This window comes from Martes martes, assembly GCF_963455335.1.
Source record: "Martes martes genome assembly, chromosome: 6".
NCBI lineage: Eukaryota > Metazoa > Chordata > Mammalia > Carnivora > Mustelidae > Martes > Martes martes.
Genome location: NC_137893.1, coordinates 140,702,642 through 140,774,277, shown reverse-complemented (window position 1 = coordinate 140,774,277; position 71,636 = coordinate 140,702,642). Strand labels below are relative to the sequence as shown.

Here is a 71,636-nt window from a genome sequence, read left to right as displayed (position 1 = left end):
TACAAAACGAGGGGCTTACACCAGATAATTGCTAGTAGTCTAAGATTCTCTTGTCTATTTTGTGTCTGATTTAAAATCTTTAATTGCTCTGAAATACGCTTATTAAACTGCGTGTTACCTCCCAGCGAGCTGAAGGTAGAAGCTGAAGCTGTGGTTCTCAGCCTGGACCACACGTTAGAATCATCCGGGTACCTGAAAAAAAAAAAAAAAAGAGGACTGGCCTTCCCCCCAGCCCCCGTCCGTCCAAATTCAGAGTGGGGCCCTAGAATCAGTCCTCTTTGTTGTTATATAGGTAGAATCTCTGGTTGATCCCATTGGTTGGTGTTGAGAGTCATCGCCTTAGGTCTTGTGCAGAAGTTGACTAGTGGGCAAAAGAGCATCGGGTAGTCCACGTAGCGGCTCAGTAGCTGACTGACTTGACAGGTGTACTTCCACCTCTTGTTTAGTGCCCATTACAGTCTTGGGAAGTGCGTGTTGTCATTATCCCATAGAACCTTGTAAGTGGTAAGAGACTCCTAGCGGAGGTTACTTTTCACTATGGAACCCAACTGACAGAAGGAAACTGCAGGCCCAGCTGGGTGGATTTAGGTCTTGTGAAAAATTATACACGTACACAGATACACACCCACACACACAACGTCAACACCCCACCACACATCTGCTTCTGGTGGTGATCTCTGTCTGTGTATAAAACTCGACATACCCAGGCCCTGATGAAGATTATAAAGCCATAATCAAATCAATAATCAAAAACTTTCCCACAGGGGCACCTGGGTGGCTCAGTCAGTTAAGCATCCAACGGTTGGTTTCAGCTCAGGTCATGATCTCCTGGGTCATGAGATGGAGCCCTCCATACACAGCAGGGAGATTCACTCCCTCTGCCTCTCCTCTCTGTCTCTTTCAAATAAATAAATCTTAAAAAAAAAAACAAAAAACACAACACCCACAAAACCTCCCCACAAACAAAAATCTTAGACCACATGGTTTCACTGGTGAATTCTACTGAACATTAAAAAGGAGGATTAACAAAAATGCTTCTTATAAACCTTTCAAAAAACAGGAGAGGAGAGAACACTTCCAACCAAACACATGTTATGAGGCCGGCATTACCCTGAAACCAAAACCAGACAAGGACACAAGAAAAGAAAGTTACACGCCAATATCCCTTGTGAACAGAGATGCAAAAATCTTCAACAAATATTAACAAACCAAATTCAACAAAATGACAAAAGTCAAATGTCGCAATCAAGTGGGATTCATCCCAGGGATGGAGGGATGTTTCAGTATCTGCAAACCAATCAACATGATTCCTTAACAAAATGAAGGATAAAATTTATGATAAACATCCATTTATGATAAAATTGACAAAGTGGGCATAGAGGGGTCATTTCTCACAATAACAAAGGCCACATATAACAAAACCACAACTAATATCATATTCAGTGGTTTCTTCTTAAATCCGGAATGAGGCAAGGGAGCTTGCTCTCGTTACTTTTACTCAACATAGTACTGGAAGTCCTAGCCAGAGCAATTAGACAAGAAAAAAAAATAATGGCATCAGAATTAGAAAGAAAGAAGTAAACTGTCTCAATTGCAAATGACATGATGTTATATAGAAAATCCTACAGACCGCACCAAAAAACTGTTAGAACTGGTAAATGAATTCAGTAAGTTGCAAGATATGAGATCAATGTATAGAAATCTGTTCTAATACTGTATGCTAATAATGACTATCAGAAAGGTAAAATAATTCACTTGCAATTACATAAAAAAGAATAAAATACTTCAGAATAAATTTAACCAAAAAAAAGGTAAAAGACCTGTACATTAAAAACTATAAGACATTGATGAAAAATTGAAGAGGACAGAAATAACTGGAAAGATATTCCATGCTCATGGATTGGAAGAATGAATATTGCTAAAATGTCCATACTACCTAAAGCAGACTACAGATTAATGTAATCCCTATCAAAAATCCAATGGCATTTTCCACAGCAATAGAACAGTCTTGAAATTTGTATGGATCTTTTCTTATTAAGATAAAATTGACATATAACATACTAGTTTCAGATGTATAAAAAAGATTTGCAATGTGTATAAATATATATATTTTTCAAGTTTTCATTCATTTACTTAAATCTCTACGTCCAACATGGGGCTTGAGCTGATACTAGTATGTAATATGTCAATTATGCCTTAATAAGAAAAGGTGATAAAGTTGCCCCAGACGTTGTGATTCCTCGGTCAGTGGTGCTTCCTTCTGCACTGTGTGTCCCTTTCTCCTGCTGGCGGAAGTCTAAGACTCCTCCTCATTCTGAGATGGTCCTCTCGGATCTCCTGCATCCCATCTTACTTCCACCCTGCATCCAAGGCTGGTAAAGAATTGCAAGGAGGTATACCAGACCAGAGTCAGGACACCTCAGTTCTCTTCCTAGCTCTGACACTCGGTGGCTTTGTGACCCGGGCCAAGTCAGTGACAACCTCTGGCTCTGTGTCCCTCACCTGGAAAATGAGATGTTGGAATTACAGGGGAAAGTTTAAATAAGCAAATCACCCAATGGTAGCTTAGCAGATGGACTGTAGAACCAGATTCCCTGAGTTTAAATTCTAGTGTTGCTACCTACTAGGTATGTGATGTTTGGGAAAATGTCTTAACTTCTCCGTAACTTAATTTACTCTTTTATAAGATGAATGCCTCAGAGAGCCTCAGGGGGTTGTGAATGTTGAAGGAGTAACACAGAAGGACTTAAAGCAGTGCCTGGGATCTAGTACACACCGGGCTGCTAGTTATTATGCCTGTGTTGCTGCCGTTGTCCCTTTCCACTGGCTGTCAGTGGAATTCATTCTAGTGGGGAGGTCACCTCTCCAGAGGGTATGGGTGGGTGTTCGTGGACAGGGTTTTCAGACTCTTCAAATGGTCCCGATTCCTTTTCAGTCTTCCCTGCCTCCTTGACCCAGGATTAAAAGGATGATATGATTTATGGGGTGGGAGGCAAGCTGGAGGCAGATCCTTAAAAACCACGTCACCCCCATATTTGAAGGTTTGACTCCGCTGTGGCTAAGCAGACAGCGGAAACATGTTTTGCCCTTGTATGCACCGGATTTCATTTTTAAAGGGTTTTAATTCTAAATCATAACTAACACATGACGTGATATTTTCAGAATAGGGTAAACCACAAGTCTTCCTGGGCAATCTAAGTGAACCCAGTACACAGGATGGTTTTTTTTTTTTCTTCTTCGAATTAAGAGAGGGATTATCTCATTCCAGAGGGACTGGATGACGCACTCGGAGCTGGGGGGAGGAGGCTTCTGCTGTGAGTAGACAAACTCCGGGGAGAAAGTCAGTGTGCCTCAGAGAGCAGTTGTTGGAAAAGGCTCTGAGCCCGGCAGCCGGAGTCAGGTCCCCACTCCCCACCCTGCAAGGCTGAGATCTCGAGAGGCAATCACGGGCAATGGCCAAGTTTAAGTCCCGGGGCTGCTCTGGGCTTGAAGTGGTTTGGGGCCCTTCATTCTGTGTCTGAGATTCCTCATTCGGGCATTAAAGCTTGCGGAGAAGATTAACTGTGGTAATGGGTGTGAAACATGTAGAGTAACAGCCAACAGTAGCTGAGCTCAGAAAATGTACGTGCTCAGTGAATGCCTGGTATTACTTAAGACTTGGGTGTTTGAAACAAAGTCGAAGGGATGATGAACTTTCTCACCATGTGTAAACCCGTTGTAGGCCAATGAGCTTTTCTCTCTCTCTCTTTTTTTTTTAAGATTTTATTTATTTATTTGACAGACCGAGATCACAAGCAGGCAGAGAGGCAGGCAGAGAGAGGAGGAAGCAGGCTCCCTGCTGAGCAGAGAGCCTGATTCGGGGCCGATCCCAGGACCCTGAGATCATGACCTGAGCCGAAGGGAGAGGCTTTAACCCACTGAGCCACCCAGGCGCCCCTTTTCTCTCTTTTTTTTTAAAAAAGATTTTATGTATTTATTTGAGAGAGAGCCAGAGTGCCTTGAGAGCATGAGTGGAGGGGGGAGGAAGTAGGGGGATGGGAGGAATGGGGTGTTGGGGGGTACTTGACCTCAGGACCTTGGGATCATGACCTGAGCTGAAGGCAGACTCTTTTGTTTTTTATTACATAATTTTTTATCTTTTTTTTTAACTTTTTATTTATTTAAATTAGCCAACATATGGTAGGCCGTCATTAGTTTCTGACACAGTGGTGCATGATTGTCAGTTGTGTATAACACCCAGTGCTCATCACATCACGTGCCCTCCTTCATGCCCATCCCCCAGTTACTCCATCCCCCGACCCACCTCCCCTTCTGCAACCCTCAGCTTGTTTCCCAGAGTCAAGAGTCTCTCATGGTTTATCTCCCTCTCTGATTTCTTCCCATCCAGATTCCCTCCCCTGAAGGGAGACCCTTAACCGACTGAGCCACCCAGGTGCCCCTGCCAGTGAGCTCTGGACACACAGCTGTGGGGGTGGGGGTGGGGAGGCAGGACCAGCAGCTGGAAAGCCCCTCTCCTGTGTGCTGGTCTGAGAGACCCCCGCACCAGGGAGTAGGAGGCTCCCCCTCATGCTAAGCCTCACAGCTTCCTCACAGCCATGCCTCTGGGGCTCGTGCACTTGCCACACGTGGGAGCAAGAAAAATGAAGTCTGTTTCGTCCAGGTGTTTTGAGTAGAGGATTTGAGTAGAGCGGTGTGATGGGTTGAGTTGTGGTCCCCCACCAAATCCGAATGTTGAAGTCCTAACACTAGTGCCTCAGAGTAGGACTGTAATTGGAGGGAGGGGCTTTAAAGAGATAATTAAGTTACGGCGAGGTCATTTGTTGGGCCCTAATCCAAGGACTAACAGCCTTATAAAAAGAGGAAATTTGGACAGAGACATGACGAAGAGGAGAGCCCAGAAAGACACAAGGAGAAGGTGGCCCATCTCTAAGACAGGGAGAGAAGCCCCAGCAGAAATCAAGTCTGCCGACAACTTGAATTCAGCCCTGTAGCTTCCAGAACTGGGAGATAATAACTTTTATTTATTTATTTATTTTTAAAGATTTATTTATTTTAGAGAGAGAGGAAGAGCATGTGCGATGGGGGTTGAGGGGCAGAGGGAGAGAGAGAATCTCAAGCAGACCCCGTGCTGAGCTCAGAGCCTGACGCGGGGCTCGATCTTAAGACCCCGAGATCATGACCTGAGCCGAAACCACAAGTCGGTCGCTCAATCGACTGAGGCCCCCCCCCCCACAGGTGCCCCAACAATAACGCTCTTTTGTTTAAGTCTCCTGGTTTATGGTACTTGGGAGGTGAGGGGAGAGGTACAGGGTACTGAGTGAGAACTAAGGTCAGGTTTTCAGCCCTAGCTCTGCCACTCGCTGCTAGCTTTGTGAATTCAGCTGCTGGACATCACCGTGTTCGTTTTCACTCTCCTTGTATATAAAGTGGGAGTAAGCTACTTCAGAAAGTTGTTACAAAGGTTCAGTCGAATAGTTTATATAAGGTTTAGCGTTGTGCCTGACACGTGGTGAGCACTCATTGGCATTTATTGTTACAGTGGGATGAAGTGTCCATTAGAAGCCTGTTTGGTTAGGGCTGAGCCTGGGGGGCTCAGTCAGTTACGCGTCTGCCTTCAGCTCAGTTCATGATCCTGGGATCCTGGGATCAAGCCCCACGTCGGGCTCCCTGCTCAGCGGGGAGCCTGCTTCTCCCTCTCCCTCTGCCTCTCCCCCTGCCTGTGCTCTCTCTGCCTCTTTCTCTCTCAAATGAATAAATAAAATCTTGAAAAAGAAAAAAAAAACTGGTTATAGATCACACACATTGATTATCAATTTTAAATAATGTTTGCTGATCTACAAGCTTCGAAAAAAAAAATCAGCTCATTACACATTTAAAAGCATTTCTTGCTCCTGTTCCAAACTGCTTGGAAATGAAAGCACAACAAGGATCTCTTTGAAAACGCAAAGTAGCTGAAGAGGATGGTACAAACACTTTTTGTTCGGAGGTACAGAGGGGAGTAGCATTTCATGCAGTCTTCCCCCGTCCCACTGATTGGTAGGAGGCCGCGCAAAAGAGTACTGTTTGTGGAGAAGGAATGGCTTGCCTTTAAATAAGGAATTGTTTAATTAGATCGGTTTTGTCTGGGAGCATATAAGGCAGTGTTGCTGAGAGAAACATTCCAGGCCTGGACGGTCGTCTGTGCCTCATTGGTGAGCCACGGTCATAGAGGAAATAATCTTGGACTGTTAATATTTGCTGTTTGTTAAAAATAGACGGCTTGCCTGTCTTCATTAGGACAAAGGCAACATTTTTGGCTCCTGGCAAAGTTCGTTTCTTGGAAGACGGTGAGGGCCACGGAACAGAACCCCCCCCAATAATGCCTTTGTCGCAGCACAGGACCCCAGAAGGATGTAAGACGTACCTTGGAAAATTGCAGCCGGGTTTGCTTGCACTTTGGGGAAATAGGGAGTCAAACCCTTGGGCGTGTGTTTGATTTTCTTGCAGTGACTTTGAAAGCTTGCAAGAGCCGTGGAAATAGAGCTTTTGTTGAACCCGAGGTTTGTTGAACCCGAGGTTTGTCAGGCTCGCGTGCGGGGAGAGTCTGATCGAAACAGCTGTGCTCTACAGTTTCCTTATGCATGAGGACCCACACAATGCTTTAATTGTGCAGAGCATATTGTCGAATATCACAAATGAAAGTGCAGCTTTCTTTTCTGCTCCAGAGGGGGTGCGTCAGCACAAAAGTAAAGACATCCCACATGTTCCTTTTAAATGTGAAGGGTTTATCCAAGAGCAACGTGGTACATATTTTTCTTCCCTTGGGCCGTCCACACCATTACCCTTGACATTATGCCGCCTCTAAAACGTGTTTTTTTTTTTTTTTTTTTTTTTTAAGAGGAAGCTTGTGACAGGTTTGTTTCTTTTTATTTACGCCTAATTCCTCCCTACACGTCATTGCAGTAGGTGCCAATGAATGTAAACTTGAAGCTGGAGTATGTAGGATTAAATGCAGATTTCTAAGAGTTTCGTAGAGTGCCTTGATTGTGTGTGTGTGTGTGTGTGTGTGTGAAATTCTACACGGAGTTTACAACTATACATTGTAAAAAAGAAATCTTACAAAAAATTGGCTTGGATTCCTGTCACCCTGCAAGACAGCCAGGTTCCATTTTGCGGGTTATGATGGCCTTTTTCCTAATGCCACTGTTGTTTTTTTATTCTTTATTTTTTATTTTTTTTAAGATTTTTATTTATTTATTTGACAGAGATCACAAGTAGGCAGAGAGGCAGGCAGAGAGAGAGGAGGAAGCAGGCTCCCTGCTGAGCAGAGAGCCCGATGTGGGGCTCTATCCCAGGACCCTGGGATCATGACCTGAGCCGAAGGCAGAGGCTTTAACCCACTGAGCCACCCAGGCACCCCCACTATTGTTTTTTTAATCCAGTTGTAAACATACACAAATTTTAAAGTCCATGTTTTTTAATTAGTTATAACAGGTGCTTTTCATTTTATGATAGGCGCTTTATAATGCCTATTCTTAATAGTTATACCATACGGGTTTACCATTACTATCCTTCTCGTCCTGTGTTTGAAAGGTAGATCTTACTTCAGTTTGTCATAAATGATGCCTTCACACCTTCTTAGCATTTCGCTTTTTGTCACCCAGTGAGTGATTTGCAGCTGCCGGAATCGGGTGGGAGGGGGACTTGGTACAAGGGCGGCAGGGAGGACACTGAGGAAGCCAGTTCATTTTAGCTCAACAGAACTTACTGTGTATTGGGTTATTCTTTGTGTGGTTTGTGTGTTAACGTGGTGGGTATATGATAGTACTAGGAGTTGTCCTTGCCAAGCACTATTTCAAGTTATCTCACATAATCTTCAGTTCCAACAGCCCTGTGAAGTGGTACCACCGTTATCACCCCCGTCACCTGAACTAAGTCAAAATGCAGCAAGTTCCTGTAGCTTTTCCCCCAGTGGATGGTGGATCCTGGTCTTTTCCCCCAGTGGATGGTGGATCCTGGTCTTGCCGCCCGGTACTCGGCTCTCGGTCGACCCTTGAAACAACGGGGTCTGTTGCTGCTTGTGGGAGAGGCGGTCACATACTTCATGTGATGATGATGATGATGATGATTTTTAATTTAAATCCAGTTAGCCAACATGTAGTACATCATTAGTTTCCGACGCAGTGTTCAATAATTCATCAGTGACCTATAACCCCCAGTGCTCATCTTCATGGGATGATTATTGAAGGTAGAACTTTTTCTCTTGTAATTCTCACAATTTGACACTCTTCTTACGGGAGTTTGATCGTTTCCTAAAAGGTTTTTCTCATTTGTTTGTTTTTACTATGCAGGAAGACGCAATCCCTTTATTGTTTCGGTTTATACAAACCAAAAATATGTTTATCTCACTAACATAGGTGTTTCACCAATTTGGATAAAGAGACCTTCCTAGTTTCAAGGGCTAGTAGTCACCAGAGTTTAATATCTGTGTCATCTCAAGCCAGTGATTTGGTTTCCAGACTTGTGTAATGTTTAAAACCTGCTTATTCTGGAAAGGCTCAAACATACACAGAAGTGGAGAGGTTAGTAGGATGAACGTTCATGTGCTCAGCTCTTGGTTTGCAGCTCGTTGCCAATCGTGTTTCATCTGTACCAGGATCAGTGATTTGTCAACTCGGGATCTCCCGACATGTTGGGCCAGAAAATTCTTTGTTGTGGGGGGCTGATCTGTGCCTTTTAGGATGTTTAGCGGTATTCCTAGCTTCTACCCACTAGAGGCCAGGAGCTTTCCCTTGCTACTTTTTCTGATGATGACAGCCAAAAATGTCACCTGGGGGCAAGGCGTCCCTCCTTGAGAGCCACTGCTTTGTGTTCACTCCAGTCTCTCCATCCTTTCAGGATTATTTGGAAGCAGATCCTATGGATCAAATCAAATCCATTGTGACTTATCTTTCTGAAAAACAATGCCACCCATTTTATTGGCCCCATCTAGAGGAAAGAAACAAAGATTTCATCCTGTTCCTACATGAATTATCATGGCAACCTGCCGCTGTTGGCCGCAGAGATGGTCATGGTCATACCAGCTACTAGAGTTGATAGGAAGTTAGCAAGTGCAAAGAAATTGGAGTCATGCTTCAGCCTATACTTTTTTTCTAATTGTGGTAAAATAGACAAAATACAAAAAATTCCATTTTCACCATTTTTAAGCACACAGTACCGTTCCATGGCAGTAAGGACATTCACATTGTCAGGCAACCATCACCAACACCCACCTCCGGAATTCTGTTAACCTTGCAAAACTGAAACTCTGTATCCATCAGATAATAACCCCATTCCCTCCACCCCTCAGTCTGTCTACTGTGAATCACCGTTCTACTCTCAGTCTCTATGAATTTAACTACTGTATTCTAGGTACCTCGTTTAAGGGGAATCATACAATGTCTGTCCTTTTGTGACTGACTTATTCGCTTAGCATAAAGTCCTCAAAGTTCAACCGTGTTGTAGCCTATGTCAGAATTTCCCCCATTTTAAGGCTGAATAATACTCCCGTTGTGCCTACAGACCCCATTTTGTTGATCCATTCATCCACTGAGAGACACTTGGGTTGATTCCACCTTTTGGTTATTATGAACAGCGCTGCTACAAACATGGATGAAGAAATATCCATTCAAGACCCAGTTTTCAGTTCTTTTGGGTGAATACCCAGCAGTGGGATTGCTGGGCCGTATGTCACTATATTCTTCATTTTCTGAAGAACCGCCATATTGTTTTCCACAGGGGCTGCACCACCCTGCCCTCCTACCAGCAGCGCACAGGGCTCTAGTTCCTCCTCATCCTTGCCAACACTTACTATTTTGCTTTTTAAAATAAGAGCCATTCCCATGGGTGCGAAGCAGTATCTAACTGTGGCTCAGCGTGTGCCTTTTAAGATGTACGTCTGGGAGTTGAAAAGCAATTCTGTTAGAAGCCTCCTGTTAGAAGCCGCCAAGTGGCTCTGCTGTGTTTCCACCTTTGCCTTGGAACGGTTTACTGGGGAACATTCAGAAAGCCATCCGGGACTCGCTCCCGGGAAGAGGACGGGGGAGTGGATTGTGTCTGTGTGTAGCAGGAACCTTCCAGTCCCTAACAAAGTCTGGCATTTAGGCATTAACTATGAACAGTTAAGGGAAAGGATTCAGGTTAGGTTAGAATCCGAGTCCATTAGAGCCAGAAGAGACATTAGAGACCAGCTCTCCTAAATCACAGATTCCCACCCCCACCCAAATTTTTTTTTTGAAATCCAGAGCATGTAAGTCTTCTTTTCTTGACTTGCTAGTAGTGACAATGTCTTGCCCACTGTCTCCTGTATCTGGCATATAGCGTCGACCAGTAATGTTTGCAGAATTAATGAATCACCTAATGTCACCCGGCTGACCCCTGAGAGTCAGAACTAGGGTTGTTCGGAGTATGGTGGCAAAAAGATGGCAGATTGCGTCCGTGACCCCGTGAGCCTTTCTTCCTCTTTAGCGATCAGTGGGGTGACAAGATCAGGTGGCATGTTTGCACCGTGAGCCTTATTCTTCCTTGGGGCTTGCAAGGATCCACCTCTTTTAAGACAAGCCCAGCTGACGAGACTGGCAGGAGGCTGTGGAAGTCTGGCTCAGCTGAGTGACAGGCACCAAAGCTTGAATCTGTCCCGGCTCACCTCTGCCCCACGCCTTCAGGGTCCAACCTCCCCGTCCTTTATTTTTCTTCTTCCTGGGAAAGCCTAGTTTCTCCTGGATGCCTTTGGAGGCCTCTCTCTTTATTCTGCTAAAGCAGGTGTTCTCTGTCTTGCCTGCCTAGGAGAACCACCTGATGCCTTGGAAATTGCCGATGCCAGGACAGTTACGTCAGAAGGGTTGGGCCCAATTTTTTCTTATTTAAACAGTTTTTTTCCTGATTGTCAGCCAGAGCATCCTCCCTCCTTAATCATGAGACTTCTTGTTATTTACTTTGGATCTAAAGGGGGCATAGTGTAAGAGAATAATAATAATGTAACAAGTTCACATCATGTTAATGTTATTTTACAGTGACTGGGGGTTGTTGTGCTCCTTTCTCAGAGTATAAGCTCCCGAAGGCAAGAGCTGTGCCTCCCTTCTCTATACCAGTGCTTCTCAAAGTGACTATGTATCACCATCCCTTGGGGGACCATTAAAGCACACATTGCCGGGCCCATCTGGGGAACGTCTAATTTAGTAGGTTTCAGGTGGGGCATGAGAATTTGCGTTTCTGATGGTTTTCCAGGTGATGCCCATGCTGCTGGTCTGGAACTACACTTGAGAACCACTGCTCTGCCCTTTGAATCATTCCTCACGTGCAGGGGTGCTCAGTAACTACTGGGCAGGCCAGAGGAATGGAACGGATTTCCCCTTGGGTGCTCTCCTCAGTGACTGTGTTCTCTGTGGCCGAGAGAAGGAAAGAGCGTGTGATTGATCACCTACAGACGATCATAACTTTGACTTTCTACTTGCCAATTCCTTTACATTTTGAACCTTGCTAAGATGGTTTTTTCCTCTCCACTGTGTATGAGAGGGAGAGCTGGGATGGTATATTTAGGCTACATAAGAAGGTATGACCTTGGGGGGGGGTAGGTTGGGGGATGGCGTAACTGGGTGATGGACATTAAGGAGGGTTCGTGATGTGATGAGAACTGGGTGATATATGAAATTGATGAATTATGGGACTCTACATCTGAAACTAATGATGTACTATATGTTGGCTAATTGGATTTAGATTTAAAAAAAAGGTATGATCACATCATGTAGGCTAGGTCACAGTTCACCTCCTCTCTGTCTTTCAGGGTAGCAAGTGATGGTGGGCAGTAGCGGGATCAAGTTTTTGGAGAGACCGGTGAACACAAATGATCTAACAGAGGGGGAAACTCAGCACAGCCAATTTTTAAAACCAAAACGAAAGGGACACCTGAGTGACTCAGTTGATTAAGCAGCCAATGCTTGATTTCGGCTCGGGTCTTGAACTCAGGTCGTGAGTTCAGGCCCCAAGTTGGGCTCCATGCTGGTCATGGAGCCTACTCAAAACTAATAATACTAATGATATAAATCAATAAAAAATGAAACAAATTCTCCAAAAGTATTTCTATGAGTCATAAGGGGTCCAAAGTAGTCTTGGTTTTTACTGGGAAAACAAAATAAGCTCAGGTCGTGTAGATGACACTGCCTCTAGCTCTACCTCAGAGGCGACCCTAATGAATGTCACTAACAGCTACTATTTTCTGTCGTGTGAAAACCTGCGGAGGCTGAATTTCAGGCTCTATTCAGATATTTATATCCTCGATCCCTTTTTCCATTAAGGGTCTTCTAAAAGCGAAGCTTTCACTCCGAATGCTCTGGGGAGTTAGAACCGCTGTTCCTGGTGTCCTTAATGATTCCATCACGTGGTCTATTTTGGTTTTGGGTTAAATCAGCTAATCCTTCTGATGGGCATCAGGGAATGCTTTTATAGTTTCTTTCAGGTCCAATGTTTTTGAGAGAGAGACCGATGAGATTTTTCCAAGGAAATTGGTCACCTGTTTTGCATAATTGGACAGGGTTGGCATTTGGAAGTTGAAGGCGGGGCTCTTTCTTTTTCTGTGTGGAGTTTTAGTGTCATTTAGCTTCAGCAATGCTCTTGTTAATTTGGCGTTAATTAAAAATGAGAAAAATTAGAGTCAAAACAGCTGACGATGACTTTGGAGAGAAGCATTTGGTTTCCTAGGTCGTCAGTGAAGGAAGCTTCATGGATTTGATTCATTTTCGACTCTCCAGGAACAGGTGCTTTATCTTAGGATGGCCGTGGGGGTGGGCATGGGTGAGGGGAAAGAGACCCAGCAAACTGACCCCACAGTTTGAGGGGTTTGTACAATGAGGCCATTGTACATGAAAAAGCCCTCTGTGTGTGGACAAGCCACCTGGGCTAGCCTTAAAGGATTGGAAATGAAACTCAGGGTCCTCGCTTCTTCTGCCAGCGGAGGGCATGGGGAATTTTCAGTCTCCCGAACCGTTTCCAAACGAACACTCTGCCGAGGAAACCATCCAAGTCCAAGTGCTCAGCGGCATCTTGGTGTGGAAATCTGGAAAGAGTAGAGAGAATTCCCACACAGGTAAAAGGGTAAAGGTTTTGAGTCTCTCTCTCTCTCTTTACCCCCCCGTGCAGGTGAATTTTGTGGCATGCCAACTCTTTGCTCTGTTCGCTGCGTTCTGGTTCCGTGTCTACTTGAATCCCGGTAAAACCAGTCCCGATGTCCGGCACGCGTTTGTCACCATTTTTGGCATCTATTTTGTCATCTTTTGTTTTGGCTGGTGAGTATGAGCCTCAGAAATTCTAATCTTCATCATTTGGGTGTTTTGTGGCAATGTTCTTGGCATTTGCCAGGCACCGAGGAAAGAAGTATTTACTCCTATTGTAGAATAATGGGGATGTCCCAGGGATGCCATGTACTCTAAGAACCTAGATCCAATAAACTGCCCATTAGAAGTCAGTTCTGTGAACTTTTCTACAAGTTATGCTTCTACTCACCTCCCCGTGGGTCATGTAAATAGAATGGGATAAGGTTTCATTTTCCAGGTGAGGAACCCTTCCTACCTGTTGTGGATATTGGTTTTTTTCTTGCATTACTGCTGGAGGTAATTGGTGTCAGTCCTATGCTTGGAGTAGGACGGTCGTTTTAGGGCTATTTGAGGAAATACGAGAGATTCCCTAACAGAGAGAACCTGTAGATGACACTCTACTAAGTAAGCCAGTCAGTGACCCTGGGAGTGGCTCTTCTCTGGGGGAGGGGGGGATGTTTTAGGAACAGACCTTTCTAGAAGTGCAACTGAAGGACATTTGTGAGTTTATTCAGGTTACAAGACTGCTGCTTTTCGTCTTCCAATAAAAATGTGAGAAAGGATGATGCGTATTTTGAAGCAGCAAACAGGTGAAAATCTTGGTGTCTGGGAAAGGTCAGTTTGGGTCCTGGTGCTTTAAAATTAAAAAAATGTTCTAAAGAAAGAATGCTTCTGGACTCCCAGTTGTATGTGTGCAAAGGTGTAAGCATTCCATTTGTGGATTGCTGAAGTCACCAGCACCGCCGTTGGCAGCCTGTGTCATGACTTCCTCCTGCCATTTCAAGATCTAGTACCTTAATTACACAGAGCAAAAATACTCGATTTATTTTCTCATATGTAAATGTGAGTTAATGGCTCATGGGCTTTTTGGGGGGGGTACGGGCGTCCAGTAGGTCTGTTAATTTGGAATATATTCAGTGCCCCTCCTTCTCTCTGTGATGTCTTATAGGTACTCCGTACACCTTTTTGTGCTGGTGTTGATGTGCTACGGAATCATGGTCACCGCAAACGTATCCAGTATTCACAGGTAAGGTTCTGGGAGCGAACTAGACCACGTGAGGTTTTTTTGTGACCCCTGAAATGTGTTCCCAGGGTAAAGGGGTACCTTCCCCATTTTGCCCACCACAAGCTGCATATCCTGAGTTCTCTGGGGTATCAGAAGGAGAGGTGGGGGGGTCCCTAAATGCTGGGAGTATTCAGACGACACTTTGCAAATATTTCAGAGTAGAAGCTGCTCTGTGGTAGTCTCCAGACTGGAAACAGTTCAAATGGTCCCCACAGTGGGGTACTACTCTGCAGTTGAGAAGAGGGAATGGTTGATGACAGTCACATGGAGCAAATATGCGGAACGAAGGATGCCACAGAATTCTGTTCTTGAAAATGCAAACTAATTTGTAGTGGCAGAGGTCAGATCGGAGGTTAGCTGGGCTGGGCCGGTCCACGGAGATGAGGAAGGATCAGATCAGAGAGGCAGGAAGAGTGTGTGTGGGGCCGATGGATATGTCTGTTACCTGGAATGTGGCTGTGGTTTTCTAGGTGTGTGCCTATGTCGAAACTTTGTGTACTTAAAATATGTACCATAAAATGTTAAAAGGGGAAGAAGTATTGGTACTATGACATTTTGATTTGAAAGCTACAGAGGTAACTTAATTCTGCCCTGAAGGCAACAATGTTTGGATCATCAATTTGGACACCTGTGTATCTGTTTAGCCTTGTCTGTGTTCCCCAGGGTCTGTGTGAAATCTCAGTATTAATTCTGCCTTTCAGTGGTGCTGGAACGTAAGCTCTATGAAAACAGAGTTCGCTGTTGTATCCTCAGAGTCTAGGACAATACTGGGCACAAGTAAGGGCTCAATAAATATTTATGGAAGGAATGACTGAACACCTTTGGAGAGACATTTGCCCTGCTATGACTTCTTTCTTGATGGCGTTTCTGAAAAAGCAGATGCCTTCTTTGAACTTCAGTAGGGTCTTTGATTAATAAGACAGCACAATAGTTTTCCTTCTGAAAATCATTGAAATTTAACTTTTTCGTGGATAGTCTTGGATAGTCTTGTAAATTACTTGCAGCAAATGTCTGGTTTTCAAGGGAAAATATTTTTGCACCATTCTAAATTTTATTTTCACCCAAGTCTGTGTCCAGATGAGCTCTGAAAAATTGAATTGTAATCCTCTCTCTCCCAAATGCCTTCCTTGAAAGGGATTGGGTCACTCCTTCAGAAGGGAAATAGGAAATCCATATTTCCAAGAACCGGTATTGGGAATGCCTCATATTATAGCAAAATGTTGTTTTTAGTGTTGGGGGCGGCAGTGAAAATGTCTGGCTTTTCCCAAACTTAAGTTTTGAAGCAGTGCAACAATTAATACAAATAGCACGTTTTTAATGACCTTACAAATTGTGGCTTGTCATCTCTCACCACACTTGCGTGATGCTGATGGGTGTGGACCAGTTTTCAGAGGGTCAAGGAACCTCCACGCACACTCATTGCACGCCGGGCCCAGTGTTAATCTCTGGCCAGGAACGGAACACTCCAGCCTTGGCCAAGCTGAGTGGTTTCCAGACAGGCTATGACGGATGCCCCATCATAATATTGTGGTAGCAGAGGGCCGTGTCATAAGACCAGAAAGGACGCCAGAACAAGTTCTTCCCTCTTTCTTCGCTGGTGTCGTTGCCAAGATTGCAGAAGTAGGGAGTGGCTCATAGTTCCGGATGGAGGGAAGTGGCTTCCTGCTGATGCAGGGAAGGAGCATTAGACTGGAAATCTGGCACTTTCTAACAGCGGGAGTTCAAATAGTTCACACAGCTTCTTTGTACATCAGATTTCCCACCTCTTAAAGGTGGGGTTTAAGTTTCCTTTGGGATCAGGATTTCATGATTCTCTGTGAATTGCGTTCTTCCCCTGGCTGAACCGGTCACAAGAATTCTGTCCTTTGGCTGGGAAGCAGAGGGGAGTTAACTGCCAGGGGGAGTTAACCCATGTCTGGACACATGGTTGTCTTTGCCTAGAGAATTCTTGGCGCACCGGCTCTGTTTCCTTCCCAAGCCGCTATATTGGACAGAAATCACAGGTGTTCATTTATTCCATCTAAACCAACTGGAACAGAATATAGTTTGTATCTCCTCAGACGGACAGCCTCTTGTCAGAATGTGCAACACAGTGACCAGTTGTTGGGGGGGGGGCGGTACCTGCTTGGTGTCAAGTGCTAAGCCAAGCTCTTTTATTTTTATTTTTTATTTTTTTAAAAAGATTTTATTTATTTATTTGGCAGACAGAGATCACAGGCAGGCAGAGGGGGGCGGGGAAGCAGACTCCCTGCCAAGCAGAGAGCCCCATGCAGGGCTCGATCCCAGGACCCTGGGATCATGACCTGAGCCGACGAAGGCAGAGGTTTTAATGCACTGAGCCACCCAGGTGCCCCAGCCAAGCTCTTTTAAATAGTTTTCATTGTTTTTTAATATATAAAGTCTTACTTAGTATATCAGCATCATTATTGCAAAGATATTCTTTCTAGGACAATTCTTTGGGATTCAGATCTTTTTCTCCCCAGCCAAGGGGAGGAAATTGAAAGCTCAGAGAAGTAGAGAGGCATACAGATCCATGAGTTTGTACCGACTGAATACATCATGTTACCACCACCTAGGTCAGCAGGGGAATAGTATCATCCCCCCGCCCCAGGCTCTGCCACAGCCCTCCTTCCTAAAAGAACTGCTCTCTGGACTTCTCACACAAATTTTGCCATCACTGGGATTTGAAGGCATGTTGGTCTGTCTCCAGAATATGTGCTCTCTCTACCACTCCTGGATTCCTTAGATTTTTTTTCAGGTTTGTCTAGAGCGTGAGTACAGTGCCCCGTTGTATTGGGGCACAATACTTGGCACCATCTTTGATAAATAGCTCTTATGATAACAAATGAGTTGAACTGGGTTTTCTCTCTGAGTGGAGGGGCCGGGGAACGTAAGGGTCTAGCTCCTGTTGAGGAGAAGGAGGAAGCAGGCAACGGTTGCCTTCAAAAGGGCCCTGGGAGAATTTGTCTTTTTGAATTCGCTTTGTGCTTTTGCCCTGACCCTCGTGAACTGGCCAGAGAAAGAAGCAGAGGCAGGACGCAGAAAGGCCTCCCCGACTCCATCGTACTTCTGCTCAGCTCTTTAGAGAGTTGCTTTCTCTTCATCACTTGCTTTGTTCACCGTCTTCCTGTTTTGGAAAGCCTTAAGGATAAACCCATTTTTTAGGCCGTAACATCTTTGTTTGTAAGTAACGGTCAAGAGAACGTGAAGACAGGTAGTGCTTTGGTGTTTACGGAACTCCTTCCCACTCGCTGTCTGGATCTCCCTTGCTACCACGTGGGGTTTTATCATTCCTACTTCACGAGTCCCTGGGTTGCGCGAGTCTTCATGAGTTATTCTAATGTGCATTTGTGCAGTTCAGCATAATTTAATATGAGAATATTCATCTTCCCTCTGTTATGACCCATGTTTAAATGCTATACCTTCTGCATTTACGTGTTGCTGAAGGGCTCCTGAGCCATTTGAAATGTTGACTGTACTCCATTCAGTTCATTTCAACTAACAGGCCACGAAGCCCGTCTGTGGTCAAGGGTAGGGATGCTCAAGGTCACAGTGAGTTTGCGGAACAGACACGTACATATAATTTCAGCATTATAATTGTGTATGTTGGCACGCAGCCCTAGAGAAATACTGAGAATGGAGAAATGAATGGTGCTGGAGGTGGGGTGGAGTGGGGTGGGTGAGGTGAGCTGGAGCCAGGGGACTGACTGGTTGCTGAGCCTTACCTGGTAACTAGGCAGTTCACAGGTAGAGTAGGGGCGAAGGGGGTTGCAGGCAGGGAAAACGGAACGTGGAAGACATTTAGCCTGAAAATGGAGGCTCTCATGGTGGAGAGTGAGCAGTTGGCGTCATTCGAACATAAGGGGGACACGCAGCGTGGCTGAAGAGGGGTCCGGAAGGGAAAGGTAGAGCTCCGTGCGCAAAGCACGTCACATGTCATGTTCAGGAGTTTTGAGGTGACTGGACAGTGGGACCGGAGGCTTTTACGACCGATAGCACTCATTTAGTGGTTGGTTCTTGTAGCACGCAGCTGTCTGCTCTTGACGGTGAAACACACAAGACGTTCTTGCCTTCGTGGGGCTCTTGGTCTAGTTGGGGAGACAATGGTTAATTCAATTATCACCATTAAAGAGAAAACCACAGACCCACAATGGAGTCCCTTGGGCCAACTCCCCCAACTGGGGCTTAATACCCTAACCTCGCTGTGGTTTTCAACCTCCCCCAGAAATAGGGTTCTTCCCTGGTCAGCCAGGAATTTTTCTAGTCCGCACCAAGGAAGATCTGCCACGTGGCCCTCTCCAGCCCCCAAAGGAAAGATGAGGTCCTCTGCAGGGTAAGAGGCTTCTCTCTGAGGGAAAGTGACCTTGCCTGAAGCAATCCCTTCTTCTCTTTCCCTGGTCACTTCCTTAGTCCACCCTTCTGCCTATGCAGACCTTCTGTTTTGTACCACTCCTTGAGCTCCCCCTCGTCTTGCTGGATGGCGTGCTGGTTCCAGATCCACAAATCACTTAATGAAGATGGTTCAGTCTTCAGAACTTACTCATTTGAATTTTTGTCCTTTCACGTCACCTAGGTATGATGGCAAATTGATGAGTGCTGTGAGTGGCGTGTGTGGGTGTGGGTGTGTGTACATGTGTGTGTGAGTGTGCGTGCATGTGCGTGTGTGTTTTGCCGGTTTATCCCATGTGGTCAGGGCTGTTGTCCGTAGGAAGCCATGGAATGATCCAGAGTATGTGGTCACTGCAGCCTCAGGCGTGGGCCTGGAGCGTCCCGAGCAGAGCGCTGGGAACGCTCACACCCAAGGATTAAGTACAGTAAATTAAGCCGAGTAAGAGCCGTGGACGAATGAACCAGAGCAGTGGGCAGCAAACACGAAGACTAGAAGCCAGGAGAACAAAGCATCTGAGGAAGGGAGCGGTGGGCAGCGCCACGCTGGGCTGTATTTTACAGAGATCCGGGGCGAGCGCGGCGGTGTGTGGATTGGAGAATCTGAGCGCAGCCCTCACGGGCCCCTGGTTCCCCGCTCCGGCCGCACAGTGCAGTCACACCTGCCGGGGGTCGCCCGTACCAGTGCAGCCCCCATATCGGGAGGGTGCGGTCCAGGCGCCTGCGGTTGGTTGCAAAGCTCCCTGGGTGGCTCCATCGGGCTGTCCCGGTGACAGAAGATGAAGGGCTCCCGGCAGTGAGTGGGAAAGGGAGGGCAGTGCACGGACTGGGCCGCAGACCGAGCCGGGAGGACTTTGGGGCGGCTTGCGTGTGGGGAGCGAGGGAGAGGAAGAGGAGGAAATCGACGGTGTTACCGCCCTGCCTAATCATCAGACCCTCTTTCTGGTTTCAGATACTCCTTTTTTGTAGCCATGGCGTACCTGACAATATGCCACGTCAGCCGCATCTATATCTTCCACTATGGAATCCTCACTACGGATTTCTCCGGGTGAGTATCTTCATCGGGGGGGGGGGGGGGGCTGGACTTTTTGGCCTTCAACTCTGTCTCTCGGGGTCTGTGAGGCTCCTAACCCGCTGGTTTGATTGGTCGGGAAGGCCGCGCTCTGATGAGGTTGGGTTGGAAGATCGGATGAGCTCTGCCGTGTTGTAAGGCGGGGGTGGCAAAGTGGGGCCCGTGGGCTCTCCCCGTCCTGCCGCCTGTTTTTGTAGCTACGTTGGAGCACAGCTGGGTACTGACCCACTTACGTGTCGTCTCGGGCTGGTGGTAGGGTTGTGTGGTTGTGACGCGTGACCCACACAGCCCAAAACCTTTACTATCTTGCTCTTTACAGAAATAGCTTCCCAGCCCCTAGTCTGAGGCTCCTAACACAGGGTTGGTGTTTATCTCATGCTAGTTTTTAACCATAGCGAGATTCTTCCATACGAGTTGAGAAGCAGACCCCCTCGGGTGGCCCCCGGCTGCCCTGGCCCCTCCCCCAGATTCCCCAGACTTCTGGCAACTAGAAGGTAATACCCAGTACAGCAAGGGTCTCTGTACTCATCGTCAAAATTTTGTCTGTCTCCATGACCTTAACCTAGGGGACCACTCCTCTCCTGATGGTCACCTAGTGAAGACGGTGGGCAGAACAGCGAAAATTTTGTATGCTGTCGATGTTGGTTTGGGAAGAGCGTTTTATGAATCTTGAGGAATGGACTGTGAGGCAGAGTGCGTTGTCATAACTCATTATAGTAGCCTTGTTACTTCCCTAGGAGCTCGGGTCTGTTCTCCGCAGGAGTCTGAGTCAGGGGGAGAGCCCGCCTACTCTCCTCGGGTTGGCTTGTCCTTGAATCCCTGAGTTATTGGAGAACAGGTAATGAAATAAAGTGGTTGCAACTCATGGCTCATTTCTGTGAATTTCGCCAGTTGTGTAACTCAAGGGTCCCACCAAGAAGAGGCTTTGGAAGGCAGAGGTGTTGCTTTGAGGCACAAGGACTTTCTTGTCCTCAAGTTTCTGTGTCTGTGGTTTGCCCCTTCGTGCATCGGTTCCCTTCGTGCATCGGTTCTCCCTACCTCAGGCTCTTGGATTTTACATTTCTCATTGACTTGTCTCCTTCCTGCATGCCCCTCCCCGCAGGCTGTGCAGCACAGTTGTTCAGGTTTTCTGAAACAAATTCGCAAACGTCTTACTTTCTAATGAAGTGAGTGGGAAAATACAGGAGCAAAAATCATTTTTCAAATCATGTTAAAAATCATTTTTAAATAGCGATCATAACTCTCCCTGGTGTTTAATCAACAAACTTCATTTTTTGGTTTCACCCCCAAACTGTACCCGCCCACACACACTTAGAGGCCCTAAGTTTTATTTTATTTTTATCATTTTTTTATTTATATATATCATTTGCCCCAGGGGTACAGGTCTGTGAGTCATCAGGCTAACACACTTCATAGTACTCACCATAGCACATACCCTCCCCAATGTCCATGACCCAGCCACCCTATCCCTCCCCCCCACCCCCCAGCAACCCTCAGTTTGTTTCATGAGTTTAAGAGCTTTTGAGTCCCCAGTATGCTAGGCACAGTGCCAGGTGTGGGGTAGGAGGAAGGGTGTTTTAGGCAGAGGGAACAGCTTTACGAGAGCACGGAACTGTGACAGGGACCCGTGGTTGGCCCAGAAAGCTGCCTCCTTCTCCCTTCTTTGCAGTGCAGGCCTCCTGACTTTCTTTTACCCTCTTGGTCCACGTTAGAGGAAAGGAGTCTGGAGGTAGCTTATGGAAGAGAGAGGCTGTCACTCCGCAGGTCCATGGTCCAAGGAAAGGCTTTGGTGCCGAATCAAGAGGTTCATCCATGCATCACTCCGCAGCCGCTGACTGAGATCCCCGAACCCACCAGGCCGGGTTCCAGGACGCAGGGGCGAGCAAAGCCTGTGGGATGCGCGTAAAGTTACCGACTGCGAGTCTGCAGGGGACGTTCTCCTGTGCCCGCATCACTGTGTGCTGGGTTGATTCATGTCTTCCTGAACTCAACCTCAGAACCTGTTCGTCTTTGGACAGAGGATGTTTGTAGGTGTAACTAGTTAAGATGAGGACACACTAGATGAGGGTGGGCTCTCCCTTCATTATGGCAGGGGGCATCCTCCTAAGGAGGCCCTGGGAGACGCAGGTGCTGGGGACCTATAGAGGGAAGAAGGCTGCGTGAAGACGTAGGCACAGGGAAGGGTGATGTAGCCACAGGCCGGAGAACTCCAGGGATTGCCAGAAGCCCCCAGAAGCTAGAGGAGAGCATGAACAGGTTCTGCCGTAGCCTCCAGAAGGAACCAGCTCTGCTAACGCCTTGCCTCCAGGAAACAGTGAGATGATAAGTTTCTGGTTGTAAGCCACCTGATTTGTGGGAATCAGTTATGGCCGCTGTAGGACAGCAGTACAGTGTTTGATGAATGCTTGCCTTTTGATGGGCTAACAGCTGCCCCCGCTCCTGATCCTGCAGGGGGGGGTGCCTCCAGGGTCCCCCGTTCCCCCCTTCTTCTCACACCTCCTTTTCCGACGGTTCTGTCCATAACACCATAAACTCTTGAATGATCATTAATTCATTTTTAGTATAGCCAGAGCTGGCAGAATTTACCAGTCGGAAAAAATAAAAGGACATTCGTGGAAGACGGCAGTGTGCTTATGAAATGTAGTGGATCTGGGGACTTGGACGGCAGGGGACAGCGGACTCCATCGCTGTCAGCCTGACTTCCAACAGCGGGGTCCAACGCATTTCCTCATGTGTTGGACTCATGGACTTCCTCATGATGCCTGTGCTTGGGCATTTTTAAGATCTCCTTGTATTAAGAAGGCTCTAGCATTACACACAAAGCTATAGAATGCTTGGGGATGTCTGGGGGGTTCAGTCGGTGAAGCATTTGACTCCTGATCTTAGCTCAGGTCATGATTTCAGGGTCCTGAGATGGAACCCTACGTTGGGCTCCTGCTCAGCTCAAAGTCTGCTGGAGATTCTTTCTCCTTCTCACTCTGCCCTTCCCCCCGCCACATGCTTTCTCTCCCTAAATAAATACAATCTTAAAAAAAAAAAACAAACCACATAGAATGTTTGAACTGGAAAAGACACTGTGGGAAAAGATACAAAGAAGCTGTGTCTATTACCTGTAGGTTTTAGTTCTCAGTGCCTCTGCTATTTGGTTCTTGGGTGTGTTGTCCTTGTCTTTCTTCTTTTTTTTTTTTTAATTATGAAACATTCTTAAGCAGCATTATTTTCTCCCTCCCACCACAAATGCACAAATGTCTCATGTTGTAAATCCACCTTCTTGGAGAAACAAAGGAAAGGTAAATACCAACCTGAAACTTACAAGATGTTTTAAGTCTCAAACGGTCAGTGAGAGGTTCCTGACCAATGTCTGTTTTAAGGATGAGCCCGCACACAACGAACCGTTCCCCTTCCGAATGGAATTCATTTTCACACTGACATTTATTTCAGTTTTAAAATCTTATCTTGGGGAGGAATAAAATAGTGTTCTGCAGCCGAATTCTGGTGTCTTAGAGCAGCCTGACGAGAGAGCTGTTCTCCTCGGAGCACACATCCAAGTCTCGGTGCTTTGCATCCTTTATTAGGTCTTTAGAATAAGAGCCCAGACAGGAATTGAATGGGATGAGCTGAGACCGGCGTTTGTGTCAAACAACATATATATGTCTTTAATTTGGGGGAACCCATAAACTGGTGCTTTAGATTTTTCTGGGCTTTGAGATTTTATTTGTCACTGTGAAAGTAATCAAGTTTTCTTGGGCTGGACTGGCATTAATAGTGAGGATGGCACAGAAGATACAGTTTTATTATTGCCGCTAATGCAGTTTCAAGACATGCAGTGGGGGATGTCCTTTGTGGTTTCTCTGTGAGTGTGAGCTATTAAAAATACCAGAACATTTACTGTTCTCCTGGGGCAAGCTCAACACTTGCTTGGAATAAAGCTGGTACTTGATTCCTTCTAAGTTTGTGATGATCGGGAACAAATTCTTCTTTTTTGCTCACAGAAAAGTACAAATTGAGTTTTCTGAGGAAGCAGCAAGAACCTTTATTTCCTCGTTGCTAGCTGGCCCAGACTCAGGCAGATCATTGTTCTCCTATCACGTTGGCAATTGGGGTTGCCTGTGTGTTTTCAAAAACAGTCTGAAAAGAGCGCTGGTATAAATTGGTACTACCCTTCTGGAAGGCACCTTGGCCATAAAATTTCAAGCCAGAATTTTTTCTTTTAAAAAATCATATTCTAGGGGCAGCTGGGTGGCCCAGTCCATTAAGCACCTGATTCTTGATCTCGACTCAGATGGCGATCTCAGGGTCGTGGGATCGAGCCCTGCTTGGGTCTGTGCTCAGAGGGTTTCTGCTTGCGATTCTCTCTGTCCTTCCCCCAACTGGTCCGTGTGTGTGCTCGCTCTCTCTCTCAAATAAATAAAAACCTTTAAAAAGTCATATTCTATGATAGGATAAATTCCTAGGAATTGAATTACCTTAAGGAAATCAAATTTATTCATAAGTGTGTTCAGCTGTTGTCAATAGTAGTGAAAAACTGGGAGTATCCTAAGTGGTCCAAAAGAGGTGAATGATCAAATTATGGTATGAATGTGTGTCCACTGAAATTGATGTCTTCAAAGAATGTTTGATGACATTGAAAAATGCTTACAGTAAAATGGAAAATCAAAACTGCAGAGCTAATACCCCCCCCCCCTTTTTTTTAATGAGTGTGGACATGCGTTGGAGAGGCTGGAAAGGGCTATTCAAAATGCTAAGACAGTGTGGTTCTGTTGGGGGGTTTTATTGGTGATTTTAATAACTGCTTTTTTCATATGATTATAATAAGAAATCCTAAGTAGTATTGAAATATATTTGCAAGTGTATTACCAGTGTGTATTACGGTGAACTATGGCCTCTAGGAGTGGAACAATAGCTCTCTGTGTTCCCTGTTACCTTATTGGAGCATCATAGAACTATCACTTGCCTGTACCCCTTGCTGATGGGAGGTGATCATTTGCCTGTTTGTCCATGGAAATGTGTTTTCTTCTGTTGGTTTATGATATCCTGACCCTTCCCTCTGACCAACCCAGTAGGTGTGAATAATTGGGTTCTGTCCTAGGGGCAGAGAAGTGATATTTGCGGCAAGAGTTCAGGATTTGCTTATTTCATGTTTCTTCTTCAGGCTTCCGTCGGCTTTTTGATAACTAGCACCGTCACTTGGAATTTAATTCCAAGGACATGAGTTTGAGTTCTACCAAGTATATCTGATGGGTTGATTTTGTGATTTTGTTGTTATTCTTTGGCTATTTGAAGTCTTTTGTAGTTACACACAAACTTTAGGATTAGTTTTGTGAAAAGTGTTGGTATTTTGATGGGGAGTGCATTAGACCTGTCCATTACATTGGATAGTACAGACATTTTAACAATGTTCTTCCAATCCATGGCATGGAATATTTTTCCATTTGTGTCATTTTCAATTTCTTTCATCAGTGATTTTTGGCTTACAGACCACACTTTCACCTCCGTGGTTAGGTTTCTTTCTAGGTATTTTATTCTTTTTGGTGCAGTTGTAAATGGGATTATTTTCTTAATTTCTCTTTTTGCTACTTCCTTACAAGTGTATAGAAATGCAATGGATTTCTGGGCATTGATTTTGTATCCTGTGATCTTACTGAATCCCCTTATCAGTTCAAGAGGTTTTCTATATATGGCATCATGTCATTCGCAAATGTGAAAGTTTTGCTTCGTCATTCCCAATTTGAATGTCCTTTATTCCTTTTTCTTGTCTGGTTTCTGTGGCTAGGACTTTTAGTAATATGTTGGATAAAAGGGAGAGTGTACATCTTGTCCTGTTCCCGATCTTAGGGAGAGAGCTCTCAGTTTTCACCATGGAGTATGATATTTGCTGTGGGTTTGGTTTTTTTTTTTTTAAATATATGGCCTTTATTATGTTAAGGTATATTCCCTCTTAGCCTACTTTGTTGAGAGTTTTTAATCATGAATGGATACAATATCCATGTTTTTTCTGCATCTTGAAATGATCCATGGTTTTTATCCTTTCTCTTATTGATGTGAGGTATCACATTGATGGGTTTGTGAATATTCCAATAATGGCCATTTGATTGTGTTGAATGATTTTTTAAAATGTATTTGTTGGATTTGGTTTGCTAATATTTTGTTGAGGATTTTTGCATCTGTGTTCATCAGATATTGGCCATAGTTCTCTTTTTTTTTGGCAGTTTCTTTTGTTCTGTTTTGTAATGGCTTTATCTGATTTTGGTATCAGGGTAATGCAGGTCTCATAGAATAAATTTGGAAGTCTTCCTTCCTCCTTTTTTTTTTTTTTTTTTTTGTGGTGGGGGGGGATTATTTAAGAAGACTAGGTATTGAGGCTTTTTAAAGTGTTTAGTAGAATTCACCTGTGAAGTTGTCTGATCCTGGACCTTCATTACTGGTCATTGGTCTGTTCAAATTTTCTATTTCTTCCTGATTCCCTTTTGGGAGGTTATATACTTCCAGGATTTTATCCATTTCTTCCAAGTTGTCCATTTTGTTGACATATACTTTTCCTAATATTCTCTTGTAGTCCTTTGTATTTCTGTGGTTTTCATTATTCTTTCTCCTCTTTCATTTCCGGCTTTTGTTTATTTGAGTTCTCTCTCTTGCTTCCTTTTTTTTTTTTTTTTTTAAGGAGTCTGGCTAAAGGTTTGTCAATTGTGTTGATCTTATCTGGGAAATTCATCATCTCTTTCTATTCTAAATGATAGCCTTGCTGGACAGAGTATTTTTGGCTGCAGATTTTTTTCCTTTCAGCACTTGAAAATATCATACTTCTCCCATTCGGCCTCCAAAAATTCTGCTGAAATATCGGCTGAGAGCCTTATGAGTTTCCTTCGTACATAACAATTTCTTTTTTCTTGCTGTTTTAAAATTTTTCTCTTTATCACTACATTTTGCCATTTTCATTTCTTGTGTCTTGGTGTGGACTTCCTTGGGTCGATTTTTTGGGGGGAGGGGATGCTCTCTGTGCCTCCTGGATTTGGATTTCTGTCTCCTTTCCCCGACTAGGGAAGTTTTCACCTATTATTTCTTGAAATAAATTTTGCCCCCGTTTGTCTTTCTTCTGGGACCCAGTGTAAATGCTGTTACATGTTATGGTGTCACTGAGTTCCCTTAATCTTCTCTAATTTTTTATTATTCTTTTTCCTTTCTTTGTTCCGTTTGACTGCTTTCCATTACCCTGTCCTACCAGTTGCTGATCCGTTCTTCTGCTTTCTCTAGTCTACCATTTATTCCCTCCTCTATGTTTTTAGTTTTAGTTATTGAGTTCTTTATCTCTGATTGGTTCATTCTAATGTTTTCTGTCTCTTTCTTGAACGTCTCACTGAGATACTCCAGTGAGTACATTTATGGCCATTACTTTAAATGATCTTTCAGGCATATTACTTATCTATTATTTAGGTCTTTTCCTCTCTTTTTGTCTCGTTCTTTCATTTGGGACACAGTCTTTTGGCTCCTCATTTTGTCTAAATCTCTGTGTCTGTTTCTCTGTGTTAGGGAAGTCAGCTATGTCTTCTACTCCTGACAGTAGTGGCCTTACGGAGAAGAGGTCCTGTGGTGCCCTGCAGAGCAATGTCCCCTGTTCACCAGGACCTGGTGCTTCATGGTGGTTTCCTATGTGTGTTGAGTGTGCCCGACCATTGTGGCTGAGCTGCATGTGCCTTCAGCTCGGTTGTCTGCAATGGCTCTCGATGCCTGTTGTGGGCAGGATTTGAGTCCTCTGGTGCTAATGGGCCAGTTGGGCTGCCTTGGGCTTGAGCCGGCTCAGACCAGGCATTTTCTAGGGCTGTGGTCACATTGAACTGAAGGGTACTCTGCCTGTTTGTTTGCTGACGGGCTCTAGTTGGTGGGTGGGGCCTTCAGTCAGACCAGATGCCTGCCCCAGTGCCCTGGTGGGGTCACAGCCTAACTGGTGTGTGTGGTTCTTGTTCCCTCTCCCCAGGGCAGGAGTCACTTGGAGGGGTGTTGGTCCCTGTTGCAGCTGCTTGCACAATGCCAGCTTGTGGTGCTGTTCTGAATGGACTCCTGCCAAGGGCAGATCGGATGGGGCAGGAGAGTGGGTGTTGTGCGGGATTAGCAAGCTAGTTGGAGAGAGTTTGAGCTGGTTTCCGTGGGTGTCCTCTTTAGGCATTGGTGTGGGGGAGAGAAGTGGCGCTTTTTGTTTTTGGAGAAGATTCCTAAAGATTCCCTGGCCCTCAAGCATGCGTTCTGAGATTTGCAAATAAATCTTCTGTGTACCGCAGTATCTTCCAGGTATTTTTTCCAAACTGCTGCTTCTCTATCCCAGCAGGGCTCTTTGCTATGCTGTCTCTTTAGGGTTCAGGACTCCGTTCCCTATCACCCTCCAGCCGTCTGAGAGCTGAGCCTGCTGATTTTCAAGGTTCTAGATGTTAAGCCCTGCGGGTCATAAGAACGGGCAAAGTTAAGCCCCTGTGGTTTTCAAAGCCAAATGGTGATGGGGGTTCATTTTCCCCACTGTGGGTCCCCAGTACTTGGGGTGCCTGGTATGGGGTCTGCTCCTGTCCGTGCTTGCAGTGTCCCTCCCTCCTACAACCAGTTTGGTTCCCAACCATGTCTCCACCTTTCCTACTCTTTTCAGTGTGGCCTCTTCTCTGTGTTTAGTGGAAGAGTCCGTTCTGCCAGTTTTCAGGTCATTTTTTTTTGAGTCATTTACATGGATGTGGCTATTTTCTAGCTGTATCTATGGGACAAGGTAAGCTTAGGATCCTCCTACTATCCTATCGTCCTCAGAAGTTGATCTGATTGTCTTTTTTTTTTTTTTTTTTCCTCTTAACCATGGAAACATTTTGTAAGACAAGAGAAATGGCCCCACCTCAACCATGCTGGATTCAAACCTTGATGTCAGACTGATCAGATGGTTCCCATGGATTCAAGTGCAGCGCCTCCTACTAGTGAGTGTGTACAAATCCATGGACAAGGCATGCTTCCCAGAGGGTGCAAAATCTGAGTACAACTCAAGTGTTAAGGCCTCATTGTTCAGAGGAAGTTCTTTGGCTACACCAAGGAGCCTTTTTGTGTCCCTCCTGTAGTATGTGCTCGTGCGTGCTGGGTTTTGCAGCTTTGCAAAAGTTAGCATGAATTCTAATCATGAACCGTCAAGCACGTCTTGGATTATTTTAGGTTTTGACTGAAATACAACATGGATGGTATTTGAGTTTCATCTTTTAAGTCAGTAGCTTTTTGGATTTGACTCTCAAGTCTCATAACTTGGGCATTCTAAATTTGGCATCTGATCTACTCATAAGTGTAAGTAAATTGATCAATGAAAAAATGTGGAGAGAGGAAGTCTTCTGAGCAGGAGCATATGGCACTCCTTACTCCCACAGAAAAGTGAGTAGGTAGGAGGATGCTAACTCCAGCTCCTCTTGGTGAACAGGTTCTAGTGCCAGTTTGCAGGTTTTAGATCTGCTTTTTCACTGGTTATTAGTGTGTTGTGTTTAATAAACCCATGATCATACATGGGAGTTGTTTCTTAAGTTGCTTGAAACTGCTTGAGATGTTTAAAACAGAAGCAATATACTGTTGAAAGTAGACTAGATGACCAGGAATTCTATTTGGTCCACAGCTTCTTTTTCTCTCCAGAAGGGACATTCCCCCCCGACCCCCAAAATAATGACGACAATACAAGATTTTACCTAGACCTAATAGTGCAGACTTCATATTGAATAATAATAATTATTATTTTTTAAAAGATTTTATTTATTTATTTGACAGACAAGAGATCACAGGTAGGCAGAGAGAGGAGGAAGCAGGCTCCCTGCCGAGCAGAGAGCCCGATGCGGGGCTCGATCCCAGGATCCTGAGATCATGACCCTGAGATCATGACCCGAGCCGAAGGCAGAGGCTTTAACCCACTGAGCCATCCAGGCGCCCCATAAATAATTATTTATTGACCATGATCTAGAAATTCCATATTATGTATTGTATTCGTCCAGGTTCTCAGAGGAGCAGATGCTAAGATGGGAACAGGAGTAAGAGATTTGTCGTGTGAAATGCCTGTGAGGAGAGCTGGAGAGGCCGGAACAGCGAGCTGATTAAAATGCATATCTGACCCAGGAGATGAGAGTAGGAGGGAAGGAAGGCAGGCACTGCAGGTCTAAAACAATTTCAGCGAGTTCAGTGACTGGCACGCTCTGCCATTGGCTGGCGCAGCTCGAGGGGGTGTGGCCCCAGCTTGAAGTTGGAGATGGAATGGGCAGGAGCTAATCGTCGATGCCCCGCCCCCAGAGCCCATAGATTTGAGTGACTTCTGCTCAAGGCCGTTGCATATATGAGACTACTTAATGCATTTTTGAACATGAGCCTTACTATGAAATACATTAAATGTAATGCCAGATAGAGGAAAACAAACATTATTTTTCTATAAAGACAGAAAGGTAGACTAATTCCATAACATTTTCTTTTTTGATATATCTATTTTTTTAGACCCTTTAAAAAGTGAAGTTATGAATTAAATGGAAAGTAGGAACTTACTTGGTTTGCACATTGCATAGTCACCAGGATGTGGGCCTCAAATTTTTTTTTTAAAGATTTTATTTATTTATTTGACAGACAGAGATCATAAGTAGGCAGAGAGGCAGACAGAGACAGAAGGGGGGAAGCAGACTCCCTGCTGAGCAAGGAGCCCGATGCGGGGCTCGATCCCAGGACCCTGAGATCATGACCTGAGCCGAAGGCAGAGCCTTTAACCCACTGAGCCACCCAGGCGCCCCAAAGTTTTTAAAATGTTGTACTGGACTCTGTGTAAGGGAAGCTGGGGGGCTTAGGTCCTATTACTGATTTCTAGGACTTTTGATCTTGCATGGAAAAAAAAAAAGCTAAAAAGGCTTTGGAAAGAAACATTGTGTTTTGAAAGTCATGTTTGGAAACTACCTTGAATGTGACACTTAGAGTGAACCCCTTTCAAAAAAACAAAAACAACAACAAAATAGCTCTCGGCACCTGTTGTACATTCTGAGTCAAAGTCTTGTTGAACATCAAGAAGGTGAGATGCAGAATTATATTTATCTGCAAGACCGCATTGTTGTAGAAAGCTTCCCTGTAGCTCTTACTCTAAGACCCAAACCTCAGTGCCCTGGAAGAACAGTTATTTTTTCCAGTCTGCAGGAGCACAGTCACAATCAGTGTAAGCTATGAGCGTGTCTGGCTGTGCTCAAATGAGCCGGATGGCTCCCTATTTTGCCACACCTCCTTCTCACCAGTCCTGGTAGAGCATGGCCGTCCTTCCCATCTGTCCGCAGGCAGACTCCCTTTCTCTTCTGCTAGCATCCTGTGGGATATTAGGAACCTTGTTTCAAAAAGTGGCCATTGGGCTTTTGCCAATAAGATACAAAGTTGGGCATGAGTGTTTAGATTTCAGAGGGTATTTGTTGGTACTTTAAAATAGTTTATTGGTTTATATTGATAGTTTAATGTTACATGATTATTTTATTATTTTATTATTTTTTAAGATTTTATTTATTTGAAAGAGAGAATGTGCATGAGCCAGGGGAGGGGCAGTTGGGAGGGAGAGAATCTCAAGCAGACCCCACGCTTGGCTGGGCTCCGTCTAACGACCCTGAGATCATAAGCTGAGCTGAAACCAAGAGTGGGACGCTTGACCGACTGAGCCACCCAGGTGCCCCGCATGCGTATTATTTTATAGAGATGGAAAATGGGAACTAGAGGGGGAAGAATTAAGGAGGAAAAAGTACTCACAGGCAAGAGGTAGAGTGCAGTTGTCACATATCAGACTTGGCCTAAAATGGTCTGTGCCCCATCCCATCGTCCCACACACTTGGCCTGAGCTCACGGGGAGTGTGACATCCCAGGATCATCCCAGGGATGCTATTCTCACCATCTACATAAATGAGCCATCAGTCCAGAGGGGTCAGAGACAGCAAACTCAATAGGAAACCTCAACAGTGTGTATCAGAAAACCAGGCTAGACTAAGAAGGGTTGAAGGACGTTATGGTTGAGCAGTGGGGTTTTGTCTTGTCTGGTTGGGCAAGAATGGAACTGTTAAGGGTACTCAATGAGGGTGGACGATGAAAAACAGATGCTGTTTATAAAAACTGCAGCCTTGTTGACATATAATTCACATATCCTACAGTTCACCTATCTGGAGAAGGCAATGCAGTGGTTTTGAGCATATTCGCAGAGTGGATTTACAGGTGCAACCATTAGCATGATTAATACAACGTTTTCATTACCCCCCAGAGAAACCTGTGCACATTAACCATCAGTCCTCATTTCCTCCCAATTCCTCCAGCCTTAGGCAGCCAGTAACGTGTTCCTTTCTCCATGGATATATCTATTCTGCTCTTTTATATAAATGGAATCCTACAACATAGGACTTTTGTGTCTGCTTTCTTTCTCTTAGCATGATGGTTTCTAGGTCCATCCATATTATAGCACGGGTCGGTACTTTATTATGTTTATTGCTGAATAATGTTCTATTTATATAGACATACCACATTTCATTTATCCATTCATCAGTTGGTGGGCATCGGGGTTATTTCCTTTTGCGTTATTATGAATAATGTTGCTCTGAACAGGTGTGTACAAGTTTTTGTGTAGATAGATTTTTATTTCTCATGAGTATATATCTAGGAGTGGAATTTCTTGCTTATGCAGTCACTTTGTGCTTAACCTTTTTAGAAACTGCCAGACTGGGATGCCTGGGTGGCTCAGTTGTTAGGCGTCTGCCTTTGGCTCGGGTCATGATCCCAGGGTCCTGGGATCGAGCCCCGCATCGGGCTCCTTGCTCAGTGGGAAGCCTGCTTCTCCCTCTCCCACTCCCCCTGCTTGTGTTCTCTCTCTTCGCTGTGTCTCCTCTCTCTGGCAAATAAATAAAATCTGAAAAAAAAGAAAAAGAAACTGTCGGACTTTCTGAAGTGGCTGGACCTTTTAATGTTCCCACCAGCAAAGTATGAGGGTTCCAGTTCTCCACCTCCTGACCAGCACTTGTTACCCTTGGGATTCTGGTCGTCCTTGTGCTTGTGAAATGCCTTATGATTTGGTTTCCATTTCTCTGATGACTGATTATTGTTGAGCATCTTTTCATCTGCTGATTTACCATTTGTATATCTTTTTTTCAGAGAAATGTCCATTCAGATCCTTTGGCCATTTGTAAATTGAGTTATTGTCTTATTCTTAGTGAATTGTAAGAGTTCTTTATATATTCTAGTACTGAGTCCCGTATCGGATGTATGAGTTGCACATATAGTCACACATTCTATGAAGTGTCTTTTCACTTTCTTGATGGTGTGTGTCATTTGAAGCACAGAGTTTTAAGTTTTAATGATATTCAATCTACATTTTTCTTTCGTTACCTGTACTTTTGGTGTTACATTTAAGAAACCATCACCACCGGGGCGCCTGGGTGGCTCAGTGGGTTAAGCCTCTGCCTTCAGCTCAGGTCATGATCTCGGGGTCCTGGGATCAAGCCCCGCATCGGGCTCTCTGCTCAGCGGGGAACCTCCTTCCTCCTCTCTCTCTGCCTGCTTCTCTGCCTACTTGTGATCTCTGTCTGTCAAATAAATAAATAAAATCTTTAAAAAAAAAAAAAAGAAAAGAAACCATTACACATCTAAGTTCATGATTTATGCCTGTGTTTTCTTCTAAGAGTTTTATAGTTTTAGCTGTTACATTTAGATCTTTGATACATTTTAAAATTATTTTTTTATTCTTTTTATGTTGCTATCTAGTTGTGCCATCACTATTTTAAAAAGCTATGGGCTCCTGGGTGGCTCTGTGGGTTATGCGCCTGCCTTCAGCTAAGGTCATGATCCCAAAGTCCTGGGATCGAGTCCCACCTTGGGCTCCTTGCTCTGCGGGGAACCAGCTTCTCCCCCCCCCTCCCTGCTCCTGCTCTCTCTCACTATCTCTGCTTCTGTCTCTGTCTCTCCAATAAGTAAATAAAATCTTTATTTTTAAAAAAGCTATTCTTGCCTCTGTTGAATTGGTGTTCTTGTTGGCATGGGTGCTACTTCTTAGGCAAGTTTTTATTTGATCTCTTTTTTCAAATGAGAATCGTTCTTATTTTTTGTCACTAAATGGTTTACGGACAGGTGGCCGCATTTTACAGAAGTATCTTACTATGTGTGCTCGGAAGAATTGCCTTCAACAGAATAACACAGGTTAGAACATATTAGGGTGAAAAAGCCAGAATATGGATCTCATCCAGGTGGAACCAGGGCGCTGAATTAGGTACCCCCCAGACGGGGGCTGCTCATACTTTAACGCACATCTGAGTTTCCCTGGAGGTCTTGTTAAAATGCAGGTCCTCGTTTTCTGGTTCTGGAATGGAGCGTCTGCATTTTTAATGAGCCCCAGAAGATGCTCATGGTTGTGGTCCTGGAACTCACATGTGGAGTAACTGTGCAAGAGGGGCTCTCCGGTGTCCTCTCATTCAGTGTTGTTGTATCTACTTATCTAAAGTGATTTGGAAGGGAATTTTTGAACTCCGTTTTTTGTTTTGTTTTTGGGGTTTTTTTGCACGTTATTGAAGAGCCTTCGAGATGAACAACTACCATGCAGAGAAATAGAATGAATGTTTTTTCTAGTGGTCCTTCTGCCAATCGATTCTCTTCTATCTTCTTTTAGGCCTCTGATGATTGTCACGCAGAAGATCACGACCTTGGCATTCCAAGTTCATGATGGTGAGAAAAGCAACTCTCCTTTTGGTTCCGAGAGTGAGCCTGACATTCAGAGCTCTTCGTTTAGACTATACCCCGTAGTCCAGAGTTTAGCCAAGGACTGGCAGATCTTCTACAACTTGTCAAATTTTGCAAGCTTCTCTAATCATGCTCTTTACTTTCCCAGCTATTATTTCTGTAATCTAAATTGGCTGAAGTATTTACACTGAGAACAGCTGGTTTTCTGTTTACCTTTATAATGTTTTAAATTTATGGCGCTCTCTGCCCTTTGTTTCCAAATCTCTTGGGAAGAAATGGCATCGTTTTTCTTTGGTTTAATCTGAGAAGCTCACAGGTAATAAAGAATAATATTGGCTGGTTAATTTTTTTTTTTATGCTAGTTTTGTCTTGTTTAGTGTTTTTGTTTTGTTTGGCTTGGAAAATTATCTAATGAGATTAGCCTGACCCTTCTCCTTGGAAGAAGGAAGAATCTTCTGTTCGTATAAAACTAAGCCTATCCTTCCTCCTGCCCTTTCTGAAAATGACCAGAAAGTGTGAATTACACGATTAAAACCTGGTTCCAGGGAAGGAGGACGGCACTTTCAGCCGGGTTGGAGGATTTCAGTATGGGCGTAGGAGGTGTCACGTACAATTAGTAAGAGGATACTCTACGGATTTGTACTGCTCCGGCAAATGCTTTCAGGTTGTTGAAGCTTCTTTATGTGTGAACAGGTTGAGAAGATTTATAATCTCTCTTAGCTAGTCTTATTTTTCTTTAAAGCTGATTTAATTTCATTTTGACCTTGGATATTCCTAGTTCATACTTGGCGATTTAGTCGTTCTGTAGAGAACTGGGTAAGTTTATACCAAGGACAGAGTTTTTCTAGGGTGACTGACTGTCCTGGTTTGTCCAGAACTGAGCAGTTTCCCAGGGCATGAGACTTTTAGGGCCCAAACTGGGAAAGTCCAAGGCAAACTGGGGCACGCTGCTAAATGTTTTTGTACCTAAAAGTCTAGTTGGTAGTGGTGATAGACTAACATTAGCACATAAACCAATAGCTAAAATCAATTTAAGTTCTAGATTTGCTAGAGATGTATTGTTGACATCTTAGAAAGAAAGTGTGATTTTTTTTTTTAACACTGCCTTTTTCTTTTAAATAGGCTTTTTGCCTGAATTTACTTTTTAAAGCATTCTCAGTTTACCCGATTTTCTGGAAAAACCCTTATGTGCAGCAAGATGTTTGTTTATTTTTCTTGTGAGTAGTACGAACAAGCAAATTCCAGAAACCCAGTCTTCCTATATACATATTTCTGAAATGCCTTTATGATTGGTGACCATCATTGGTCTTAGCTGGATATACGGCTTTGTAGTCCAATGTTTACAACTTATTAGATGACACTTCAGTTTCTGTAACTGTAAGCTAACATATAAATTTTATGAGAAGCACAAAGGTGATTTGGGTTTGTTTGGGTTTTTTTTCCTGGCATGGACGAATTTTAAAAGAAGAAGAATCACCTCATAAGTCTTGTACTTTCCCTGCATTCAGGATTACATTTCCTGTTTTTTTAGAAGAGGAAAGTCCCCTGTCCCTTTCCCCATTCCAAACCCACGCTGTCAGCTGGTAGCAGGTGTCTGCTGCTGGCGTAATCAGGGAGGTCTTTGAGCTGGTGCAGGCTGCAAAGGCAGGTCTCTCTCGAGATGTCTCTCTCTCCCTCCCTCTCCTGTAGCAGTGAAAACATAGGCCCTTCGGTAAGGAGCAGAGGAGATGTGGGGAGTTCTCTGGGATCTATGTCCTACCGTGCAGTTTAAATCAGAGTAAGCCCTGCTTCTCCCCTCTTCACGAGAACCTGCAGACTTTCCCCCTCACACGTGCACTTGTGGCTCACTATTCCAGAGCATTAGAAAAAAAATGATTTTATGATTCATGAAATAAATGAAATGTGACATAAATCACTTTTTTTCCAAATGACTTTTATAAGCCTCTTCTGGAATTTTCTACTTCAAACATCGTATTGCTACATTTTTCTTTTTTATAGGATTAGGTCGAAGACCTGAAGACCTCTCTGCCGAGCAACATCGACTTGCTGTAAAGTAAGTGTAACAATATGTTCTCGAGCCCTTTGTATATCAGCATCTAGAAACCCTCCTCATTTTTTAATATGGACTAACTCCACTATATGGATGTATTATTGCTTTTAATGAAGCTGTTGATGGATACTTGGGTTGTCTGCCAATCTTCGACTTTTCAAACCCTGTTTGAGTCATTAAGTCATTTTAAATAGGTTTGTATATAGTGGTGGGATAGAGTCCCAGAAGCGGGATTGCTGGGACAGAGAGTAGACGGGTCTGTAATTTTGTTAGTTTTGCAAGATTCTTCTTCACTGCTGTTGTTAGGTCTATGACGGAGTTATTTTTCTTGGGCATGTGTCTGAGGGTCCTCAAGAAACAGTTATCAGTGCACATCAGTATGATTAAATGCCGCTGTGAAAACGGCTAGGAAGTAGGGCTGGAGTGGGAGGCAGGAGGCAGGAGGCAGGAAGCAGTCCGAAGGCAGACGGTGGCCGGTGTGGATGTCGGAGAGGAAGGGAGGCTGTAAGGGAGGAGGATAACATTGATAGGGAATGGAAATGGCTCGTGGGGTAGCACATCGGGGAAGGACGGGCAGCCACGGGCAGCCACGGTGCAGGGTTCCTATAGGAGAATTCCGGGAGGTAGTCAGGGGTAAGAAAGAGAGGGTCCTGAGTGGTACAGAGATTGAGTGCCTCGTTTTCACATTAAGGGATTGAGACTCGGCAGCTGTGGAGACTCAGTGCAAGAGGCAAATGAATCAGATTCTTTGCTCGGTGTTATGGGGCTGTAAATGTAGGGCACAATTCCAGTGACTGGTTAGCAATGGCATTTGGGGGAACCTTTCCCCACAATACTGTCCTGCCCCTTTAAATGCGATTAAAACACCACCTAGAGCTGGTCTCTATAGAATGTTTCCCTGCTACTACTTGTGTCTGTGGTTGGCGACCTCGTGCCTGGATGCCGGAGCAGACACGAGACTGCTCTAGGGGTAGTTTCGTGTGTCCTCTTCAAATGGAAACCGGTTCCACCCATCATTTGCTTTTGTGTTTATTTTGGCAGCTGGGAGGGAGTTTTCCCGCTTCACAGCATCTGGATCAGCTCACATTAGGTCAGGTTCCCACCCTGCCTCCTGTTTATTACCTTCATTCTCTCCTGCTGACAGTTAGGGCTGCTGAAAAAGAGCCCTTCCCAGCCTCAGAATGACCCCGGACCTCGCCCTCCGTGTCTATAGCCGCCGTCGGCCAGCAGAGGGCGCCGCGGAGCCCCACGCCTTCTCTGAGCCACCCACCTCGTGTTATTACCGGCTCCTTTCTGCAAGGTCTCTCGCTTAGGGGGATTTTTAGAGAACCCGGACCAAGAAAGACCACGTGCTGTTTCATCACCTACCAAGAAAATGCCTGCGTTTAGGATTGGCTGACCTGCAGATCTAAAAGAAAAATCTGAGAATGAAGGCTCTTCAACTTTCTTTCTTTTTTTTTTTTTAACTTTATTTTCACAGAGTAAAACCCTCTTTCTTGGAATACTTAAGCTACCTTCTCAACTTCATGAGTGTCATAGCTGGCCCTTGCAACAATTTCAAGGATTATATAGCCTTTATTGAAGGGAGACACATACACACGAAGTTGCTGGAGGTGAACTGGAAGCAAAGAGGTTTCCACAACCTGCCCGAGCCTTCTCCCGCTGTAAGTGGCCAGTGCTAATGATTTACCCAGAGCTCCGGAAAAATCGAGCTCTGTTGCCAGTGCTGACTCTCACTAGTAATTGTTCTAATTAAAAAGCCAAACAGTTTACCAGAAAGCTTGGCCAGGAACTGCCCACCCCCCCACCCCCCCCCCACCCCCCGTTTGCCTCACAGCCGAGCTCATGGCCTGGAAATATTAAAGCAATCTATCCACTAGGTCAACTAGCCAATATTTAATGCTTACAGTGTGCTCAGCACTGTGCTAGTTAACACATTTGGATTTACGAGGGTTGTTTTTTTTTTTTGTCTTTATGAATAGAAATTCATATCCAGCCAAAGGATAATGTCATCAAAGGGGGATGGGGAGGGAGTGGAAACCAGAATAAATGTGATTTTTTTCTTTTTTTTTAAATTGCAGAGCCTGCTTCTTATGTGGGAAACCAGTTTTATATTGGCATGCTCTTAAAGACTGGTTTTACTGACTTCGAGAGTTTAAGATGGTGTTTTGGGAATTATTTTAATTTTAACCTGAATTTTATTGATTTCAAATTAGTTAACATAAGAATAATGTGTTGAACGTCACAAATACGCTAAATTTATTCAGATCCCATATCCTATATTTAAGGGAAGTTTGTAATTTAGTTGAAGGAAGAAGGAAAATTGGAAAAAGGAGAGTCAGGATAATTGAGTTAAATATTTTATAACTGTTAAAATCTAGGCAAAATTACTATTTGGGAAAATTTAAGTGACTGACTAAGCGTGAATTTTCAGATAGTTTTGACACGGTCGGGTCTCCCACACTGTATGGGTTGTCAGTGGTCTCAGCCCTTGCTGGGTCATTGAAACAATGTGGGAGTGAGGTCACCATGGCCATGGGGCATCGAAGTACTCACAGGTGTTTCTTGGCAGAATCTACCATGGTAGTGCTCCCGTGTTCCTGAGAGTATGATCACAGAGTCTTCATATCATTCCCCGGGGAGACTGTCAGCATTTCTGTGCACAGAGAGAGAGAGGGATGTGGTCAGGTGGTATTTTAGGTAAAGACACATTGGTGGGAGGTGCCTGGTGCTCCCAGGCTGGTACCTCCCCAGCGTGTTGTCAGCAATTGTGGCCAACCGGGCGTGGTGAGCACTTGACTGGGAGCCAGATGCTGTTCTTGGTACCTTGCAAATACTCATTCACCTGAACCTCAAGCTGCTCTCAGGAGGTGCTATTGCTATCCCTGTATTACAAAAAAATGTGGCTTAAAAAAAAATATTGATTTATCTGAGAGAGTAAAGGGGAGACTGCAAGCATGATGGGGGGGGAGGGGCGAGGGGGAGGAAGAGAATCTTAAGCCAACTTGGTGCTAGGCGCAGAGCCTGACCCTCGGCTTGATCTCACAACCCATGAGATCACGCCCTGACCCAACATCAAGAGTTGGGTGCTTAACTGACTGAGCCACTTAGGCGCCCCAGAAAGTGACTGTTTTTATAAAGTTGGGAACTATAGTTCTATTGTCGTTAAATGACATTCCCTGGAATGTTGGGGAAACTGGGCAAAATCACTTGGTCCAGAGGCATTTAAAATGCCAGCACATCGTCATGCTAGAGCAGACTACATGCAAACCATCCTGGAGGACTTTCTGAAGCTCCCCATTACGGGCTCATGTCCCAGCTCAGGCGTTTCAGAACTTGCACGGAAGCCTTCCTAGCTAAGCCTCGGTCCTCCTTGTGGTGATTCAGACCCATTTCCTTGACTCTGCTGGCAACAGAAGTGGAACACAAATGGTTATTTCTTTCCGATGGAAGATCGCCACCCTGTAATGCTCTTTCTCTTATGTTTTAGGTAATTAAACTACCTTTCGTTTTGGGCCGCCCGGGTGGCTCAGTCGGTTAAGCATCTGCCTTTAGCTCAGCTCTTGATCCCAGGGTCCTGGGATCGAGTCCCATGCTGGGCTCCCTGCTGAGTGGGGAGCCTGCTTCTCCTCCTCCCTCTGCCCCTCGCCCTCCCACCGCTCATGCTCTCTGTCTCTCAAATAAATAAATGAAATCTTAAAAACAAAAACAACTACCTTCCTCTTGTTGGTAGAATGTGCTGGTAATAGTTTCCTTCAATTTTAGATACATTCAGACCTCAGGTGTCAGAGGTATGGACTTCATTTGCTTTTAGCTCCTATGCTCAGGATCCAATCTGTGTCCTAAGAATGCCTGTTGCCACTCCTCCTAAGGAATATTACCAAAGCAGCTATTGGAACAGCTTGTCCCTAACGTGCCCTTGCTGAAATTGTTTTCCTCATACCGGAGTCTTGCCTGGTTACACTGATATTTTTCCACATTTTCAGAGAGCTGTGATACGCAAGTTGTGCATGACCTTGGTGTCTCTCCTCCTGTTTTTGACGCTCACGAAGTCCTTCCCCATCACCTGCCTGACCGATGACTGGTTTGTTCATAAGGCAAACTTTCTGACTCGACTGTGCTACTTATATATTGTCATGCAAGCTTCGAAGCCCAAGTATTACTTTGCCTGGACATTAGGTACGTCTGATGGAACGGCCCCGAGTGAATAAGGGAAAAGTGAGACTCCTGGGAGAGCCTACCCAGAACAGCATTTTGGATCACCTAATCAAAAAAAGTTCAGTGCATGATGGAGGGAGCTCTGCCAGTATCATGTTATACACTTTCCACCAAAGCACTCCTGTGTCCCGCCATCCATAAACTCAATTACCCGTGATAAGAGCAGAGCCGTCCTGGCGGTCACTTCGACTCAGTGTTATTAGCAGATGTCCAAACTTGGAAGCGTCCTCCACCAATCAAAGCTTCCCAGTCGTATAGTGGAAAGTTAGAAGGGAAAATTCCAGAACGATCTGGCCGTCTTGTCATTTTTCTGGGTTGTGCATAATAGAGGGGACATGCTTTAAATGACTAACACACGTGCTGACTTAGGTCTCATTTTCTTTTTAAGAAATCGTTGGTTAAAAAAAATTGTTGATTCAGCTTTATGCCTTAGAAACTGACTTCAGGTGACTTTTTTTTTTTAAGGTAGAAAGTTCGACTTTGATTTGTTTTTCTGTCTTTCCTTACAAACAATTTTAAACTGGAAAAGTTGAAAGCTTTGCTGGAATGAGCAGTAAGTCCTATGTACTTGCCAGGAACGGTGAGGGATTGTGATAAGGCACGGCAGTTCAGGAATGGAAATTTAAGTTCTTAGCTGAAGGTGACCTGGGGCTTGATGTCAGGGAGCCCTGATTTGGTGTATTAAGTCAAACAAATGATTAAATTCCGTGCCTAGTGCTCAGCCTGTGCTCCCTGAGTGAAGGCGTAGCACTTAATTGAGTTCCTTTTCTCTCATTTTCATGCCCCAAGTTTTTATCCCCAAATTAAAGCTGGTAGCTACCAAATTATTTTTAATTTTTTATTGTGGTAAGATAGAACACAGAATTTATTTTAATCCTCTGTAGTCTACGACTTGGTGGCATGAAGCTCATTCACAGTGTTGTGCGACCATCACCACTGTCCATCTCCAGAACGGAATTTCCCATCACCCCAAATAGGAACGCTGTACCTATTTTTAAAAAACAGATAACTCCTCATTCCTCTCTCTCCCCAAGTCCTGGTCTAAATGATTTTTAAAGGTCGAAATGTTCAGGGAGAAGTTCAGTCTAGTGTGGTGTTTTGGGGACACTTGGCCAGAAAGATAGAACTGAAGGCTTTTAAAACATTTGCAGCGTGGGAAATTTTGTTTGTCCCCTTTGGTTCAGTTCAGGGAGTTTTTGTCACGTACCGGGTTCTGTCGCGGGGGAATGCAAATATAAGCCCTCTTGTCTGCCATCAGATTGTTAACGGTCTGCGGGCCCAGAGACCGGCATACTGATCGGGCGGTAACGTGGGGAGCTGTCCCCAGGCCAGCAGTCCGGGGGGGATGATGAATATAGACTGGTTGTTTTGGAATAAGCCTCCAAAAGCCTTATTCCTCTTTGTGCACCTGCTTTATGACTTAAGAATGGTAATTTCTTCTGTAGGTAAGCACGATACTTACTATGGTTGGAACCCTGCTTGGAGCACGAGGCTTCGTTTCCTGCGTGAAATACTTAATATTTCCACTTTGCTCTAACCTGAGTGTGTGGTTGTGAATGAGAGAATGAGAGAGAGAGGAAGAGATAACAGCTCGCTCTCCTTGCTACCTCCTACGTCTTCACTTAACGCTTCCTTTTCTCTCCCCCTCCCTACCTTTCCCGTTCCCATATTCTGTATCCTAGGGCTTAAGGGCTGGCTTCTGGACTAAATCAGCTCCTGCTTTAGGAGGAAGGCAAGGCCCTGTGTGGCTTCCTAGGGAAAGTCTAACGCGAGGTGGGTTGTGCCGGTGGGGATGGGGATGGGGAGGGGGTTCTAGGCAACAGGGGGCATCTGGCATTGTTCTGGCTTTTTGGGAGTGCCCCAGATTCTGGGAGTATCCTTTTCTGTGGGTAGCTTTCTCTGTGGACTTGGCTCTTTTCTATACCCCCTTCCCTTTATCTTTTTTTGGGGGGGTAGCCTCAGGAGAGATACTTCATGAATTTGTGTGGCCTCAGTTCGAACTTTGTTATGGTTTAGCTTGCATGGGCTGGTCTGAAATTAACCTTTGTATTATTTATGAATATGGAAGCAATGACTAGCCTAACAGGGACTATTTAAACCGCTTAAGCGAATAATTGTTTTATCCAGCTCCTTAAAACATCATTTGCATATAATTGATGCACTAATTATACGTGATTATGAATTTAATCCTTAAAGCTGGCCTCTTCATGAATCTCGGCTGAGCCGCACCGTGTTAGCCTCATTCTCGTTACTGTTTATATTGAAATAATGAAGGCAATTTTCTTTGGGCTTAGTGTACAATTCTGGTTGTTTTTCCCTAATTAGTACTAATTAGTGAGACTCAACTTCAGCCCAGGCTGTGTTCCAAGGAAGGATCGCAACCTCCACAATATGGGCGTCCAAGTTAATTTATCTGTAATAATACAGTAGACGATACAAGTAAAGCCAGTTTGGGGCTGGTGAACTTAGAACCTCTAACCGCTCAGAGACAAGAACCACGTCTTGGATAAACGGTGGAACGCACGATTCCGAGCGAACACATTTCCCAGCCTCCAGACGCGGCCTCTGAGAACCACTGTTCTGGTCCTCCCTTTGTCTTTCGGAGCGACTCCTAGCCACACGGGGGGCGGGATCAGAATCCTTTCTCGCATTCGGAGCCTGGCACTGTTTACCACCTGAGTGATCCGAATGGTAGCCTCACTGCACCTTGGCAAGATGGGTCGGGGGGAGCAGCAGCGAACGTTTCTGGAGGGCTGACTTGGGCTCTGCGCTCTGAACCCCCTTCATGACTTCTTTAACTCTTGCAACGCGGCTTTAAGACAGGTACCACTCTAACATCCATTTTCTTCCCAAGGGAATGGGTTTCTAGAGGACGGATGGCTCTCTTGAGGCCAAATGTTGGTTCAATCTGTTGCTCAGCGAAGACACAGAAGCCAGGGGCTCTGGCCCTAGAGCCCACCTCTCAGCCGGCATCTTCTCACCCCTGGGAGCGCTGAATGAGGCTGGCTGCCGAGTGTTTGGTAAAGTCCTTGGAAAGGTTGTAGGCCCCCAAAAGAGAGGTGGTGGTTTCCTGTTGTTGGGCGAGGCTGGAGGCAGGAGGAGGACTTGAAGGGCTGCGGGGCCCGTACTGTCTGGCCAGCCCTGGTTTTCGGCTCCAGCACAGCCCCCAGAGGGGCTCCTCTTCTCCTGGTTCAGCTTATCTTATCACTCATCGTTTCTAACCACACACTGAAAACTTCGTTCCTCAACGGCCGCAGCCCTGCTTCGCTCTTCTTTTCCTTTTGCACTGGGTTCCTTCCAGGCGGCTTGGGGGAACGACCTAGCGGGTCTCAGTACTTCTCATCCTTCCTTCTGGAAGAAACCGGATGATTTCCAAGCCAAGCATAGGGTAAGCAGTGTGCAGTCACCAACTGTGCCCAAAGAAAAGGAGACAAACATAGACACGTTGTTTTTCTTTAGAATAACCCTTCAGAAGTCACTCTGGAGCTGGACCTGAACTTCATTGGGAAAGAAGGAATAGAGCCTCAAGAAAGAGTTCTCTGAGATCTCCCCAGATCTAAGACCTTACAGTACTGTGATGTAGCTTACTTATTTTTTATCTTAATTCCAGTATAGTTAGCATAGAGTGTTATTAAAGTATGCAGTATAGTAGTTTATCACTTCCGTGTGTCACCTGGCACTCATGATGACAAGGGCATGCCTTAATCCCGATCACCTGTTTCTCCCATCCCCCACCTCATCTGCCTTCTGGGAACCATCGGTTTGTTCTCTGTAGTTCAGAGTTTGTTTCTTGGTTTGTCTCCCTTTTCCTATGTTTGTCTTGTTTCTTGAATTCCACATAGAATTAAGATCAATGGTATTTGTCTGCTTTATTTCACTTAGGATTATAATCCTCGAGACCCATCCATGTTATTGCAAATGGCAAGATTTCATTGTTCTTATGGCTGAGTAATATTCCAGTGTGTGTGTGTGTGTGTGTGTGTGTACATACACACACATACATACACATCTTCTTTATCCACTCATCCATCGATGGACATTTGGGCTGATTCCATAGTTAGGCTATTGTAAATAATGCTGCTGTAAACATAGGGGTGCATGTAGCTCTTAGTATTTTTGTATTTGGGGGGCAAATACCCAATAGTGTGATTACTGGATCATAGGGTAGCTCTATTTTTATTTTTGAGGAACCTCCATCCTGTTTTCCACGGTGACTGCACCAGTTCGTATTTGCACCAACAGTGCAAGAAGCTTCCTTTTTCTCTGCGCCCTTGCCCACGTGTTGCTGCTTGTATTTCTTTAGCCATTCTGACCGGTGTGAGCTGACACTTCATTGTTTTGACTTGCAGTTTCCTGATGCTGAGTGATGTTGAGCATCTTTTCATGTGTCTGTTCGCCATCCGGATGTCCTTTTTGGAGAAATGTCTGCTCACATCTTCTGCCCATTTTTAAATTAGATTACTTGGTTTTGGGGGGTGTTAAAGTTTATTTTTTAAATAAAATACTCTAACAATTAACGAACTAAGCGAAAAGAGACAATTAACCTTTTGGTCTTCCTAATGAAAGTATGTTGATTTCATCAGATCTCTATTTGATTACAACATTGCATAATTAAGGAATTAGAAATATTATACTCATGGCAGGGGGACATTTTCTTATAGTTCTGTGAAGTGGAATAAAGATGGAAACGGGAGCTTTCTCAGACTGAGTGTGGGTAGGATGCTTTGGTAATTGGGTCCATGTGTGGTCTCCGTGGAGGCTGGCCCCGAATTCACATCTCTAGCTCTGCTCTTTGTCTTATGCTCCAGGCTTTTCTAACTGTATCTTGGCAGCCCCGGCTGATACCTACTGGCATGTCATGCTTAATACGTCCAGAATGAGCTCTAATTTCACTTTCAGAGCTGGTTCTCCTCCTGACTTAATGCTGTGCCATTCGCTTGATGCCATCTTTAATGACAGCTCTTGGACCTGTCCAAGTCCCCTCAGTTCCCTGTTTCCTCTGGCCTCTGCTTCTGAGCTTAGACATCTCCCCTTACATCAAGTGGGTCACTAACTCCTGTTGCTTTGTTCTGATTCATTTTTCTTTTATTTTCATTGTGTGTTGTAGGAGGATCTCATGCCTTCTTAGTAAGCAGGCGCACATAAATGCTAGTGAATGAATACAAATGAATGAATAAAAATTAAGGCCACCGAAGAGCGCAAAAGGCTTCTGGGATGTATAATGGTACCAGGTCCTTTCAGTTGTTTTGGTTTCTTTTCCACGGAGAAACTACTGCCTATCTCTCAATCTGAAAGCTAGACAGACATTTAATATCACTTAAAGCACCAATGTGACTTTTGTTCCATATCTTAACGTGTTGTTTTAAAAACCATAGCTGATGCAGTGAATAACGCAGCTGGCTTTGGGTTCAGCGGAGTGGATAAGGATGGAAATTTCTGTTGGGATCTGCTTTCTAACCTAAACATCTGGAAAATTGAGGTGAGTCTATTACACTTTTGAATTAAGCTCCCGCGGTGAATAAAGCAAATGGTTTGCTTTCAGTGCTGTCCCTGTGAGCTCCTCCTCAGAGCGTCCAAGGGAAAACGATCAGGGCATCCCAGGTCCAGCAGGCTCCCGGACGTTCTGCGTCTTAGAATTTTTTCCTGTCTTTTTAAAGATCCCCACTTTCTTGACAGTTGTAAAGGTTCAAGGCATGACATGCAGACATCTGAAAAAGAGCCAGGAAGATCTTTCTGTTGTTTACGTTCCTGTTCTCTCAACTAGAAAGTACAAATGTCGTTTTCTCTTGTTTCACGGTCTACTTTCTTCAGTCAAGAGTGCAGATGGGAAGCCTGTATTTAGATTTTTAATATTGCAGACATTCTCTGTGCTCCCTTTTAAAACATTTCTAATCCAGCTGCTTTTAAGGAGAACGGCCGTGGCACACAGCTTTTAGGCCACTAGAATCCAAGTGGTTTTTGTCTTTCACTGGCTTTGTTCTTGGACCACACCTCTGAAGATGTCTTCAGAGGTGGGCTCTTGGGGGCACATCATTCTTGATTTTCCTGGCCTTGTGAGCAGAGTGGAAGGCTCCGTCCTTGACCCTTTCCTCCTTGCTGCTGGGTGGGAGTAAGAACAGGGTTGTCAACTTACAGTAGGACCGATCTCTAGCCGGGTGACTCAGACGTGCTGTTGGTCGTGGTTTTCCACCCACCACAGGGCAGGCAGGGCGCCGCTGGAGAGTGAGCAGGAGGGGAATGTGCATTTAGAGCAAGAAACCAGGAATGTGGTGACTGACCACTTGCTTCCCATTAGATGGACACTTGGCCAGAAGGAGACATGGTGGACGTTCTCCACCTTCTTGATGCCCGAGTTATCTCTTCATCTTAACTGGCTTAAACCAAGTTGCAGCCTCCGGGACCACCTTTCTCATTTTTGGAAAAGCAGTGTAGATAATCTGCAAGGTTCTCCTTTCTATCCAGATGACGATCCGAGGCAGTCCAAATGTGTTATGACTTTGCTCCCTTTTCCCACTAAAACTTTCTCTTCCTCAGAAGTCTTGGATCACTGCTGGCTGCCTCAGAGCGCTGTGGATACTTATACTTTCCAGAGGCTCCCTTTTGCCTTTGGCTGCCCACCAGTACACCAAGACACAGTCCTTTCGCTTTGGGGCTGTGGTCTGGGCAAAGGGCTAAGTTATGAAGTTATATCCTTATTATTAAAACTAGAGGGGGAGTTTGCATATTCAGTAGAGTTCATAGCAAAGAGCTAAGGAAAACCAAGGAAATCTGATTTAGCGAAGGTATATTGAAGCTGTGCATATAACATTAGCCAGTAGACGTAAATAACACCCTTCAGGGTTTTGAAATAAAAAGTCATAATACAATATCTAGCCTCTATCTATTTAGCTCCATCCATCCATCCATCTATCCACCCATCCATCCATCCATCCATCCATCATCTCTCTCCTCCTTTCCAAACATACTGTGTTAGGCCAGTCAGTGTGTGGGCTAAGATTTTCTTATGGTTGAAATAGAAAAAAGTGGCACTTCCACCTTTATTAGGAATTCCGCTTCTTGAATGTTTGCTTTATGCTTTCTAATACCAGCCTTTGATAAGACCTTTTTTAAAGAAAAATTTTAATTAATTAACATTTATTTAATGAGAAAACCCACTTGATGCCTTATTTTAGAATCTCTCTTCTTTGGTACCTGTATCATTGCCAGTTGGATGATGTTTGTTTTCTTTTTTTTTGTATTGAGACCCCTTCGTGCATGAAATCGCTCACTATTCTAAATACAACTGGAAACATTTGAACCTGAGTGGCTGTTTGTAGAATAAGTTCACAAGTTTATAGATGGCTACATAGCGAATGATGACAAATTTAGGCTGTCTCCAGGAAGGCCCTAAAATGGCACAATTAAAGTTTTCCTGCGGCAAAGCCTCTTTGAGAGTGTTTAGTTTTAAAACTCAGATGACTTAAAAAAAAAATTTTTTTTTTTTTTTTTTTTTTTAACCAGAGTGGAGGAAGAACCTACAGGACATTTCTTCAGTCTTCCTATAACTTGAAAATAAATTTTGAGGGAAATGAAGACTTTGCAAGCCAAGTTCTGGTGCAAAGTCAACCTTACAAATACCGGAAAATTTTACTGTGTAGGATGGAACAGCTGATTTACTCTTGACGGAGGAGTCTCCGTTGAAATAGCACATCTCGGGCTGCCAGGGAAATTCTGGGGATGACTTTCCATTCCTTGGGGTATTTTTAAAGCTAATGATAGGTGTCGTTTTCTTCTTTCTAGACTGCCACAAGTTTCAAAATGTACTTAGAAAACTGGAATATTCAGACAGCGACTTGGCTAAAGCGGTAAGGAAAATACAAATGACCTCATCCCTCATGGCACCGGGGTATGTTTAGATGGAAGTCACCAGATGACCGGCTGCTCCGCCGGCCGTGATGCGGTCACCCGACACTTTTGTTTTGTATGAACGTCTGTGCCCTGGAAGCGGGAAAGTAGGAAAGGAGTGATGTGGGGAGGTCACAATGCAGTGTATTTATTTTATCGGATCTCTTCATAGTGTTGTTCCTGGGTACCAGCCGCTCACTTCCTATTCATAGCAATCCCATGGGAGGTTGATAGTTAGCCCCACTGTACAGATGAGGAAAGTGAAACACAGAGAGGTTATGTCACTTGCCCAGAGTCACGCAGCCGATGAGGACTAGAGAAGAGCCCCAACAGACCGTCTCCAGGGCTGGGCTCTTAAACCTCTGTGTTGTGCCCCCTCTTACCTAGAGGAGGATACATCACTCAGACGTCAAGCAGGGTCAATGTCAGCATCAGATCACTGATGATCTCCATTTACACCTAGCATTAAAGGCTTTGTGGTACCCCAGATAGTTATGCTTTTTCACTCTGTGTTTTTTGTTCATGTTTTTGTCCTTTTGTTTCTCTACACATTCCAAAATTGGAAACCTCACTTAGTATAGAACTAGTAATATGCTATCCTCAAAGCAACAAACTCTAGCTACTGTATATTCCTATCTTATGAGTGCAGAGAGAGTATGAAACTATCAGGCTGGAGATCCTGTTTTTGATCCATAGCGTTTTTCACAGGTCACAACGTGGGGGTAAGAGACAAGGTATAGTAACAACTCCAAAGTAAGCTCATGCACTATAATCTGAAGGTTGATCTGAACATGCGATTTTGGAAAATTTGCACCTATTGCTGCCATTAATTTTGTCAATACTTTTTTATTTTTAAAGCTTTTATTTGACAGAGAGCAAAAGAGCACAAGCAGGAGGAGTAACAGAGAGGGAGAGGGAGAGAAGCAGGTTCCCTGCTGAGCAGGGAGCCCAATGCAGGACTTGATCCCAGGACTCTGGGATCATGACCTGAGCTGGAGGCAGATGTTTAACTGACCGAGCTACCCAGGAGCCCTGTATTTTGACAATAATTTTAGCATAAAACTCCATTTCTGTATATTGGGTAATCCCAGTGTACCAAGAGTCCTACCATCTCCATTAGGAGTTTATGTTCTAAGATGACTGAACATACATGAGCCCATAATAAATGAAAAAAATATTAAAAATTCATTTTAGAAAATGAAATATCTTATTAGTACTAATGATAAAGAGTGTAAGAAGCAAATACCTGGGTTGGGCGCCTGGGTGGCTCAGTGGGTTAAGCCACTGCCTTTGGCTCAGGTCATGATCTCAGGGTCCTGGGATTGAGCCCCGCATCGGGCTCTCAGCTCAGCAGGGAGCCTGCTTCCCTCTCTCTCTGCCTACCTCTCTGCCTACTTGTGATCTCTCTCTGTCAAATAAATAAATAAAAATCTTAAAAAAAAAAAAAAAAACAAATACCTGGGCAAACTACCCCATTTTAAAGAAACATTGCAAGGGACATCCCAGTCCTGTGTTTCTCTCCCCAGGTGCATTCTTTCTTTGTATGAAAAGGGAACCATAATCTCTGGTCTGGGTTTAAGTCGGTTACTTTTGACAACCCATACAGAGCTGCATTGGTGTTTACTTTTGAATTCCTATTTCATTTTGTATTTGGGTCCTCTTGTTTAGTAAACCACATAATGCCATTGGCGATTTGTAGATTGAATTTCTTTTAATAAACAACCAAGGGTCAAAGATCTCCAGGTTATCTGCAGACAACTTCTAGACCCTCAAAATATCACTTTTTAAAGCAAATTCATGGATTGAAATCCCATGGGCACTGTAAGACCTGAAAAGTCATGTAGCTGACACACTGATTTTGTGCTAGAGTCATTGCCAAGAGAGAGGAAAAGGTTTGCTGTGTTGGCTAGTTTGGTGGCAAGGGGGCCAGGTTGGAAAGATGAATTAATTTTGATTAGATGAGGATATCCGCCTCTAAAGATGCTATCCTGATAAAAATTTTTAGTGCCAGTGGCACTTAACCGTAAGTATTCCTGATAGATTAGAGTATTGGTGGAATAAGTTTCTATAAGGCATAGAGTGACCACTTGGACTTTTATTAGATATAATTAGATTTAAATAAATATTAGATATAATATTAGATTTATATAATTAAATTATTAGATATAGTATGATGGTGTCTAGATCATTTAGTTCCATTTAGATCAAAGGTTGAAACTTCATATTCCTCTCCCCAAATGATTAGACTGTGAATGGCCTGTCTGGTAGCATTCAGGACATGGAATTCACGCTGTTGGGATTGTATTGAAAGTCCCTGATAGGGAATTGATGAGATGATTTTTGCATGGTCTGGAGATGCAAGTGTAGGTAGACGCTTCTGGTCTGACCTGTGACTCGTGCCTCCTCTCTTCATAGAGTATGCTATGAACGGGTTCCTTGGTACCCCACGGTGCTAACCTTCATCTTGTCTGCCCTGTGGCATGGTGTCTATCCTGGATACTATTTTACCTTCTTAACTGGAATCCTCGTCACAGTAGCAGCTAGAACGGTAAGCTTCTTTTCATTATAGGAGCTTTTCCTTAATCATCTGATGCCTCTATGTTCACCATTAGAGAACTACTTCGATATACAGGAATTGTGGACCATAAAACGAACTATCTACATGTTATTTATAGGCGGTGTTTGCAAAACAAGAGGAATTTTAGGAGTAATGAATGTGTAATACCTTAAAAAGATGAGAACTTTTTAAAAAAGATGTGTGAGAGAGAGCATGTAAGCACATGAGTGGGGTTGGGGGGGTTGAGGGAGAAGGACAAGCAGACTCTGTGCTAAGCATGGAGCCCAATGTGGGCCTTGATCCCACAACCCTGAGATCATGACCTGAGCCGAAACCAAGAGTTGGATGCTCAGCTGACTGAACCACCAGGGACCTATCTCTATAGAGGCTGAGAACATTTTTAATCATTAAACAGAAAAGTCTGCCGAATACAGGTGAAGATTAGTAATTGGGGCTCTATAGGCTTCATTTCGCTTATTATTCATTTCTCAGTTCATTAGCCTAAGCTTAGAAATAATTCACAGTCTGTGCAGACGGTAAACTTGTAGCCACAGGAACTGTGTTGTCAGATTGTTCTAACTTTGTATGCTTTCAGGCCTGATCCAGTAAATTTGTGTAAAATTCTTTGTGAATTTTATAAATTTGGTTCTCTAGGTTTTTGGGGTAGCCTTCAGTTTGTCCTAGAGTGTTTCTGTCATCTGCTGGGTATAGAGCAGGATGATGAAGACATGAAAGATATGCCTGCCCTTAAAGAACGAGATGAGCATGTATGTAAGAAATTGCAGCTCAGCATGCTCTGATTGTCAAATAGGGTTTTGTATTTGATTTAGTCGCAATTTGAAAATGATCGTGACTTTCCTTATTCAGATGCCAGGAATTTTTAATGACATTTGTCAAACTCTATTTTGGGTGTGAATTGAGGAGCACCAACAGAGCTATTCACTCATTCTTTAATTCATGTATTCTGTGAATATTTCCAAAGCCCGCCTAATGTGCCAGTTTGGGTTCTAGGCACTGGGATACCGCAGTGAACAAGAGTCCCTTCCCCGCGGAATTCCCGTTTTAGTTAGGTGAACGTTTGCTGGAATATATCTGTGAAGAAGAATGATGATTACAACTTATGCTGATCAGTGTACTTTTCAAATAAAGTATGTATTGTACGGGGGAAACAACACATTTTCTCTTCTCCCATTCATCTACCTACTTAGATTATAAAAGTAAAGAACAGATGGCCAGGACACATTAAAACAAGGACCAGAATTTTATTAATATATCCAGAGTATTATTCCTGAAGATGTCTTTAGCTGTCTTCTCAGCTGGTATAAAAGCATTGATTTATAGCAAGCCTTTCTTTTGGATGGCCTGGAAATATTTTTCACAAATGAGTTAGGTAGAGGGTAGAGAGGGTTGCTAGAACAGGATTCCCAGGAGAATGAACTCAGTAATGTAGTGTCTTATGGGCTTTCTGATGCCACTCATGCATTCCCACTGGAGGGAGCTCTGGCTCTCTCTTGAACTTGGGGCCAAGAAGGAGTTTTTAACCTACCTCAGAGCCTGCCATTGTTTTAGCTGTGCCTTTGATTCTTGGATCTGGGAATTAGGTTTCTTTCTGGAGGCCCATCTAGTCCCTACAAATTAATTATGGGAAAATGAATTTTTCCATAACTAAAATTGTATCAGATTAATATTTGCTGACATGGAATAAGATTTTTGATGCATTACTAAGTGGAAAAAAAAAGGCTAGAAAATCCATGCCATCAGTGAAAATACAAATATGGGTATGTATGAGTAGAGAAAGGCTTGGAAGGTTATGTGCCAAGTTTATAAACAGTGCTTTTTTCTGAGGAGAGGTCCAAAAAATAAATCTTTTGGCTTGGTTCTTTGTTCTTTGGACATAAATATCTATTTTTATAATAATAATAAAACCATAATGGTACTTTGGATCACCTATATTCCTGAAGTATACGGCCTACGTGCACAAAATGAAAGTTTTTATTTCTCATACCCACCCCCCACCCCCGGTTTTGCCTTCCTTGGCTTGCAGGTGAGGAACAACTTCCGCCATTACTTCCGTTCCTCAAAAGCCCTCCAGGCTGCATATGATGTGGTCACCTGGGCAGTCACTCAGCTGGCTGTCTCTTACACCGTCGCACCCTTCGTCATGTTAGCCGTGGAGCCAACCATCAGCTTATACAAGTGAGTTTCCATTGTTCTCAGCTGCTGATTCGTACCCTGATCTGTTCTGTGTTTGGCTTGGGGGTCGGTGAACTGGATCACTCCGTATTAAGAGCTTCTAAATACAGCTTCGACGTGAAAATGTCCATAGACAGCTTCGAGAGGAGATGCTTATCTGAGGGATCCCAGCAGACACACAGCAGTACACCTGAGTGAAGCTGGTGGTGGGCAACCCTTTGGACATTCCCGACATACTGAAGGGATGCTAGGCCCATGAATTTGAAGGGCTACGTCTGGATTATAAACTCAAGAGGGTGAATGTGCTGCCCTTGCTTCTTCTTCTTCCCGGGGTCAGGCTATGTTGGAGTCTCGGAGGGCATTCCTGAGAGCAGGACAGAGGCGGATAGCAGCTGGGGTTCAGGTGAGGAATTTATGGTGTGAGCTGGGGGGTGGAGCGGAAGAGATGGCCCAGACCAGACCCGAGATGCCAGGCCTTTATATTCAACCCCCAGGGGTGCTGAGGAACTCTAAACCTGTTCTCTCACTTACTTTTATTATTTCACTCAGGTTGATAGTTTTTCTACTATTGCCAGGTGGTTGTGTGACCTGGGGCAAGTGATGAAGCTCTTACCTGGCTTTTCTCACCTACTAGTGAGGTTAAGAGTAAACTCATTCACAAAGGGCCATTTTAGGATTGAAATGAAGGAAACGTTGCAAAGGGCTCAGCCTAGCCCCCGGCATACGGTCTGTACTCGGTGGGCACTGACTGAGAGCTTGCCCCGGCTTTTGGAGGTCATTCTGAAGTTCTAGCTCTGCTTCAAAACCGAACAACGCAAACAGGCCCTACTCCTCAGGGGGGTTTCCTCGTCGTCATCCCACGGGTCAAACGATCAGAGCGGCTTTTCCTACTCAGTACACAGATAGCGAGGTCTAGAAGCAGAGAGATTGTTTCTCCCCCGCCCAGGTTATAGGAAAAGAGGGTGGAGGGAAGTCTGTTTCTGTACCACCACGTAGCTGGCAGGAGTTACGTCAGTAAGACGTGGAAGCTGAGCTGGTTTATGCGCAGAAGTTTCTAGACGGGGGATGCCAGAATAGCCCGAAGAATTCTGGTCTTCAGCAACAGGAGCGTAGAGTGTAGCTGCTACAGAGGGAGGAGCACGAACCCTTTCAGCTCTGGAGTAAGAACATTGAAATCGAGCTCCCTCTTCGGAGAGAAATCCCCCCTGTAAGTACCCCCCACTTCACTGAGCTCCCTCTGCTGAGGGAGAACGCCCTGTCAGTACCTGCCTTCTGAGCGCCACCTTCTGAGAAATATGCCCCCGGCACTAACCCTCCTTCACTGAACTTCCCCTCCTGAGAGACGGCCCCCCTCTCCTTACACCCTCTCACTGAGCTCCCTCTTCTGAAAGATTTCCCCCTGTCACTATCTGAGAGATAACCGCCCTCTCCATACCTTCTTTTCACAGAGCTCCCTCTTCTGATGATATCCCCCATCAGTACCTCCCTTCACTGAGCTCCTGCTTCTCAGAGATATTGTCCCAGTCAGTACCCTCCCTTCACGGAGCTCCCTCTTCTGAGGGATATGACCCATGCCGCTATCGGAGAGAGATCCTATCTGAACCGCCCCATTCACTGAGCTCCCTTTCCTCATATCCCCCTGTAAGTAACCCCCTTCACTGATCTCCCTCTTCTGAGAGATATCCCCCCTCTCCATACCCTCCCTTCACTATATCAGATATTTCTCATATATAAGAATTTATAATTTATATACGTAAGAATTTCTTATATGTAAGAACTATAGACTTTACTATACGATATATCAGATATCCCCCCTCTCCATACCCTCCCTTGTCACTACTCAACCTTAACTGAGCTCCCTCTTCTGAGAGATATCCCCCTTGTCAGTGTCTGAGAGCTATCCCCCCTCTTCCTAACCTCTGTTCACTGACCTCCCTCTTCTAGAGATATCCCCACTGTCAGCACCCCTCTTCTGAGAGGTTTTCCCTTTGTCGCTACCCTCCCCTTCACTGAGCTCCCTAAGAGAGATCCCCCCTCTCCCTACCCTTCTTTCACTGAGCTGCTGCTTCTGAGAGATATCCCCCCGTCACTACCCCCCCTTCAAGAGCTCCCTCTTCTGAGAGATATGTCCCCTGTCACTACTCCCCTTTCACTAAGCACCATCTTCTGAGAGATATCCCCGTCAGTACCCCCGTTTCACTGAGCTCCCTCCTCAGAGATAACCCCCTCAGTACCTCCCTTCACTGAGCTTCCTCTACTGAGTGATTTCCCCTTTGTCACTACACTCCCTTTCACTGGGCTCCCTCTAAGAGAGAGATCCCCCATCTAAATACCCACCTTCACTGAACTCCCTCATCTGAAAGTTATCCCCCTATCACTACCCCGCCTTCACTGAGCTCCCTCTTCTGAGAGGTATCCCCCTGTCACTAACCCCCTTCACCAAGCTCCCTCTTCTGAGAGAGATCCTGCCTGTTAGTAACCTCCCTTCATGGAGCTCCCTCTTCTAAGAGATATCCCCCCTCTCCATACCCTCCCTACACTGAGCTCCCTCTTCTGAAATACACTTCCCTGTCAGTACCCCCTCTTTACTGAGCTCCCTCTTCTGAGTGATTTCCCCTTGGTCACTACACCCCCTTCACTGAGCTGCCTCTTCTGAGGGATAGCCCCCCTCTCCATACCCTCCCTTCACTGTATCAGATATTTCTTACATATTATTTATATATATGAGAATTTCTTTTATATATAAGAATTATGGACTTCTCTATACAGATATATCAGATACCCACCTCTCCATACCCTCCTTTTCACTACTCAATCTTAACTGAGCTCCCTTTTCTGAGGGATATCCCCCCTGTAACTACCCCCCCTTCACTGAACTCCCTCTTCTGAGAGATATTCCCCTTGTCAGTACCCCTGCTTCACTGAGCTCCCTCTTCTGAGAGATACCCCCTCTCAGTACTTCCCCTTCATTAAACTACCTCTTCTGAGATACTTCCCTGTCAGTAACCCCCTTCACTGAGCTGCCTTTCCTGAGAGATATCACCCTTGTGAGTATCCCTTCGTTGAGCTCCCTCTTCGGAAGAGATATCCCCCCTGTCACTATCTGAGAGATATGCCACATATCCTTACCCTCCCTTCACTGAGCTCCCACTTCTGAGAGATATGCCCATCAGTACCTCCATTTCACTGAGGTCCCTCTTCTGAGAGATATCCCCCCCATCAGTACCCTCACTTCACTAAGCTCCGTCTTCTGAGAGATCCTCCCTGTCAGTACTCTCCCTTACCAGAGCTCCCTCTTCTGAGATAACCTCCATCAGTACCCCCCATTCACTGAGCTCCCTCTTCCTAGAGATATCCCCCTGTCACTATCTGAGACATATCACCCCTCTCAGTACCCTCCCTTCACAGGGCTCCTTCTTCTTTTGATATCCCCAGTCAGTACCCCCTTCACTGAGCTCCCTCTTCTCAGAGATATTCCTCTGTCACTACCTCCCCTGCACTGAGCTCCATCTTCTGAGAGATATTCCCCCTCTCCCTACCCTCCCTTAACTGAGCTCCCACTTCTGAGAGATATCCCCCCTCTTAGTACCCCCATTCACTGAGCTCGCTTTCCTGAGAGATTTTCCCTTTGTCACTACCCTCCCCTTCAGTGAGCTTCCTCTTCTGGAAGATATCCCCCTGTCACTACTGCCCTTTTGCCAAGCTACATCTTCTGAGAGATACTGCCTAGTCACTATCAGAGAGGTATACCACCCCCCTCCCTTCATTGATCTCTCTCTTCTGAAAGATATCCCCCCTGTCACTTACCCCCCTCACTGAGCTCCCTCCTCTGAGAGGTATCGCCCTGGTCAGTACCCCTGCTTCACTGAGCTCCCTCTTCTGAGAGATATCCCCCACTCCCTACCCTCCCTTCACTGAGGTCCCTCTTCTGAGATATACGCCCCCTTAGTAACCCCCTTTCCCTGAGCTTCCTCTCCTGAGATACCACCCCCCATCAGTAACCCCCTTCACTGAGCTCTCTTTCCTGAAAGATATCCCCCTGTGAGTACCCTCCCTTCACTGATCTTCCCCCCTTTTCTGAGAGATATACCCCCTCTTCCTACCCTCTTTTCACTGAGCTGCTGCTTCTGAGAGCTAACCCCTGTGACTACCCCCTTCATTAAACTCCTTCTTCTGAGAGATATCCCCGGGTTAGTACCCTTCTGAGAGAGGTATCTTCTGAGAGCTGTCCCCCAGGGTAGTACCCTTCTGAGATACACCTCTCTTCTGAGAGATATCCCTCCTGTTAGTACCCCCCCTTCACTGAGATCCGTCTTCTGAGAGAGATCCCCCACGTTACTACCCCCCCCTCACTGAGCTTCCTCTTCTGAGAGATATCCCTCCTCTCCACACCCTCCCTTCACTGTTTCAGATACTTCTTATATATAAGAAATTCTTATATGTATAAATTATAATTCTTATATATAAGAAATTATAGACTTCACTATACAGATACATCACATATCCCTCTTCTCCATACCCTTCCTGTCACTACTCAACCTTCACTGAGCCCCCTCTTTTGAGGGACATCCCCTCTATCACTACCTTTCCTTCACCCAACTCCCTCTACTGAGTGATATTGATCTCTGTACCCCCCTTCAATGAGCTCCCTCATTTGAGAGGTATCCCCCTGGTTACTGCCCCCCCTTCCCTTGAGCTCCCTCTTCTGAGAGATTTCTCCTTTGTCACTACCCTGCCCTTCACTGAGCTCTCTCATCTGAGAACTATCCCTCCTGTCACTACGCCCCCTTCACTAGCTCCCTCTTCTGAAAGACATGGCCCTATCAGTACCCTCCTTTACTGAGCTCCCTCCTCTGAGAGATTTCCCCTTTGTCACTACCCTCCCCTGATCTCCCTCTTCTGCAAGATATCCCCCCACTCCCTACCCTCCCTTCACTGAGCTCCCTCTTCTGAGTGATTCCCCCCTGTCAGTAGCCCTCTTCAATGAGTTCCCTCTTCTGAGATACTCCCCTGTCAGTAACCCCTTCACTGAGTTCTCTCTCCTGAGAAATATCCCCCTCTCCATACCCTCCCTTCACTGAGCTCGCTCTTCTGAGAGATATCTCCCCGTCAGTACCCTCCCTTTACTGAGCTGCCTCTTTGAGAGATATCCCCCTATTCATAGCTCCCCTTCACTGAATTCCTTCTTCTGAAAGATACCGCTGTTACTACCTTACTTTCACTGAGCTCCCTCTTTTGAGAGATATCTTCCCTGTCAGTATACACACTCACTATGTTCCTTCTTCTGAGAGCTCACTCCCCCTCTATGTAACCCCCCTCACGGAACTCCCTATTGGAGATATTCCCCCCCCTGAGTAACCCCCTTCACTGAGCTCCCTCTTCTGAGATACCCCCTGTAAGTAACTCCCTTCACTGAGCTCTCTTTCCTGAAAGACATCCTCCTGTGAGTACCCTCCCTTCACCAGTTCCCCCTCCTAAGAGATATTCCCCTCTCCATACCCTCGCTTCACTGAATTCCCTCTTCTGAGGAATATCCCCACTTAGTACCCCCATTCACTGAGCTCCCTTTCCTGAATGATAACCCCTGTGTGAGTACCACCCCTTCACTGAGCTCCCTCTTCTGAGAGATATTCTCCTGTCACTATACCCCCTTCACTAAACTCCCTCTTCTGAGTGATACCCCCCTGGCAGTACCCCCCTTCACTGAGCTCCCTTTCCTGAATGATATCCCCCTCTCCATATCCTCCCTTCACTGAGCCTGCTCTTCTGAGGGATATTCCCCCCCCCCCGTCAGTACCCTCCCTTTACTGAGCTGCCTCTTTGAGAGATAACCTCCCTATTCATAACCCCCTTCACTGAGCTCCTTCTTCTGAAAGACATCCCCCCTGTTACTACCTTCCTTTCACTGAGCTCCTTCTTCTGGGAGAAATCTCCCTGCACTACCCCCTTTCACCGAGTCCCTCTTTTGGGAGATACCCTCCCTGTCAGTACACATGCTCGATATGTTCCTTCTTCTGAGAGCTCTCACCCCTCTCCATAACCCCCCTCACTGAGGTCCCTATTGGAGATATTCCCCTTCTGAGTACCCTCCCTTCACCGAGCTCCCTCTTCTAAGAGATATCCTCCCTGTCAGTACCTGAATTCACTATGTTCCTTCTTCTGAGAGCTAACTCCTCTCTAGGTAACCCTCGTCACTGTGCTCCCTCTCAGAGATATTCCCCCTCTGACTAACCCTCTTCACTGAGCTCCCTCTTCTGAGACATAACCCCTCATCACTATCCTCCTTCACTGAGCTCCTTCCTCTGATAGATATCCCCCCTCACCCTACCCTCTGTTCACTGAGCTCCCTCTTCTGAGAGATATCCCACCTGCGATAACCCCCTTTCATTGAGCCGCCTCCTCAGAGATATCCCCCATGTCAGTACCCTCCCTTCACTGATCTCCTTCTTCTGAGAGATATCCCCCTCTCAGTACCGCCCTTCACCAAGCTCCCTCTTCTGAGATACCCACCCTGTTAGGAACCCCCTTCACTGAGCTCTCTTCCCTGAAAGATGTCCCCCTGTGAGTACCCTCTCTACACTGAGCTCCCTCTTCTGAGAGATATCCCCCCTCTTAGTACCCTCATTCACTGAGCTCCCTTTCCTGAGTGATTACCTCCATGTGAGTAACCCCACTTCACTGAGCTCCCTCTTCTGAGAGATATCCCCCCTCTTAGTACCCTCATTCACTGAGCTCCCTTTCCTGAGTGATTACCTCCATGTGAGTAACCCCACTTCACTGAGCTCCCTCTTCTGAGAGATATCCCCCCCGGTCACTCTCTGAGAGATATCACCCCTCTCAGTACCCTCCCTTCACGGAGCTCCCTCTTCTTTTGGTATCCCCAGTCGTTAACCCCCTTCATTGAGCTTCCTCTTCTGTCAGTAACCCCTTCACTGAACTCCTCCTTCTTTGAGATGCCCCCGGGTTAGTACCCTTCTGAGATACATCTATCTTCTGAGAGATATCCCTCCTGTTAGTAAGCCCCCTTCACTGAGCTCCGTCTTCTGGTAGCTATCCCCTTGTTACTACCCCCCTTCACTGGGCTTCCTCTTCTGAGAGATATCCCTCCTGTCCATACCCTCCCTTCACTGTTTCATATACTTCTTATATACAAGAAATTCTTATATATATAAATTAAAATACTTATTGATAAGAAATTATAGACTTCACTATACAGATACATCACATATCCCCCCTCTCCATACCCTCCCTGTCACTACTCAACCCACTAAGCCCCCCTCTTGAGGGATATCCTATCACTACCTCTCCTTCACTGAACTCCCTCTTCTGAGAGATACCCATCTCTGTAGCCCCCTTCGGTGAGCTCCCTCATTTGAGAGGTATCCCCCTTGTTACTACCCCCCCCTTCTCTGAGTTCCCTCTTCTGAAAGATTTCTCCTTTGTCACTACCCTGCCCTTCACTTAGCTCCCTCTTCTGAGAACTATCCCTCCTGTCACTACCTCCCCTTCACTAGCTCCCTACCCTCCTTTCACTGAGCTCCTTCTTCTGAGAGCTATCCCCCGTTATTACCCCCGCTTCACTGAGCTCCCTCCTCTGAGAGATATCCCCCCGTCAGTACCCCCCTTCACTGAGCTCCCTCCTCTAAAACGTAGCCCCCCCCACTCCCTACCCTCCCTCACTGAGCTCCCTCTTCGGAGATTCCCCCCGTTAGTAACCCCCTTCGCTGGGTTCTCTTTCCTGAAAGATATCCCCCTGCAAGTACCCTCCCTTCACTGAGCTCCCTCTCCTGAGAAATATCCCCCTATCCATACCCTCCTTTCACTGAACTTCCTCTTCTGAGAGATATCCCCCCTCTTAGTACCCCCGTACACTGAGCTCCCTTTCCTGAGAGATAACCCCCTAAGAGTACCCCTCCTTTACTGAGCTCCTCTTTTGAGAGATATTCCCCCTGTCAATACCCTCCCTTCACTGAGCTCCCTCTTCTGAGTGATACCCCCATGTCAGTACCCCCCTTCAATGAGCTGTGTCTTCTGAGATATTCCCCTGTCAATAACCCCCTTCACTGAGCTCCCTCTCCTGAGAGATATCCCCCTCTCCATACCCTCCCTTCACTGAGTTCCCTCTTCTGAGAGATATCCCCCCATCAGCACCCTCCCTTTATTGAGCTCCCTCTTTGAGAGATATCCCCCCTATTCATAACCCCCCTTCACTGAGCTCTTTCTCCTGAAAGATATTCCCCCTGTTAGTACCTTCCTTTCGTTGAGCTCCCTCTTCTGGGAGATATCTTCCTGCACTACCCCCGTTTCACTGAGCTCCCACTTTTGAGAGATATCTTCCCTTTCGATACACACACTATGTTCCTTCTGAGAGCTAACCCCCCTCATGGAGCTCCCTGTTGGAGATATTCCCCTTCTGAGTAACCCCATTCACTGACCTTCCTCTTCTGAGAGGTATCACCCCTGTCAGTAACTCTGTTCACTGAGCTCTCTCTTCTGAGAGATATCCCTCCTCTCCATACCCTCCCTTCACTGTTTCAGATATATATATATATATATATATATATATATATATATATATATATATATAAATAATTCTTATATGTATAAATTATAATTCTTATATATAAGAAATTATAGACTTCACTATACAGATATATCACATATCCCCCCTCTCCATACCTGTCACTGCTCAATCTTCACTGAGTCCCCTCTTTTGAGGAATATCCTATCACTACCTCTCCTTCACCGAACTCCCTCTTCTGAGAAATATCCATCTCTGTACCCTCCTTCAATGAGCTCCCTCATTTGAGAGGTATCCCCCCTGGTTACTACTCCCTCTTCCCTGATCTCCCTCTTCTGAAAGATATCCCATTATCAGTACCCTCCTTCCCTGAGCTCCCTCCTCTGAGAGGTATTCCCCCTGTCAGTAGCCCTGCTTCACTGAGTTTCCTCTTGTGAGAGATTTCCCCTTTGTCACTACCTTCCCCTTCACTATCTCCTGCTTCTGAGAGATAATCCCCTGTCACTACACCCCCTTCACTGAGGTCCCTCTTCTGAGTGATACCCCCATGTCAGTACCTTCCTTCAGTGAGCTCCTTCTTCTGAGATACTCCCCTGTCAGTAACGCCCTTCACTGAGCTCCCTTTCCTGAATGATGTCCCCCTCTGCATACCATCCGTTCACTGAGCTCCTTCTTCTGGGAGATCTGTGCCTGCACTACCCCCCCTTTCACTGACCTCCTCCTTTTGAGAGAGATCCTCCCTGTCAGTACACACACTCATTATGTTCCTATTTCTGAGAGCTAAACCCCCTGTCTGTAGCCCCCCTCACTGAGCTCCCTGTTAGAGATATTCCCCCTCTCAGTTATCCCCTTCACTGAGCTCCGTCTTCTGAGAGTTACTGCCCTTGTCAGTAGCCTCCCTTCATGAGCTCCCTCTTCTGAGAGATCTCCCCGGTCCGTACCCCGTTTCACTGAGCTCCCTCATCTGAGCGATATCTCCCCTCTCTGTACTCTCCTTTCACTGCGCTCTGTCTTTTGAGACATAGCCCCCCTCACTGTACCCTCCGTTCAGTGAGCTCCCTCTTCGGATAGGTATTCTCTGTCCGTAACCCCCTTCACTGAGCTCCCTCTTTTGAGAGGTGGTTCCTCCCCCGACCACCTGCTCGGCCCTGGCTCTCAGCTGGCTTTCCCCCTCCATGCTCACCCTGAGGGCAGGCCCCCTCACACACAGCTCCATCTTCTTGCCCCCTGCATCTGTGACCTCTGGCCAATATTTGCCCTTTCTGGTCTAACATTGAGCTGGTTTTGTTAGCGCTCTTGCTAGCAAGTCAGACCTCTCTATGCCCCAGTATTCTAAGTGCTGAGTGGGTGATTTTTTTTTTCTTCACGTGGTAGCAGAAATGACCAAATTCGACTCAATACCATTTCATACCTTACATTTGCTGGGCACCATTCTAGAAGCTGGCGAGAACGTGGTGGGAACAAGAGAGACATCAGTCCTGGTCCCATGGAGAGGCTAGTTTGATGGAGGAGACAGGCATTAATGAACCGATTTATAACTACTCACTGAAATCGTTCTCTGAGTAAATGGTACAAAGATCTGACTCAGACTGGCCATCCAGGGCAGCCTTGGGGTGAAAGTGGCCTTTGAGCTAAGACCTGGGCTACAGAGGAGGTGTGAAAACAGACATAGCATGTGTGAGGATGGGAGGGCGGGTGGGGGAGCCATGAACTGGAGCACTCCGCACTGTGCTCCAGACGTAGGGAACAGCATAGACAGGCCCCTTGTGCTAGGAGGAGGTCTGGCACTTGAGCCCCAACTGCCATGAGTGTTGGCAGAAGGTAGACTCTGTGGTAACTAGCAGTGAGTTCGGGGAGAGAGAAGCAGGGATCAGGATGCCTGTTTATCCTTGCAGGAAGTGGAAACTCAGAGTGGGTAATTGAAGAAAACTCACACAGCTGGACCGGAGTTTCAGACCCAAAGTTCCTTTATAGCAGTAGAAAGAACGTTTCTTCGGGAGAAGCTATTTGGGAAGAATGTTACTGGTGGACAATCAGGCTAAATAGGGATGTGTTTGAGATAACTTGCATGTAACGGACTACAGCATGCTGGTTCCTACACTCAGGGGCTCTAGGGGAAGAATCAGATTGGTACCAATCCAGATCACCCAAGCAGATTTCCGTTTCTCTTCACACGGAGTCATTCCCTATCCAGATCAGCTCTGTCCCCTAGAAGTGTCTGCAATGACAGAAATGCCATCCGGCATATTAGCCATGGGCGCATGTGGCTAGTGTGACTGAGGAACTGAATTTTCAGTTTTATCTTAATTTGAATTTTAAGTCACATGTTTCCAGAGGCGATCCGAGATGGCTTCTCAAAAGGGAGCCTGCTTCTCCCTCTCCCTCTACTGCTCTCTCTGCTTGTGCTCTTTCACTCTCTCTCTTAAATAAATAAGTAAAATCTTTATTTAAAAAAAAAAGTGTTTTCAGCATCTCTTAAGAGAATCACTGAATCTGATGGAAGAAATGAAAATGGAATCGTTTTTAGTGGAGGTGGGTCTGGTTACGTTCCAGATCTGTTCCCCACTTGGGGCTAATTGTGTAACCGGCAGTGAATGGCAGGTGTATGCAAATCGGCTTCTCAGTCTGTCCTTCGAGGCTTAACATTTCAATTTCAAACGTGCTTTATTTTTAAACGTAGTCAGTTTTCAATCTATCGTGACTTCATAGCTTTAAATTCCTCCCTAATCTTCTTTCTTTTAAGCTGTAAATGAGTCCCAAGTGAGCACTTCAGTGTGTTATGAAAGAGCCTGTCTTTGCTCAGGATGCTAGGACTAAGTACAGACTGCGTGAATTCAACAACAATTTCTCACCGTTGTGGAGTCTGGGAAGTCCAAGATCCAGGCGCCCCAGATTCTGGTGGAAGCTCTCTTCTGGGCTTAAGGCAGGCTGCCTTCTCACTGTGCCCTCACTTGGTAGAGAGAGAGACACACACACACACGGACAGCTTCTGCTCTGGTTTCTATTTTCTTATAAAGGCACTAATCCCATCATGGGGGCCCCACCCCAACCAGATTACCTCTCCAAGCTCTACTTCTCCAAATACCATCATATTTAGTCCATAGCAGAACCTTGCCGTGAACTCATTTTGAAAAGCAAAACCATATACATTAAGTAGATGACCCTTAAATTCCCGTGCAAGGATGTTAGAATTTTATAGATATTTTTGTAGATGAAAAGTCCTCGAGGGTGGGAACTGTGCCTTGTTCACCTGTGCATCTGGAGTACCTAGATCAGCCCTAGCGTGCTCCAGAAATGTTGTTTTTCCATAATAAAAAGATAAAATAGGTCTTAAAATTTTAGAAAAATATGGCGGGTCAGAATAGGTCTCTAAACTTTGCCAGGGGTTTGAAATATTTTCCCCTTGACTCCAAAAATATTTGGCTTTCATCTAACATAATTGTTCCGGTATAGCTCTGGTCACATAAGAAAGGTTATGGCAAAATGCAAGAGCAAAGTATACAGATGTGCAGGCTGGGGTGCCTATTGAGAACCCTAGTTTACACCTGTTGAGCCAGTGTGTCTGTCTGTAGAACTCCTTTTCATTCTCAGTGTTCTGGTTTAGACAGTAAATGAGTTGCTCACTTACCTGGGGCTGGTTCGATTCTGGGAGCCCCTCGTGCCCAGTTTTACTTTCCATGGTTTCGGTCATGGTCAATTGCTCTCCGGAGACCAATGATCCTCCTTCTGATGTATTTGGTCGGAAGGTCAGGCAGAGCCCCACGCTACTAATTTAATCATCTCCCGTCATCACAAGAAGGGTGAGTATAATACCATTGTACTGGATTTTGAGAGAGAAGAGACCATATTCTCATAACTTATTACAGTATATGATTATAATTGTTCTCTTTCATTATTAGTTATTGTTAATCTCGTACTGTGCCTAATTCATAAACTCTACCATAGGTAGGTACATGTAGGGCAAACATAGTATACAGAGGGTTCAGCACTATCCACAGTTTGAGACATCCACTTGGCCGTTTTGAAACCTGTCCTCCAGCTCAGTGGGGGGAAAGTATACCCTTCCCTCGTCTACTTGTCTTGTTTCCCACCCCCCTGAAGGAAGAGATGGGGGCTTTGCCTTTTTGTAGATCCTGGTTTAATGCTTTGTACATCCTAAGCAGTAAATTCTTATTGAGAGAATGAGCGAAGATGTGTTCCCTTCTGTTAGAAGTCTTGACTATTCTGTGGACATTTGGGGGGAAGTTTAAGGGATAAGTAAATTATCGGATTCCAATGTGCCTGACCTTATGATCACAGAAGCTGAGGAATGACACATGAATCCATTGTGGGTCTTTTTCCCTCCTTTTAACATTACTTTTCCCTTGCTCTTCAAACAGCATTGGAGAAAGCCCAAGTCAGCCTTTCCAAAAGGATCTAGAACAATTGTACAAATGCAAGCTGTTTCTAATTAATTACATTTATAGATACGCCCAGTATGGTCTACTCTGTGCTCAGCGTGCTGAACACGTTTACGCAATAAAAGTCCCACAGACTCAAAAGCAACACTTGTTTCTTATTAGTTTGGATGAAAGCGATTTTCAGAGTTACGGAGTAAGCTTTGAAAATCTGGATTCTTCTGGCTCCTAACACACACAAGAAGAAGCCCTTATGCTTGAGTGCATCAGCTAAAGCGTAAGCTGCGTTTGTGTCTAGGGAACAGAATATAGGGTTTGCAATTTCCTGTATCCTCATATATTTTGAGTATTAGGGGATTCTGACTGTCTGTCGCGGGATTAATGTTCTTCGTCTGCTTCTGGCAGCAGGACAGCACTGTGTGTCTGTCTGCAGACAGGCTGATGAGTTCGCTGTACCCAGTCCTGTGGCTTTGGCCCTCTGTGGCTTGCTCACCTGCTGGAGGTTTCCGTGGTGTGGACTCAAGCAGGTCACTTGCTGGACTGCAGATGGTGTGATCACACGCATGCGACATTTCCCGTTTGTATCCTTGTGTGCGATTTAATTTTTGTGTATGTTTTATTCTAGGTCCATGTATTTTTATTTACACATCATAAGTCTCCTGATAATACTCTTTCTGCCAATCAAACCACATGCTCATATCCAGAGGCAGCCTCAGACTCTGAACTCCGTTAATAAGAAAAAAAAAGACTGATCCCTCCAAGGAAGCCGAGCAAGTAAAACTGCAAAATGTCACAAAGAGGAGATCAAAGACTCAAGGGTTCTCCAGGGACTTGGAAGTGATGTTTACATGCATTTTTTTTTTTAAGTGCAGGGAGTATTTTATAAAGCCTTTTATATGATTAAGTCAGCCATGTCCAGTTGATTTAATGTTTCCGAGGACATTTGAGTGGTGTGGAGACTGTGCCAGCTTTGTAGACAGAGACTGGCCATTCTGGGCTGCTGGGTCTTTACTTTTCTGGCATGATTCCCAACCCCTGGAACCTGGACATCTGCTCCAGAAGGCAGAAGGTGGTTGCCAACAGAGCTTGTCTTCCAGAACATACCCAGCCAGACACAGTTGTTCCTCGGAAAGCTGCAGACCCTTGGAGCACAGTGACTACACAGAAGACCGTGGAGGAGAGGATCCTGCAAGAAAGAGCCAGGAGGACTTGTTGTGAACACTTCAATGGACTGAAAGGCATGCCCTGAAGTAGGCTGCAGTTTTTTGTTTTTTTTTTTCCTCGCAGGGATAGAACGCTTCCCTTTTTTCTTTGAACTGAGCCAAGATTGGAAATCGGAAAGTCTCCTGTGCACGTACCCCAGGAGTCTAGGAAGGGCTACTGTTTTCCATTTCACATGCGCCCTCTGCCTTGCCCAGGGATGGCCTTGAGAAACACCCAAATGTTTGCACCATCAAAGGCAGAAAAATGTCTTTTAAATAAGTAATTTTAAAAAAAGGTAATTTAAAATTATACAGAAGCTTCTCTTTGCTCCCCTCATTTCATAGAGGTGTGAATGATCATGGCTGTGATGTACATGTGGGCTGGTTTTCACTTTTCTGATTTTGCAGCTGATGAAATCGGACTGTTTTAGTTGCATCTGAAGATCATTTTTATCTTTGTTATGAATGTGCTGTGGTTCCTTTCAGGGACTTCTCTTGGGTAGTAATTCTATGTGGGAGAAAGGAACATGGTATCAAGTGTGCAAAACAATAATGGTGATGCTGATAATTACATGTTACAATGGTGTGCCCTCAAATAAATGCCTTGGGAGAAGAGAACCTGTTCAAATCAGATGGTCAAAAATTGGTTGCATACTGAATGAATACTGTGTTTCTATATAAAGGAAAAGTTTCTGAACAGAAAGGTTATTTTTTGTTTCTGTGAGTGGAGACCACACATTCTGAAGCATGTGTGTATATTTGTGTGTTTCCACAAATATGCACAAACTTAAGGTTTTACTTGTTCAGATTTGAGCATTTATAACATGTTCATTTTGTCCTCCATGTCAGGCACTTGGACGGTTTGGGTTTTTGGTTTGATTTCCTATCTTCATTCCCAACTTTGCAGGTAGGCTTAAACCCCCTTTTACAGATGAGGAAATGGAGAATCAGAGGGACGTTTGCTTACTGTCCCCACAGTCACAAAGTTAGTTAGTTAATGAAGCAGAGATTAAAATCCAGACAGTCTCCAGAGAGCTGCTGGCAGTTGGCATTTCCAAGAGGTATCCTTCTACTTCTTCTCTTAGGACAATGACATGTGAAGTGATGGCTTGTCCCTTGAAGAGGTTGTATGGTGCTGGGGGAGAATACTAGAACCTGAACTCTAGGCCTTATATAAGATAATGGATAAAAAGAATAAGATAATGGATAAAAAGAAGCACATTTTGGCCAGTGTTTGAGGCTCACCCCAATTTACCCAGGTAACCTTGAGGCAATCCTACCTTGTGGTCCACGAAGGATGTTATGGAGGAGGGGATATAGATGCTTAAAATCTGTCTGGATCTTTTTCCAACAGGAACATTTTGAGGCTCAAGACCCAGAAAAATACACACTAGTAAAAATGGTATACAGCACCATAGGCAGAAAGTGTATTGTTACAATGAAATCTTTGAACTTGGAATGTGGTTTATATTCAGGTTTCACTGTATTTAATCATTTTCATTTCTGAGAGAAGAATTTTGGTAGCAAGAGGAGGTGATCTCTAGGGTGACCAACCATCCTGTCATGCTAGTGACTCTGCTGACCCTTCAGTCCTGGGCACACATGGACCATTGGTCCCTCTAGTGTCTGCTAAGATTACTTATTATTGAATGGAATCAAAGTCAAGCTTTTGGAATCTGGGCTTATAGGTGTTACATGTCAGACAGTGCTGGGCTCTTAGGCACATTTTTCTTATTGAGGGGCTTTATTCAGTGCAGGCCTGTTTCCTTTTATGCACGTCACTTCCTTGTGCTTTGCAGATACTGCATTTTTTAGAAATTGAGGATTCATGGCAACCAGATGTCAAGCAAGTCTATTGGTACCATTTTCCCAACACCACTGCTTATTATGTCTTTCCCTTAAGCCAAAGCCTAATCCAGAGTAAGGTCCTAACTCTGCAATTCTGCGAAGGCTGAGAGAAGTGAGGAAGCTGCAGAAGGAAAGTTTGAAGCCAACAGAGGTGGGTTCATGAGGGTTAAGGAAAGAAGCCTCCTCCATAAAAGAAAAGTGAAGCAGCAGATGCCGACGGAGAAGTTGCAGGAAGGTCTCCAGAAGATCGAGCTGAGAGAGTTAACGAAGCTGAGAGAGTTAAGAAAGCTCCACTCAACAGCCGATTTTCAATGTAGATGAACAGCCTTCAGTTGGAAGGAGATGCCGTCCAGGACTTTCACAGCTACAGAGAAGTCAGTTCCTGACTTCAGTGTTTCAAAGCACAGGCTGAAACTCTTGTTAGGGGATAATACAACTGCTGACTAAGTTGAATCCAATGCTTATTCACCTTCCTGGAAATCTGTGGGCCCTTAAGAATGATGTTAAATCTACTCTGCCTGTGCTCCATAAATGGAACAATGAAGCCTGGATGACAGCACATGTTTACAACATGGTGTCCTGAATATTTTATGCCCACTGTTGAGACCAACTACTCAGGAAAAAAGATTCTTCAAAACATTACTGCTCATTGACAATGTACCTTGTCACTCAAGAGCTGGACAATGAAATGAATGTTGTCTTCAGGCCCGCTGACAAAGCATCCATTCTGTAGCCTATGGCTCGGTGGGGGGGGAGGGTGTCATTTAGACTTTTAAGTCTTATTAAGTAATACATTTCATAATGTGTAGCTATTGTAGTTAGTGATTCTTCTGATGGATCTGGGCAAAGTAAATTGAAAACATCTGGAGTTCTGGTTCAAGATGGTGACATAGGGAGACCCTGAGCCCACTTCCTCCCTGGATACACCAGACTTACACCTCTTTATAGAGCAATTCCTCCTGAAGAACTGAGGGGTGACTGAACAACTGTACAGCAAAAGATAAGACCACATAGATGGTGTTGGCAAAAGAGGTGGAGACATGATAATGAAGGGAATCCTCCTTCCTTAATGTTACAAACTGCAGAGGGGAGGAATGGTATTGAGGGACCTTAAGCAGATTCATTTGCCATGGGTGAGGAAAAAAGCTATGGTTTAAAAGACCACCTAGAATATAAAGGAACTGGCCCTAGAACATGCCAAATGACTGAGGAGTTGCTGCAACTTTCTCAGGGTTGCATTGGCTGGTGAGTACCACGGTCTGCATTCTCCTTCCTTCTTGACAGCACAGATAGGAACAGGGTTCTGGCATGATAGCTGGCCTGCCACCTCAGGAAGCCCTGGGCCCCGAGTCCATACCAGCCCCGGATTCTCTGGGGCGCCGGTAAAAAGCCATGGCCTGAAGGATCGATTGGAATGTAAAGGAGCTAACCTTAGAATACTGCCAAATGGCAGGGGAGCTGATGGAACTCTTTAGGTCACAGAGGCTGATGAACACCAGGGTAAATGTTCCTTTGCCACCATGATAGCATTGGTAGGATTAGGGTTCTGGGCACTCTCTGGAGGCTATTGCCTCAGTGAGCCCCAGGCACCTAGCCCACACCAGCTCCAGCTATCCCACTAAGGTGAGCCCAGCATGGCACACACCTGACACCCCTGGTTGGCACTCACTATAGACAGCCAGCCTTCTCACCAAGGTAGTACAGGCACAAAGCACCCCAGAATAATCCAGGCCTATCTGAAAGAAAAAACCTACAACCAACAGTACTCTACCTGGCAAGGTCATCCTTCAGAATTGAAGGAGAGAGAGAATTTCTGACACAAAAATTAAAAACGTTCATCACCACTAAACTGGCCTACAAGAAATGTTAAAGGTACTTCTTTGAATGGAAAGTAAAAGGTCATAATTAGAAGAAAATTGTAAATAAAAAAGTTGTAAAGTGGGACAACATATACATAGGATGTGGAAAGGGGAATAAAGTTCTTTTAGATGGTGTTCAAACTTAAGTGACTATCAACTTAATACAGACAGTTTACATGTGGACCACATGCTAACCACAAACCCAAAACCTATAATATACATGCAAAAAAAAAATAGAGAAGTAAAAGTGTTAACACTACAGAAAGTCATCAATCATAAGAAAAGAGAGCAAGAGAAACACATAGCAAGACTACCCAAGGGGGAAAAAAATGACCAGGAAACAATGAAT

The 71,636-nt window shown here is 45.0% G+C and overlaps 1 protein-coding gene across 1 annotated transcript; it reads left to right on the top strand.

Annotated features, from left to right (window-relative positions):
• The first annotated feature begins 13,158 nt into the window (after positions 1-13,158).
• MBOAT1 (membrane bound glycerophospholipid O-acyltransferase 1) lies at positions 13,159-68,280 on the top strand. Its single transcript, XM_080805390.1, has 12 exons — positions 13,159-13,298; positions 14,275-14,352; positions 19,730-19,825; positions 34,488-34,543; positions 36,557-36,611; positions 38,089-38,272; positions 40,595-40,787; positions 46,202-46,305; positions 48,606-48,670; positions 51,126-51,258; positions 53,312-53,463; positions 67,004-68,280. Exons 2-12 carry the CDS (start codon positions 14,306-14,308, stop codon positions 67,128-67,130), a joined length of 1,212 nt encoding a protein of 403 aa, XP_080661516.1. The 5' UTR covers positions 13,159-13,298; positions 14,275-14,305; the 3' UTR covers positions 67,131-68,280.
• Positions 68,281-71,636: the final 3,356 nt, after the last annotated feature.

Coding starts and splice junctions, on each gene's coding strand:
- MBOAT1 (XM_080805390.1), top strand. CDS start 14,306: ATGTGCTACGGAATCATGGTCACCGCAAACGTATCCAGTATTCACAG. Junction 46,306..48,605: donor TAAACATCTGGAAAATTGAG/GTGAGTCTATTA, acceptor TCTTCTTTCTAG/ACTGCCACAAGTTTCAAAAT. Junction 53,464..67,003: donor CCAACCATCAGCTTATACAA/GTGAGTTTCCAT, acceptor GTTTTATTCTAG/GTCCATGTATTTTTATTTAC.